Consider the following 71589-nt stretch of genomic DNA (forward strand, 5'->3'; position numbering starts at 1 on the left):
ATTAATTCTCTGTTTGATGCGCCGAGTAATTGTCACCAAAAAATTGAGTGTACTTGCTACAGTGTTTTTAACGGCTTGTCAACTAAATTCGGATTCGACCGTCATCAGCTTTCTGTCCCATCGTGATTTATTAAGCTTTCACCTTGATGCCCGACTCTATGCGGCACCTTCTTGAGCAGATCTTCGCGAACGCATATGATCGCATAGCATTGCGGTCGCAATCTTTTATGCGCTCGGACGCTAATTTCCTTGGATCGCAATTTCGCCTTGCGCCAACACATTTTCCTGCACAAAATACACATAAATTAGCTGCTTTAATGCGATGCATGCGATCACAATGTTCTAAACTTAATACTTTTGGACGCAATTTTATATTTTTACCGTTGCAATCTTTCATTGTTTTATATCTTTGCGTTGTAATAACGTGCATTTCTGCCCGTTATCACTTAGCAAGAGGAGAAACTTGGCTAAGTGTTGCCATGGGTGTTTCCATATGCACTGGCCTTAGGCTAGGAATGGAGGTAAGATCAATATGCGTTGGTCTTACTCTTTGAGGTTAGGTGAGCTCTTGTGGAGGCCAAGTGTGGTCGAGTGTTGTGTGCTAGGCGTTGCAGCTAGTTGAAGACAAGGACTTGCGTTGATAACAAAGGGAAGGTAATCAACATTAGGCACCGGTTTAGGAGGCCAACTATTTTAATTTAGTGGATTAAGCCCACTTAGAGGTTGATGTGGCAGCTTATTAGGTGATGCATGGTTGGCAGCCTCAAGTATAAAAAGACACGCTGACTTCAAAAGCTTGTTTTGAGCAAACTACTCGAGCAATTGAGAAGATTTCAAGGTCATCTGAAAGCTAAAGGAGTCTAGTTAATAACTTAGGGCTGCTGGAAGAAGAAGTCAATGGGAACAAGCTGGGAATTTGAAGAAATTGCAAGGTCGAGCTCTTGGGTAATCCAGGGTCGATACTGAAGATTAAAAATTTCCAGCCAAACCATGAAGAATTCTAAGCTTAAATTTTAAGATAAGCACATTAAGATAATTTGAAACAAGTTTGTAGAAGGAAATTGCTTGAGAAAAGCCCTGAAAAATGAGTTATTTAACGAGTAATTTGAATCTGGAATTCTTTAAATAAGTAGGCAGTTGCTTGAGTTAAACAAGTTAGCAGCTCAAGATTGACGCACGGGTAAGGACAAGGCTGAGCACCACTATGCATTAAAGCTATGCGTTGGGCTGTTAGGGCGTGCGCTAAAGACTTGGATGCATGAGGGGCATTATGAACGATCATGTGCGGCTGAAAGGGATGCCTAGGACATGTGATTGGCACATGGGTATGTGCGTTGGTGAGGTGTGTTGGCCACATAGCAAAGACTTAAAACTTCAAGGAAATTACCAAGTGTTGAACGCATAGCAAGGTATGCGTTGGTTTGAAAAATATTTTAGGGTAGGTTGAATGCAAGCTCAATTAGGAGAGTTAGCCTCACAGGAAAACCATTTCTAGTAGCTAAAGTATAATATCGTGTCCACAGGATTAACACCAATAGAGGAAGTTTATCATTCATTAAGGAGTTGTCAAAAGCTGCAAATGACTAAGTGTTTATAATGTTCTTAGAAATCCATGTTTCAAATGAAAGATTTATCTCATGCTAGTTATTTTACAAAGAGTTTTCCAAGCAAACTTATGAATTTATAATTCCAACGCATGCTAGTTAATGAAGTTATGAAGCATGATGTGTTTAAACGCATACTAGCTTTTTAAAGAGAAGTTTTATAACATGTTTTAGTTAGAAACTATTTTAAGAACTTGAAGCATGCGTTGGTAGTTATGTTTAGATCTTGAATACTGAACTCAGCTCATGTTATTATGATTTAAGCATACATGATGCAGTAAAAGAGATTTTTATACATCAAGCTCGATACTGAAGGACTTAGAGAAGGTATATGAGCAATAGTACTTAAGGTATGACGGTACTTAGTTGTAACCATGTGCACGTAGGTAGTTTAACGTCGAGGGATCAAGCAAAAGGGTTCTCTCTCGACTAAAGCTTAATGTTGAGAGTTTGAGCAAAAGAGTTCACTCTCAACTAAGGATCAATTTAATTTATGTGGCCAGACATGCTATGTTTATAAGTTTTTCATGTATAGCTGCTTGGAAAGATTTTATATTTTAATATGCAGTTTTCTAGTACAATTTCAAGCATGAGAATTACGTTTAATTAAGTCACTCACTGGGCTAGTAGCTCACCCTATTTAAAATATTTTTCTTTCCCCAGGTATCAGTCAACTCCCCAAAAGATAACTCTGTTGCTGCTCTGCAACTTAAAGACAAGGACTCTAGTATCTAAACAGTTTAGGTGGTTGTTTGAAAATATCTGTTTGCATGTTTTGTGCATACAGGGACTAGGTTAACTAGTTAAGGCCCACAGGGTGTTGTGTTATGTACATTCTGTATATGTTCGTTATATGTGAGACCCTGTTGGTTGTGGCTATTGGTTGTTGAATACATTATACATGTTTGTATCAGGGTTTCTTGGCTGCTGGAGGGGACATTCTCCTTGCGCTGTCCCTCGATTGATACGGTCAGAGAGGAGGTGGGTTTATGGAGGATGGTTTTGAGACAAGAGATTGGTCGATTGTTTCTTGGCTGGGCGAGGGCTGGGCGGGAGGCAGTAAGGAAAGCTACTTCGCACATCGAAATGGGTTTGGCTATTGTTGAAGATTCAGGTTGAGAGGGGTGGCTTCCTCAGAGATGGGCATTTTGTTGCTTTAATCTTAGGAAGCCATAGAATCCGGTGAGTTGTGGAGAAGAAAATGGGAAGGAGATGATTAAAGGGATTCTGGAAACACAAATGCTCGGAGAGGTTTAGGGTTTTAAGGCTCGGGATGAAGGCAATGATAAAGGTAAGTGAAATGGAACAAGTATTTTATAGAAATGGGGATCAAGAATCGCAATTATTGAGGGTGATGATTTCATTTCATGACATTTCATTAAATGCTGGCAAGATGAAAGGAAATTAGACGATGCACTCGATTTCCCTCGAGAATTGATCCCACCTAAACCCTACGCATTCCATGCGTCGAGCTTGATTGATTTTAAATTGTCGCATAATATTCAATATAAGCGCATAAATCAAACAATCGCATCATTCATTATTCAGCGCATCAGACAAAAATTAAATTCTAATCACATCCAAGTCAAGAAGTCAAGAATAAAAAAAATCCAAAACAATAATCATCAAATAAAAAAAAAATTAAGAAGTTAACTAGGAAAGCATCATAAAGTAAAAGAAGATATCCCTGGAAAAGTTGGAGTGAAGTCGCCACAGGGATTCTTCAACACGGGCGATCAAGCTTGCCCGCCTAGGTCAATGGATTCCTTGCCATGATCCATAGAGCCTCTATAATAAGGCTTCACTCACTGACCATTGACCTTAAAGACATTGCTGCCATCTTCATTCAACAATTCTATGACTCCATGGGGGAAAACTTCACACACAATAAACGGGCCGGACCACCTTGACTTAAGCCTATTTGGGAAAAGATGAAGATGAGAGTTAATAAGTAGCACTCGTGGGCCAACAACTAGATCTTTTTTACAAATCCTGTTGTCATGCCATCGTTTAGTCAGTTCCTTGTAAAGCTTTGCATTCTCGTACTCGGTGAATCGCCATTCTGCCAGTTTGTTCAGGTGGAGTTTCCTTGCCTTTCTTGTACTTGCTAAATTTAGGTTCAACTTTTTCAGAGCTCACTGTTCCTTATGCTCTAGTTCCAGTGGGAGATTACATGCCTTCCTAAATACCAGTGCATAGGAAGACATGTCGATGGGCATCTTGTATGTGGTTCTGTAGGCCCAGAAAGCCTCATCCAATCTGTGTATCCGATCTTTCCGAGAGGTGTTTACCACCTTCTCCAATATGAACTTTATCTCTCTGTTGGAAACTTTCACCTGATCGTTAGTCTATGGATAGTATGCAGTCGTGACCCTGTGTTTCACATTAAAGTTTGTCAGCAAGTTAGAAATAATACGGTTGATAAAATGAGTACCTTTGTCATTAATCAATGCATGGGGCATCCAAAAATGGAAGAAGATATTCTTTTTTAGAACTTGGTCATTGTGGTCGTATCGTTCTTAGAATAGAAAATTGCCTCCACTCATTTGAAGATGACTGCTACCAGGATGTATTGATGTCCAGAAAAAGCGGGGAAGGGACCCATAAAATCAATGCCCCACACATCAAACAACTCTACTTCCAGAATTGAAGTCAATGACATTTCATTTTTCTTTAATATATTGTCAGTCCTATTGGGGTCGATGCCCTAAATCTCGTAGGATCCTATAGTTTGTAATTGTATTGTACAAACATTTTATTTATCTAATAAAATATGTGATGTTTTATTTGACATTTAGTAGCGTTAACCCACAAACCAATAAACGAACATCCAAGGTTATCTTGTAGCTTAAAAATGTATGTAGAGACATATAGGTGGATCACGTTTAAGTGATAACCTAAATGGTCTGTAGTAGATGGATAAGGTTAGATACCTTATCCTGGTTATACTACGAGTACGACCTGTTTTGTAGATGTTGCAAATGTTGTAAAGTGCTACAAGAGATCTGATCTTGATAATTCATGTGAAGACATGTGAGTGAAGGTATCCTATACAAAGGAGTTTGTATAAGATCGGACCACAAAATGACTAGTCTCATTATATAACGTCGTTCATAATAGAGACTTACATTTCATCAGGATGACCATAGGTAATATGACTTGAATCCTGATTGACTTGTGAGCTCCTGCCTATGAAGATAGTCCTTCGATTTGTATGGGTGAGAGCGACCAGATCGCCGACTTAATAAGCCTACCATTTTGGGGATTTGTCTGATTGTAGAGCTGGGAACATAGTTACACAAGAAGAAATTCCTTCCTTCCCCAATGTTGGAGTAAGTAGATAAATTGCTCCTTTAAGGACTAATTTCGGGGCTTGGACAATGGGGCGCCACACTCTCTCCTGGCCTGAGAGGGTTTAGTCATAGTTAGACTATGATTTATTATTCATTAGAAGGATCAGTGGTACTTAAAGAGTTAGATGTAACTATAGAGGCAAAACAGTAATTTTGGTCTAACTATACTTTCGAGCAATTTGTGAAAGGTCATTGTACTGTTGACTGATAATATCCAATGAACACAAAAATATATATGTAGTGTGAAGAGTGCAGCTGACGGTCTTTAGTGAAGTGCACGATAGTTAGTGAATGGTGAATAATTTAATTAATTATTCATGTACCATTGGAGCTTCAAGCTATAGGTTCATGAGGTCCCCTTTGTACCTCAACGGGAATTAATGAGAATCAATTTTTGGATTAATTTTAATTTTTTAAATTAATTAAGAGAATTAATTATATGTGATATAATTAATTTAGTCTAATTATTTATGATATAGTTACTATAATGTATTTGATACATTATAATATAAAGTTTATTTAAGAGGAAATAAATATTTGAATATGATTCAAATATTAGTTATGTAAATTGGATTCATAAAATTAAATTTAGTATACATGTGATTTATATTAAAAGTCATTGGTGAGAGAGAATTGAAACTATAGGTTATATTGTATTTGATACAATAAAAAACTATAAGTTATATGTTATATTTGATATAACATATAGTTCAATATATATTATATGATAAGGTAGTTATCATATAAATATATATTAATTGATTTGTTAAAAATAATTTAATTTAATTAGAAAAAATTATTTTTTGGGAGGGAGTTATAACTCCCTCTGCCTCTTTCTCTCTGAATCGTGGTAGTGGGGTAGTTTTGTTTTTGGTCTTCATCCTCTGGTGTGTTTACACAGTAAGAAGATAGAGAAGAACAACAGAGTTCTGAGATTTTTTTCCCCATCATCCTCATCCTCTCTTCTCTCTCAAACTCCCCCTTTCAAAATAGACAAAACTCACAGACTCCTGGATTCCCATCCAGAGAATGCCATCCACAAATGCATTAACAATTAAACGCAATGCAAAAAATCCACCACAACTATAAAAGAAGTTCAAAACAGAAGTGAAATTTGGAATATCAGAACAACCTGGTTCTGATACCAATTGAAGGAAATCAGACATGAGGATTTTCATGCGCAGCGAAATGATCGTTCCAAATTCCAATCGTATTTGAACATACACAATTACAATCAAGAAACGGAAACATACAGGCTATGCACAAAACAAAATTACAGCATGCTTTACTATATGATCAAGGGACAGAATACACATACCTTTGAAGACTCATCTTCAACACCCTTGATCACGAATGCTCGAACGATCATCAAAACAACAATCACGAATGCTCGAACACTTCGACTGCAACATAACACGATCATAGCAAACTCAACGAACGGCCTCCAAAAACCTCGGCTATATCGAGTTGAGTACGACACCACCATAATGGCTACCTTGGTATTCTCGGTGTGAGAATCCATAAGTGTGGGCTCTGTGTGGACTTGGTTAGAGGAAGAGACTGGAGGAACAATCGTGTAAACGATTGAGCAAGTGGGAGATGATAGTGTCTATCGTATAGACGATGCCCAATCGTTTAACAAATGCACCGCGATCGTCTAGCAAAAGTTACACGATCATTTAGCTAAAGGATAGCTGAGTGAACTATCGTATAGTATCACTCCACGATCGTCTAGTCTCTTCTCAACTGTCGTTTAGTGAATCTAATTCACTTGACAGTCACCGTGAGTGGTTTCCGAGAATAGAAACTCTCAATCGTCAACTTCTACATTTAGGAAAATATTTTTCCTTTTATCTCACAGTTACCATGAAACTACTAATAACCTCCCACTCAATTGGTTATTAGAGAAAAAGAGATAATTATCCAATAATTAATATTATTATAAATATACATGATAATCAACTTACCATATTATATTTATAACTTATAGTTTTAATATTTCATCTCATAAAACATATAAACCATAGCTCTTTTTCTATTTCATGGGCCTTAATATAAATCTCATTTACATTAATCCTTCATTTGATGTATCTCATACACCATATCGATCATATCATATATAATCGAATTACCTATTGTCAATTAGAACATTTCAAATAAACACCAAGAATTGATTCTCAACTTGAATCCATTGAGCTACTAAGAGGACCTTATAGAATTTTAGCTCGAAACTCCAATGGTACGTGAATAACTGACTAAACTCTTTAGTCACAGGATCCACCATCCGCTAACTGTCAGGCACTCCACTAAAGATCGATAGTTGAACTCTTCTTACTACAGATACATTATGTGTCCATATCGACTAATCAACAATGTATAACCCTTTACAAATCGCTCGTAAGTACAACGGGCCAATAACCGTTATGCCCTTGTAGTTACATCTAACTCTGTAAGTACCACTGATCCCTCTAATGAACATATAGTTCTACTATGACTAAGTCATCTCTTCCAATGAGAAGTTATGGCCACTATGTTCAAGCCCTGGAATCAGCCCTTAAGGGAGCAATCTATCTACTTACTCCTGCTTCGTGGAAGGAGTGAATTCCATCTTGTGTAACTGAGTTCCCATCTACCAAATCAGACAAGTCCCCAAAAAGGTAGGCATGTTGAGTTGACAATCTGGCTACTCTCATCCATACTAATCAAAGGACCACCCTCAAAGGCAGGAGTTTCCAAAACACTCAGGATTGAGGTCATGTCACCTATGGTCGTTTAGGAGAGATGTAAGTCTCCAGTATCAACGGCATTAGAAACTAGTCATCTCGTGGTCCGGTCTTATATAAAATCTTTGTATAGGAATCCCCCGCTCGCATGTCTCCACATGAATGGTCAGGATCTACCATCTGTAGTAGTTCACAATACTTGCAAACCTCTACAAAGCGAGTCGTACCCGTTGTATCACAGGATCAGGTATCCCTCTTTAATTCTTATACTACAAACCTATTTAGGTTATCATTTAAGGCATGATCCACTTGTATATCTCATATACATGCTTAAGTTTTTATATGATAATCATGGAACTTTGTTTATTGGATATGAGTAAATGTCAGATAAAATAACTCTTATTTTATTCATAACAATATAAATTATAAACTACGAGACTCTAGGAGAATTAGGACACCAATCCCAAAAAAGATATGACAACAATTGTACGTGGAGACTTCGTGCTGTTTGTCATAAAAGATACGATAAATTTGAAATTACCCAGTATAAATGTTTGTCATAATGACTATATGGCCAAACTTCAAACAACAAACCCTAATTATTTACAATTTTCTGCTTTCATAGATCCTAAATAGTGGACGCAGTCACAAGATGGTGGTCATCGTTATAGATAGTTAACCACGAACGTGGCTGAAAGTACGAATCCTATTCTAGAAGAAGCAAGGAAGCTACCCATTATTGTACTTGTCCAAGTAACAATCTACCGAATTATCACATACTTCGTTGTTTGTCGTGTAGAAATAGAGACTACTCTTGAATCTGGAAAGAGTTCGTAAGGTAAATTATTCCCATGTTAACTATCCCTCATGTTCGTACTGACTATGAAATATTAAAGTAACTGTCGTATATGTCATAGGTATGTAGTTAAGAAATTAACATGTTGGGAAGGACGTGCAACTAAACATGTCGTTAACATATTTGACCATAAGATAGGGTTGTGTGACGTCACCATTTCAATCAATCCAATAACACTGAAGGGTGGAACCACACATCGAATAAAGTTAAGTGAAAGAACATGCACATGCAATGAGTGGCAGAGTTATGGAGTCAATGCTCTCATGCCATGGTTGCGTATAAAACCATTGGGTTAGACTACTTGTACTACATTGAAGATTATTACAAAATTCCCACTCATCTGCCGTATTATTCACCTCAGTTCAAGCCCATCCCTGATAAAAAAATGTTGGTCTAATCTTAACTTCCCCACTATTTATCCAGACAAATCACAAGTTATAAATGTTGGCAAACCATGTACTACCTGCATGTAGAACGGGACTACCTACATGTAGAACGGGATGGATTGAAGGGAACGTTATAAGATACGTTGCATAATTTGCAAAGAAGAAGGACATAATAGACGAAATTGTCTCAATCAAGCATGTGATGCGACTTAGTTATAGTAGAATTCATTATTAATTCTTGATTTTTTCTTGTAACTTTTTTTTAACTATTCACAAAGAATGTAATTTTAGATATTCCTCAACTAATTATAATTTTAGATATGAATTGTCCTTATTAATTGTAATCGCATTGATTTACACTATTTAAGTTAAATTCAATTTTGTTTTTATGGGATCAGATGAATGATGATGTTAGCACAGGGCCATACTACAACTCAGTTTTGTACTTACAGCACAGCCATCGATCCGAAGTTGTTTGGGAAGACGGGCATATTGATGCTATGCGATGAGAGGCTATTATTTGAAGGCAGGAAGACCAAGACCTTCGTATCTTGAATTATTTACGAGCCGCAGGATTCTACGGCTGAAATTTATTCAATTGGATTGACATTTTATAACAATAATAGTTGAACGATGGCGACAGGAGACACACACTTTCCACATGTCACATGGAGAGTGTACGATTACACTGCAGGATGTAGCCATCCAATTCGAACTCCCGATTAATGGAAAACCATTGATCAAGTCACTAAACTATGGTTGGGAACAATTATGTGCTATCCTTTTAAGCGTAACAATGAATGACAACGTTCTTAGGGGAGGTCGTCTTAGCCTGCCATGGCTAGTTGATCAATTCAACAATTTTGCCTATCTACCACAATGTGAAAAGGAACACCAACAAAATGCTCGAGCATATATTCTCACATTGATTGGAGGATTAGTATTTTCTGATAAATCAAATAGTAGAGTACACATAATGTATCTTTCCCTATTTCAAGATTTTGATGTTGTTGGGACGTACAGTTGGGGGGTTGGATGTCTTTCATGGTTATATAGACAACTATGCAATGGTGTAGTTATAGATGACAAAGACATTACAGGTTTGCTTCTATTGCTGTAGATTTGGGTCTGAGATCAATTCCTTCTTTTATCACCCCAACGACTCCACCGATATGAGAACAACTTGGGTGACAGACTACTTGCAGTACAGTATAGACCACTTGCATTCTTACCTCATTATTGTTTTGTCTCCATTATGAAATACTAACAACTTGTGATTGTTGTAGATGGAATGACAACTTTTCTGTCATCAGAGCACGAACACGTGTTTTACTGCAGTATATATACATCTTAGATACGCTTATGCCTAACCAAATAACATTATAATCATTCATATATTATATTTAAATAATGTTTCAATCTTTTGGTTCATTCACATTTTAACTCATATGCATGCAAATTATTTGGGAGCCATAAAATCATCTCATCCAACTATTGCCACCATATTGTCTCGAGGGTAATGAGATATGGACATCCAGAAGTCCACTCATATGTTTTTTTGTTGTGGAGTGGCATCACCCAGATCGTGTGATGCGTCAATTTAGGATGTTGCAACAAATTTCGTAACCTTGCATTACATACGCTCGACTTCATTCAGACGATCTAAGAGGCAGACATGAGCAAGACTGGATTGCATATTTGACTCCTCAAATTTCAATTTAGAGAAATTGAAAAAATTTGCTTGTTAATGGACCTCTTATTAACCACAATGTAGATACTGAGTCTAGATATATTGAATGATATTCCATTGTGAGCAGACAATATAAAACGAAAGCAAAAACATCCTATCACTTGTTGGTATGAGTTTATTATTTACTACGATTGTTTAATTTTTTTGTTTAATTTCATACCAATATAATTTTTTAAGCCATCACGTGTTTTTGAATTCTTTTTCAATTCAGTTTACCAATTATGACATTATTTGCTACAAGAGCCTTGCGTAGACTCACCTCGATATATCGAGTGCGATATTTCGATGGTGATGTTTCAATTGAAGAACAAAGTGATCCAACAAGACATCAGAATGCTCCTATTCGAACTAATGTTTAGAATGAATATCCAACAACCCCATTCGATCACTGTATACATAGTTCCATTATGCCATCCCCCTCAACTTTTGATTTTTTTTCCGACAACCTTGAGCATGCTAAGTATGGAAGAAGGACAAACTTTACATGTTCGTCGAGATGTCCATGATCAGTACATGACATACCGATATCGTGACGAGGGTATACATTTTACAAAGGAGGGCCAATCATCAAATGTAAGAGGTCAGGTGATCGTGGACACTATATGACTCAACAAGATTGATTTCGACCTAATAGAGGATATTCTTCTAGTCATGAATAAAGAACATTGTACTTGTAATCAAATTCAAATAAGAAAATACAATTTTAGTTTACACCTCAAACACCTTCAACATCCTAAAGAACATTGAAAATTATCAATGCAATTGTTGAAAGTTAATATCCACATAAGTTTCTAACAATTTCAAACAAAAAAAAAATGGTAAAGGTATCTTCAAGATAGATAGATATATGTGTGTGTATATATATATATATTGTTGGTTAAAAATATTAGTGGAGTTTTAAAAAGTTTTAAGATTATTTTTTGAACAAAGTACAAATTTCATAAATATTAACTATGACCGTTTTAAAAAAAATGTATATATATGAAAAAAATATTTTTGGAATAAAGTACAAACCTTATAAATCTTGAATATTATTTTTTTATATATACAATACAACAACAATGATTTGGAATTAAACAACTCAAGCATTACTAAAATTAATATTGAATATATTAAATTAATCAAATAAACCTCAATTTTAATCAAAGTAAGATTATTATGTATATCAAATTAAAATAGTAACATTATTATCATTATAAAAAACGAGATTAATGAGATGGTTAATTTTACATATAATAAAACTTTCATTTGTAAAATTTATGCTATAGGAATTAATTAAAAATCTTATTATTAATTTTAGGGATGAATTAAAAATGGCTGGGTGTCTACTCAAAAAAACAAAATCGAATAGAATTTTCTTTTAATTTAATGAAATGAATACATCTCGACGCAAATTCCTTTTATATATATATATATATTTAAAAAAAAAATTTGAAAGGTCTCTTCGCATTCAGTTTGGATTGGTTTGCAATAAGATAAAGACAAGATTTGACCCTTTTTTCCTAAATAATGTGAAAACCACCCCATTTTCCCAATTAATCCCGTAAATCCTAATCGTGCAGGAAGCAAGAAACGGACCGTCTGGATCCTCGGTCGTCGTCTCACAGCCTTAGTTTCCCGCGAAAGCCAAATTTCAGTACCCGTTCCTTCCGACAAATTACTGCCCATCCATGGGATCACTACAAGCTCCCGAAGAGGCCGATTGAAATCCTTGTTTCAGAGTCGCCATCGTGAGACGTGAACAACGATCAATGCGTAATATGAAGAAAAAAGAGAAGAAGAGCGCGTACGAATACTGCTTCGTCTGCAAGCTAAACCACGACCAAGGGCAGCGCCATAAGTATTTTCCCAACCACAAAAAATCTCTTTCTGCTTTTCTATCTCGGTTCGAGATCAAGCTGTCCGACGTTCGCTTTTTTCTCAAGACCCCTTTTCCCCTCTCGCCCGAGTATTCTTCTCACAATCGGTTCTGGTGCATCTTTTGCGATGTTCAAGTCAATGAGAATGATAGTTCCTTCGCATGGTATTAATCCGCTGGCTATTCATACTTCCTTGTTTCTTGAAATAATTACAATTTATGGGTGTGGTTGCTGGGAAATTTTGGAATCAACCCTATTAGCTTATATGCTAATTACGGTTGATGTAAGGAAAGCCATGATCAAAGCTAATGGGGTTAAAGAAAATCCCTCCAATTAGTACACAATTCTGTAAAAGAGTAATTTCAAAACAACAAAACACGTTGTTAAGCTTAAACTAAGAGGTAACTGTAAAATAGATGTGATCGATAAGGTGCGGGTGGTTTCTTCCTGAACCACCAAAATTTTTGTGGTTCCTTCCTCTACATCCAGGGACTCCATAAGAAGCTTTGGATGGTGTTGAACCCAAAGGATTTTAGTTCTCAATGAGCAAAGTATGCAGTACGATTTTCACAAAGACCCTTTGACTATATTTAGTAAAGCCATTAGACTTTAGTGTAATATGTCTGTAAACTTTTTTGAAGGTATAGTTTGAGAGCTTCAGGATTTTGTGTATCTTACTTTGGGTTTTTAAGAATGACATTCTTGCAATTGCTCTCCGTTTAGAATTGACGTTTAGTGGGGAGGATTTTTCAAGTTCTGTTGGCTGACTTCTAGACTTGATACTATATTGCCTTCTTTTCCTTCTCTAGTGCAGTGTAGTTATTCTTCATGTATATATCTCTGTTTCTAATATAAAGAAATGTATGCAATGCATCCTTCATGTTTTACTTTCATTATCTCATGTTCTAAGATTTTGTAACAGTAGCAATGCAATTAAACACCTGGCCAGTGCGGATCATCTGAAGAATTTAAAGCATTTCTTCTGGAAGTGTGGTGGTGATGTGCAACGCCTGGATAGTTATAGACTCTTGGAAGCTGATGTAGCTAAGGTAACCATGATTTCTTCTTTCTCACGTGGTTTAACAACAACGAGAAACAGAAGTTCATTTCTACTGTGATTGGGCTATTAATTTAAATCAATGTTTGTCGATGACAGTGGGAGAAGAAGTGCAAAGTACAAAGCATATCTGCTTCATCCAGTCCTGGACCTACAAATGATATCCACAATCAAGTCCAATATGGAAATTTTGATAATTTTGGGAATAATAATATCCACTCTGTTGAATCTAGTTCGTCAATTAGTGTTTTGCCTTTACACAGTTATACAAATGAGTATCAGGTATCCAATTCATCCCATTCAGGATCCTCGGATGTTTCAAATTTGGTCTCATTTCCACATGACACCGCTGTTTCTTTGCATGCTGGCTCATGTTCTGGTGCACATGTATGGAGCTCAAAGAATTTAACATGTAAGCTGTCCCTTTATATTTCACCTTTTGTCTTTGATTTCTTATCAGTCGTTGAAGTTTCGGAATGGTGTACAAACGTGTAACACACTCGTGCTGTATTGACTGTGATTCAGTTAGCGAGGACAACAAGCATTACCATCTGGATAGTGGTAGAACATGCACTGCTAATGGTCATTCCAGTGGTCAGGGGGTAAGTTTGGTTATTTCTCTTCTACTGGAGCATTGGAGTTTTGTATTTCCTGTGAAGTAGCGCTATTTTAGTACTAGAAGGCCTTCAATATTTTTTGGTATGGAGGCGGTGGAAGCTGGTGGTGCTTGCTATAACTGAAGAGTGTGTGTGTGTGTGTGTTTTTTAAAAAAGTTATCTTCTGGGTTCTTTATCTTGTCAATTTCACACGCCAACATTTATAGAGGCCCACAGGTTTCATTGGATGGGGTGCCATGACTGTTATTGTTATAAATGGAACTCTCACAATCAACTCTTTGTTCCTAGATAACATCTTCATAGTCCAGTTGAAATTATGTCTTTTCTTTCTTCACGAGTATGTTACTTGTTCATAATACATAAATTCTTTTGTATCGACATTTCTGGTAAAAAAAAAAAAATTGACATACTGTCATTGTTATAAATGGAACTCTGACTATCAACTCTTTGTTCCTAGATAACATCTTCATAATCCAGTTGAAATTATATCTGTTCTTTCTTCATGAGTATGTTACTTTTTCATGATGCATAATTTCTTTTGTATCGACATTTCTGGTAAAAAAAAATTGACATACTGTTATTATAATAAATGGAACTCTGACAATCAACTCTTTGTTCCTAGATAACATCTTCATAGTCCAGATGAAATTATATCTTTTCTTTCTTCACGAGTATGTTACTTTTTCATAATGCATAATTTCTTTTGTATTGACATTTCTGGTAAATGCATAACCAACTTGATATAGATGTACGAGACGCATCAGAATGAAAGAACTGTGAACGAAGTAAGCCATCCTGAGGGTATGGAATTTTATGAAATCTTATTCTCATTGTAATGTTACTCAACTGATTCACATAGTCTTAAGGATATTTCTCCTAAAAAGGAAAATTGGATACGATCAAAATTATGCTCATTTCACACTCTGAATATATCTTCATTTAAATTCTGAACTGTATAGTGGTGGTGTGTTTTCCATCTCTTTTCTATCTCTCTTCAGGTTTCCAGACCCTCACTCGGATTTCTAATATTGTTTTTGGAGATTCTGGAGGAAATGTTCATTCTGGTATGCTGCCTCCTTGGCTTGAAAACCCTGAAGATAGTGGGTTTAAGGTTCAAATAAGCCCAGTGGTTGGGGGTGGTGTTTCTTTGAATGAATCTGCAAAGTCCAAGAAACTGAACCCCAAACGGGTAGGAGCTGCATGGGCAGAAAAAAGAAAAATGGAGCTGGAAATGGAGAAGAGAGGAGAAATTGTCCAAGGCTATGGTGACAAGAATTGGCTTCCTAATTTTGGTAGGGTATGGCAATCTGGTAGCCGTAAAGAATCTAGAAAAGAATTTGAGAAGGAGAAATCAAAATTGCTGATGGTTGAAAATTCACCTGAAACAAATGTCAATATTCAGCCATACATTAGCAAACGGATGGTGAGCCCCATTTTCATCAAATTTGATGCAGTTATGATATTTCAAATTATATATATCATTATAATACATTTTTGTTCTACTGTTAAAGTTTCCTTCATATTCATATCTTTATGTTCATAATATGTTATTTTATTTTTTACCATGTATTTCCCAACTGGTCCTAGTTTTGATGATGCAATAAGGTAGTGGGAAGTTCCAATGCGTGTCAATATTTTAAAGGTGATGTTTTGAGCACTCTATTTTCAAGGTACTTAAACCATCAAGTGGTTATACATTTGAAGTATGAGTAAAAGTTTAACACAAAGGTATCCTAGGATTGGTCTCAGTCAGTCTCTCAGTATCTCTCTGCTTTTCTTGAGACTAAAATGGTGACTAGAGGAAGGAAGCAAGAGAATACCTAAAAAGTGAAATTTTCCCCATATAATTATGGATCAATACATTTCTAAACAAGAAGGAACAAAAACACGAAGAAAAGAAAAAGGAGGTTGAATATCTCTCTTCTTGCATCTTGAATACAAACGCAGGTTCTTAGCTACTCCCTTCTTGTATCTTCAATATCTCTGGTTTTTTTCTGCATGCGACTTTTAATTGGTGCCAGTTTGTACTTTGCGTGTTTCGTTTTCTTTTTTCTTTCCTTTGTGTGTGTGTGTGTGTAGTAGTGGGGTGGGGGGGGGGTTATGGTTACTGACGGCTAACAAGCCACGTTTCAATTAATCTATGATATGTTTTACCATGCAGGGACTTGTTGCAATAATGCATATTTTACTTTTGTTAGAGTGACTTGGATTGCTTTCTAGACTGATTTATCTTTGTTCTTGCAGCGAAGAGATCGGGAGAATGAGGATGATACTGCCAACCACACGAGTATATAAGACAACGATTTTCAAGAGCTTCTCATCTGGAGAATTACTGTACGTGCACAATCCTCGTCAAAGTTTGGTTTGGAGACACAATTAGGCTTGGCGTTTTTTGGAAACTTCAAAGGCTGACTGATATTCCATATCTTCATTAGTTTATCGGCAATAGTTCAAATTTGTTGTAGTAAACATGACTTTAATTTTCTCTAAGATATCCGATATAAGAATTTCCTGAGATATCAGTGGTACTTGAGAACAGGATTTTTCTTAACCAACATCACTTCATCAACATCGTACAGAGGATTAGCTTTTGTTGGATCACTGATTAATCACTCTGGGCATTCACTATTGAATTTAATTGCAAAACAGGGTTTGACCACACTGTTAAAGGCCATGTTTTTCGTTCCCTATTGCTACAACACTGGCTCCTTATATCTGCTGCTACCGAAGTTGTGAACTGAAACAAGTTTATATTTCTTTAATATGTAGCTTGATGACAGCCTTTTGGTTTTCTTCAGCAATGCTGGTTGGGCAAGCCGCGTGTTAAATCTTGATCTTATGTATGCAAGTTATCATATTATAACTTCCTTGTGTACTATTTAAGTACTTTTTTAGAACATTTTTCCCCAAATGCCTGACCAACTTGTATTTGGCCGGGGTTTGATCTACGCTGTATAATTACTATGCCAAACAAATCAAGGAAAATTTGTGTTCTTCTGACAGTAACTGGAATTTGATTCTTCAAAATATCCATGTTCTACTTTTGCAGTGGCCAAGCAGCAGTTCCATATCTTCTGTCCATCTTTTTCCAGTTACTGCCAAGAAGGTGCCCAGGGACTGATTGCAATCATGTTTCTCTGTACTTCATCTGACCAGAAAAGTGATCTCATCGTTGGACCACAATGCGTTTGTCAGGGCAGAATCTGGATGAATTTTTCTCATTTCTAATCCTGAAAATCCAGAGCTTCCCTTTGGAGGAAATCAAGTTTTCATCACAAAGGAACTCCCAAGAATACCACCTTTCGATCATACGGTCTGTATCATGTACAACTACATCAGTGGTGTTCCCTTCTCTTGCCATGATAGCAGCACTGTAAATTGTTGCCATTCTTCCTGGTGCATGAGGACTATCTCCCCTTGGTCCATCCACGACCACCACATCCCATTTGACTTCATAAACTTCTTTTGGAAGATCTGTCAAGGCAAGTTTGCACTTAGATGAATTCCTGAGCCCTGAGTCTGGTGCACATGATTTGTTTCCTCTTGCTTGCTTTAATAACTTGTAAGCTTTTTCTGCATGAAACTTATAATCAATTTTGTACATTCGTGTGTGATTTGAGTCGACTCTGAATGTGCTCAGTTTGTAGGGATCATCCTCAAGAAAAACATTCTTTCCACCGTCATTGACTGCTGAGAGGTTAAGGTACTGTGGTTCGATCCCAAAGAAGAGGAGATTGCAGGGTGCCTTTTCACCAATCAGATTTGAAAGAAGCTTGAATTCCGTCTCTGAAATAGCGGCTTCATTTGCAGAGGTTCTATGATTTTCTGAGAACCCTGATAATGGGCGTTGAAGCTTTGGAGGCAATGCAATTGCTAGAAGTGGAGAAGTATAAGATGTGGTAAGTGCAATCCTAACGAGTCTGAGAATGGACAGACTAGACAGAATCAAGACGAGAACAGGTAGGATTTTGTTTCTTGTAAAACTCATGCTTTTGCTTCCTCTACTGTTTCTGAAGCTTACTGATGGATATGACTGCTGTGAGGGTGAGATACTGGGGGGAGAAAGCGATTCTGATGGCACAAGTGAGTGGCAATCCACCAATTCGGGAGGCATTTTGTTCTACTGTTGTTCGCTTTCAGCCGCATCAGAGCCACCATCTTATTCTTATTAGAGAGGCACTGGTAGGGTTGCTAGGTGCAAGTTGTTCTGCCTAATCCCCACTTTGAGTGTGGAATAAGAAATGCTTTTGCTTGTTCCCAAAGCATTGCCTTTTTGTATTTATCAATTCGGCTGTGCTAATTGTTGTGGTTACAACCTTGCATTTGAGGAATCAAAAGTGGCTACTGCAGAGCCTCAAAAGGGTATAAATTTCAAGGAGGTTGGTCATTTCAATCATTGATTTCAGATGGTGACTTGGGGTTTCATTGAGACATCTGTCATCTTTTAAGCCCGTTTGGTGGTCATGAGTAGAGTTGAAGGTGGTTTTCCAGTAGTTGCTGGGTCATTCTCTTCCATTTTGACTTTCTCAAACTTTGTTGTTCTCCTCTGTGCTCTTCTTGTCAAAGGTGGAAATACTTTGCCGTTCATTCTTCAAAATGACTACCAAAAATATGATGAATTCAAACCCTGGAATGGAAGGCTGGAAATTGATCTTCATTTTACTGAATTCTGATGCACATTTTGTCTAAAATAGCCAAGGAATGGATCATCAGTCGCTCTTTTCCAACTGTTCACCGACCCTGTTGAAAAAGAAAGACGATCGGCATCACGGAGACGGTAAGCTGAGGAAGAGGGTGAAGGTAAGGCAAAAAAAAAGCCAGAAAGTTTCAACTTTTAATTCTGTGATAATGATAAACTTCAGTACAAGTATACAAAAACTAGCCTCGACACAATTTACACCGACTCTATTAACTGATGAATTATTTGCAGAAATGCTTACTCAAAGCGAAGTTAGGAACTAAACAATGGCTGAAATTCGAGTTTAGTAGTCATTTTCAAGGGGAAGCTTCCTGGAAAGCACCAAAGCAAAAGATTTAACGATAAAGAGCCATTTGAAAAGTGACGCAAAGGGGAAAAGAAAATTAAATTAGAACATCAACAACATTAACAGTGAGCTGTTTAATGAAGAACAGCCTTTTTTTTTTTGGTATTATAAATAATAGTCGTAGAAAAAGAAAAGAACCAGCAATGGAAACCCAGATTTTGTCCTGGACCAAGTCTTCAATCAATTAATAGCTAATATTTAATGTCAATTTGCAGGTGTAAAAACTTTTAGGCGGATTTTAATATTATCATATGACGATTGTCTGTTTGCAATATGTTTGTTTGAGCATCTCACAATGGCATATTCTCTCTCCACAATTATACAAAAATATCTAATGGTGATGGTTTAGACATGTTTGGAAGTGATTCAAAATTGTTTATGATCATTTTTGTCATTTTCAAAATAACTACGAAACGTGTTTTTAATCTTTCAAAACTAATTTTGATGATATGAAAACTACATTTATAAGTGTTGAATTTAATAATTAATTTTGAATGATTAAAACATAAAAGCGTGTTCTAAAACGAGTTTAATAAAGATAAATGATTTTGACGATCTTAAAATTACTTCTAAACATACAGTTCTTTTGATAATTTGCAACATTGTCTTGTTTTTGGTACAAAGTTTCTAATATGCTTCTCTTCTCATCGATGCATGTGAATAAATAAGTTGATTCAAACTACCACTTTGAGAATATTTTAACTAAGTTTGGTATGTACTCTCTATTAAGAGGTTAGAGGTTTAATCACTCAAACTTCACTTTGTTAAACCCTAATTTTAAAAACAGATCAAATCTCATTCTTAAACTTCACTTGTGATCCAAAATATTTTCAAATTACCTGTTTCCATTCTCAAATTTCAAATACACAATAGATAATTTGTGGGTTATTGCCATTTGTGGACGTTTTTCATAGAAGAGAACTGTTTTGTTTCCCTCTATTGTAAGAGTGGAGAATCAAACAAAATTGGCAGAAAACTTTTTTTTTTTTTTTTTTATATTCAGTCCATTTAAATTTATACCATAACAATTAATCTTGTTTTTAAATACTCAAAATTCTTAATATATTACCATTTATTTGTTGAAATAAAGCAATTAACATTTTGCAGAGAGTTTTTAGAGTACTGATGTTATAAACCTCAATATGTAAAATTGTCTGGTTATTTTCTACTTTATCTTGGCTTGAATTTTCCTTGAATGTCTCGTTCAGATCCACGTCTCCAAGTAAAACAAATGCCTGAATGAATTTGGCTAAGTCTTCTCAAACTCCAAATAATTTTTTTTTTGTTCCTAGTGGGCTTTATTAATTTATTTAAAAGCCAATTATATATGTACAGCAGGTCTTTCTCAGTTTGACTTGTTTAATTGCTACCTATTTCTCCCTTTTTTTCTATCATCTCTGCCATGGAATCTGTCATTTCATAGATGTTCTGCTCCCCTACTGCAAGCAAAAGCTGTTCTTTTTTTTTAGGGTCAAGCAATAACCTTTGTGAGAGTGTTTCTCTTGTAGCCTGATGGTTTATTTTCTCTGTTTTTGCTATCTTCTGAAGAGATGATCATCAACCTGAAAAGGAAATAAATTTCAATATTGAGGTGGGTTTCAAAGAAAATAAACAGAGTGGGGAAGAAGATAGAATAACAATCTGGTTTGAGGAAGAACATTGGAGAACAGTTTAGTTTGTTTGTTGAATCTCAGGTATGGATTTCTAGTTTCAACCCCTTCCTATATATCTCTCTCTCTCATTTGACTCATTGTTCATAGTTTCAAAAGACTCAAAATTCTGATGGTTGTACTTTTTACGAGGAACTAGGCCTTCATGGAAGGTGAAAGTCAAGAATCTAATAATGCTTCAGAAGCCAAGTCATCTACAGATGTTTTCAGGCCAAGTAGTATGGGAGTCAAGGTAAATATTCTGTCCAAAAGAAAAGTTAACTTCGTTTACCTCTATCCTTTGAAGCTGAGATTGTATTTGCTTTATTTTGGCTGAATTTTGGGCTCTATACAGAAAGCACTTACTATGATACCTCCTCATATCATAGCCGAGGCGATTTCGACAATCACTGGCCTTGATCTCAGATGGTCAGGTCCTATAACACCAGCAGAAAGGCAATATGTAGAACAATATGTATTGGCCAAGTACCCACAGTATGCAGGCTTAGATGGAGAAAAGATAGATCTCTCTTGCCTTTGCATCAATGAAGAGCCAACAGATCAAATCATGGCTGATGATTGGCGAAAGTCGCCAAGAAATATTCCGAGAGAGCCTTCGACGCTATCCTTTGGAAGCAATCTCCCTAACTTGGAGGGTACACAACTGGAACCTTCAAGATTGTTAGACATTCTCAACAAGAAGTCTTCCTTTCCAGGAAGTTTCATCTCCATTCCAGAAATTCAAGCTCAAAACAAAGTTCTAAAGCACTGTGGATTGCCTGATGAAGAGTATCTTGTTCTGTTCACTCCAAGCTACAGGCAGGCCATGATGCTAGTAGGAGAAGCTTATCCATTTTTTAGAGGAAACTACTACATGACAGTTATAAGAGAAGAACATGATTGCATTAAAGAGTTTGCTAGTTTCAAGGAATCCAAAGTGATAGAAGCACCAGAAACTTGGTTGGATTTGAGGATTAAAGGATCTCAACTTAGTCAGTACTTCAGAAGGAAGTGCAAGCACAGTCCAAAGGGGTTATTTTCTTATCCAGCTGACGTAAATGGGACTCGATACTCGATGCATTGGGTTTCTGAGGCTCATCGAAACTCCTGGCATGTCCTTCTGGACGCAACTGCGTTTGTTGTTGGTGGGGAACGGTTAAACCCTCTTCTACACAGGCCTGACTTTGTGTTATGTAGTCTTGATAATACACATGCAAGTCCCTCGAGGATTATTTGTCTTTTAATCAGGAAGAAATCCTTTGATACTACAATGGCATCATCCCAAGCAGCTGAATGATTAGCAGTTTGTTATATGACCATGCTGAAGAATATGTTTAGCTTGATTGTAATATCCATTCTATGGCATGTACCACCTCATGACCTGTAAAAGATTAAAATTTCCTTGATATATATGCTAAATAAATTTGGGCTGATTATTGAAATAGAAGAAAAGAAGACGACACAAGGAGTTTACGTGGAAAACCCTAATTCAGGGAAGAAAAACCATGGTAGAAAAGAACTTATTATTTAATGTCATACCTACAATAGACCCAACCTCAGATATAAATAGAATGAGGTGAAACCCTAATTTAGCAAATATAGCATAAATTACAAAAATGCCCTTAGGGCTAATTCAACGTATTTCAACACTCCCCCTCAAGTTGGGGCATAGATATCGGTAAGACCCAACTTGCTAATACAAGCTTCAAACGTCTATCTCGATAACTCTTTCGTAAAAACATCTGCAATCTGTTGAACTGAAGGTACATAGGGAATACAAATAGCTCCGCGGTCTAACTTTTCTTTAATAAAGTGCCTATCAATTTCTACATGTTTGGTTCTATCATGTTGCACGGGATTATTCGCAATACTGATGGAAGCCTTATTATCATAATACAACTTCATGGGCCCCGGACTACTCTCGTGAAGATCAGATAAAACTTTCTGCAACCAGATTTCTTCACACACTCTCAGATTCATAGCTCTATACTCTGCCTCAGCACTACTTCTAGCCACTACACCCTGTTTTTTACTCCGCCAAGTTACCAAATTTCCCCATACAAAGGTACAGTACCCTGAGGTTGACCTTTTATCAGTCACAGATCCGGCCCAATCTGAGTCAGTATATGCCTCGATGCTCCGTGTGTCATGTTTCCTAAACACCAAGCCCTTCCCAGGGGTGGACTTTAGATATCTCAAAATTTGAGTCACAGCTTCCATGTGCTCCTCATATGGACTCTGTATGAACTGACTTACTACACTCACAGCATAGGAGATGTCGGGCCTAATATGAGACAAGTAAATCAGTTTTCCTACTAAGCGTTGATACCTCTCCTTATTCACAGGAACTCCTTCCGAAATACTTTTCAGTTTGCTATTGACCTCAATAGAAGCGTCAATAGGTTTGCATCCAGTCATTCATGTTTCCTTAACAAGTCCAGAGTGTACTTCCGCTGAGATACAGATATTCCTGCTTTTGATCTTGCCACTTCCATCCCTAGAAAATACCTTAAACTACCAAGATCCTTGATTTCAAATTCACCTGCCATCCTTTGTTTTAGCTTAGCAATTTCTGCCGTGTCATACCCTGATAGGATGATGTCATCAACATACACTACCAACACAGCAATCTTTCCTACGGGTGATTTTTTTGGTAAACAAGGTATGATCAGAATGCCCCTGAACAAACCTTTGGGACTTAACAAACACGGTGAACCTGTCAAACCATGCCCTAGAGAACTACTTCAACCCATATAAAGACTTCCTGAGTTTGCAAACATGATTCCCAAACTTAGCTTCGAAACCTGGAGGTGGACTCATATAAACTTCCTCTTCCAACTCACCATTTAGGAATGTGTTCTTTACATCTAGTTGATGTAGGGGCCAATCTTTATTTACGACAACAGACAGAAGAACACGAATCATGTTTAACTTAGCCACTAGGGAAAAAGTTTCTGAATAATCAATCCCATACGTCTAAGTGAACCCTTTAGCAACTAACCTGGCTTTATACCTTTCGAGTGTTCCGTCAAACTTATACTTCACTGTGAACACCCATTTGCAACCAACTGTTTTGTGACCTCTAGGGAGAGCTACTAACTCCCAAGTCTTATTTGCCTCAAGAGCTCTCATTTCCTCCATTATTGCTGCTTTCCACTCGGGAACTTCTATGGCCGCATGTACACTGGTAGGTATTGCTAGAGCATCCAGCTGAGTAGTAAAAGCCTTAAAACCAGGAGATAAGTTATTATAGGTCAGAAAACTATGCAAAGGGTATTTTGTACATGACCTGGTTCCCTTTCTCAGAGGGATTGGCATATCCAGAGTGGTATCATAGTTGTCAGTTTTCGTCTGTCCCTCTTCAGTATCAAACTTTTGAGACAATTCTGCATCTTCTTGAGGATCTTTCAGCACCTCATTACCTCCTGAAGTTTCAACCTTCTCTGAGCTCATTTCATCATTTTTTATGTTCCCAGACTTTTCTTCAAGACTCTCCTTTGAAACAATGGGATCTTGAACCTGAGCTGGTTTCGACGCTTGGACACTTTTCGATGGAACACCAGAGGTTTCCTGAATTTCCTTTCTAAGATTCTTCCTATAGTATGTTATCTAGGACACTTGTCTAGTAGGAAGAACCGACACGGGAACAACGGGAGGAGAGTTAGGTTCAAGACTAGGTAGGCTGGGAACAACAGGAGCAGAGTTAGGTTCAAGACTAGGTAGACTAGGTCCAGGAACATTGGGGCTAGGCTCAGGTTCAGGAATATTAGGACTAGGCTCAAGATTGAGGCTAATAGGTATGGAGTACGTGGAACTGTTAGTCTCTTCATTCGTGGTCTCCCCCTGAAGATGACTAACGGGAAAGAATGGTTTATCTTCAAGGAACGTGACATCCATAATGACAAAATATTTTCTGGAAGATGGATAAAAGCATTTATAGCCTCGCTGATGAAGGGGATACCTGAAAAACGCACATTTTTTAGCTCGTGGAGCAAACTTAGTCCGGTGTGGACCATGAGTATGAACAAAGGCTGTACACCCAAACACACAAAGAGGAACCTCAGGAATAAGACGGGTAGACTGATAGGACTCTTTGAAGCACTCAAGAGGGGTTTGAAACTTTAGAACTCGTGAAGGCATTCTATTAATTAGATGAGCTGCGGTAAGAACCGCATCTCCCCACAGGTACGAAGGGAGAGACACTGAAATTATCAAGAAACGAGCAACTTCAATGAGATGGCGATTTTTTCGTTCAGCCACCCCATTTTTTTGTGGAGTATATGCACACGAGTTTTGATGGATGATCCCTTTTGACACTAGGAATTCCTGGAAGGTGTGGTTGACAAACTCACGACCATTGTCACTCCGAAGAATGACAATCTTTGTGTTGAACTGTGTTAATATAGTGGTATAGAACTGTTTGAAGGTAGATAGAACCTCGGACTTATCAGCAAGGAGATATACCCATGTAAGTCGGGTATGGTCATCGATGAAAGTTACAAACCACCATTTCCAGACAGGGTAGAGATGTTTGAGGGACCCCAAACATCATTGTGGACCAGGTGAAACAAAGCAGTCCTGAAACAAAGCAGTATCTGGTGAGAAGACAACTCTACAGTTCAAATCTTTTGTTATTATGCTTATTGATAATAAGTTGTAAGAAATTTTGGGCACATGTAAGACATTTTGCAGAGTTAATCCCTGAAATAGTGACAGTCTGCCTTTTCCAGCAACAGGAGCGAAGGACCCATCCACAATCCAAATCCTCTCATTTCCAGCACTTGGATAGTATGAGAGAAACTGGTCGGATGAGCCAGTCAAGTGATCGGTCGCTCCTGAATCTAGAATCCATAACTCATTCCCTTCAACAAAGAAACTAAAAGATTGAGGGTTACCTGATTGAGCAACTGTTTTGATCCCTATTGTACCTGAATCACCAGGATTGGTCACTGAAGGTTATGTCTGAGGTTGTGCAGCCCCTTCAACTGATTCACCCACTAGAGCACGCCCAAATTTCGACTTGTCATTCGGAGGGCGACGTTTACCATTTGGAGGGTGACCATGCAATTTCCATCCCTGATCCTTCGTGTGCCACTGTTTTTTGCAATGCTCACATACTGGGGGTGTTTTACTATTCTGCTTGTCACCATCAGCTCCAGCGGACTTTACCCTGAAGGCAGTTGACTCTACAGTGGTAACACCTGGCCCGTTCATTGCACTCGATCTATCTTCTTCCAATCTAACCTCTGAACAGACCTCTATGAGAGACGGAATTGGTTTCTACCCTAGTATTCGACTACGAACTATATCAAATTTGGGGTGCAATCCGGCAAGAAAATCATACACACGCTCAACCTCTTCTATCTTGGAGTATTGAATTTCATCTTGTGGGCAATTCCAGATGATCTCCCGACACAGATCCATTTCTTGCCATAACAACGACATCTTGATGAAGTATGACGTTACATCCATGCTTCCTTGTTTGCATTCGTGAACCGGTTTACGTAGAGTATACAGACGGGATGCGTTCTGACACCTCGAATATAACCGTCGGACTGCATCCCAAATATCTCGGGCAGTGGCTGAATAGAATAAAGGTTTCCCGATTTGTGGTTCCATGCTACTGATTAACATTTAGCGGAGCAAAGAATCCTCTGCCTTCCAGACACACACTTGAGGATCCCCAGGATTTGGTCGTGGTATCTCTCCAGTCAAATATCCAAACTTATGGCGTCCCTCAAGAACCATTTTAATTGTTTGGGACCAAGAGAATTAATTTTGCCCATTCAACTTCTCTCCCGTGATCATTCGTGCAGAATTTCCAATTGTTCCAGATAAAAAATTAGAAGTTGGAAGAGTAGGAAATATTGATACCGGATTTTCTGAATACATTGGGAAAGAATCATGGCCATTCAATTTAGCTCCAAGGGCGGCCATCTGTTGCTGGAGACTAACCAATTGTTGTTGGAGTTCCCCATGAGATTCAGATCTGGAATTTTTCTGTCTAAAAACCATGGGATTTTCTTCAATGAAATCACCCATTCGAAACTGAAGCTGAACTGGATACACATAAGGAAGAAGCTATCCACCATGGTACTGTGAAGAAGCTACTGCCGGAAGTCCACCAGTGGCAAAGTTCGGCAACCCGTGACCGGCGCTGCTCCCAGACGGCTGTGATGGTGGGTAACGGACAGAAGGCTCGGCGACTGGCTGCGAGGTTGAAGAAATCGTACCGATTTGACCCGACCCGGCAGCTGGAGCAAACCCACGACCGTCTAGTGCAGATTCGATTCTGTGCGACGCCGAGGTACCAATCGGCTGTAAATCGATCGCGTGCGCCGGCTGGAGGACGTGCGAAGTTGAGACAGTTGCGTGCGAAGTCGAGGGTCCGATCGATTGTGACGCGCTCGCGTGCGCCGGCTGGAGAGCGTGACCTTCCTCGATGGTGTTCGGCTAGAACGGCTAAGTCTGGAAGCTAATCGTCGCACCGGCTGGAGCAAGCCCACCACCTGCTGTTCGGCTCGCCGGCTGAATCTGTTCGGCTGAGCCACCTGGGATGATGGTTCGGAGATAGCGGTCAACCGCTGCTTGAATCACAACCTTATCAGTCAGCGTACCTTCACCTATCAAGTTTGATGACTGAGTTTCTTCTATCGGGGCTAGGGTTTCATCACCTTACTCTGATACCATATTGAAATAGAAGAAAAGAAGACGACACAAGGAGTTTACGTGGAAAACCCTAATTCAGGGAAGAAAAACCACGGTAGAAAAGAACTTATTATTTAATGTCATACCTACAATAGACCCAACCTCATATATAAATAGAATGAGGTGAAATCATAATTTAGCAAACATAACATAAATTACAAAAAATGCCCTTAGGGCTAATTCAACGTATTTCAACACTGATTCTTGGAACTGAAGTAGTATGATGGCATGAGAGAAAACCACAATCAGAATTCAAATGGCAAGCAAAAACAATGTCATTAAGCTAAGTTTGAGCCTTGAGGCTTCACTTAACATACAAATGAACTATCATCTTGGTTGTTCTGTTTAATGTTATTGTTTTTCCTAATTGCGTGTGCAACATTTGATGTTCTTCCAACTCTTTGTAGAATGCTGAATCCATGAGATTGATGATAGAAGCACCAATAACTCTTCAAAGGCCTAGAAGTCGAAAATTCTACCTAAATTGATTCAAAATATTCATATTTAGAGTCCCGTTTGGATTGACTTGAGAAAAAAAGTAATTTTCAAATAACTCATTTTTATTTAAACATTTGATAAAAATTGATTAAAATACACTTGCAAAACTATTTTGAGTGGTTGTCAAACACTCCAATTTCTTTCAAAATGACTTATTTTTTATATTAAACACTTGAAAATGTATTCTAAGCACACCTTAGTGTTGAGTAAAATGAATTCTTGAAATTGTTACATCTAGGGCATTGGGTCGAGACATTCTAAAATCATCAACTTAAGCTTTGTTTGATAATCATGTAATGTTTTGTTTTTAGCTTTAAAAAATTATACTTGTTTTCTCACAATTTCTTTACCATGGTTTTCATCTTTCCTCAGTAAACATTTAAGTTCTTAGCCAAATTTCGAAAACAAAAACAAGTTCTTAAGAACTAGATATATATACATATATATTCAAAACTTGGCTGGGATTTTGAAACATTTCCGAAAAATAACAAAATAAAGAAACCAATAAGTGAAACTGCGGAAGTAGCATTTATAAGGATTATTTTAAAAAACATCATCAAACGAGCTTAATGAAAAAGGATGGAATGATCACTCACCACTGCAGCAGATGATACAGCATATTTCACTGACCTCCTATCACCCTTGGCTAGCTATCATATCCTTCGTCACTTGGAATTACTGGCAAGAAAAGCTTTAGATAAGGCATGATCATGCCCAACAAAGCACGAACTGCATTCGTTCTTTTGGGTTCTTCCTTGTGTCACAAGAAGAAAGAATCGCACAAATATTTGCATAGTTGTCGTCATATTAGGAAAATATGAGACTCACTTGACAGGTTTTCAAGATATATGCATTTTCATCTAGCCCCCCATTGAAGAATTATACCCAAATGTTGGCCATTCATAACAAATATCTTGGTGGGAAGATTCTTCTTCACCCTTATGGCTGTCTATTCCAAGACATTTTTTGCTGTTAGTGCAGTCAATGTCAACAACTATAGCAGCTGAAATATCAGCTCACATCTGATGGGGTTTCTTGTTTTTGTAAAAATGACCAGCAGCCCACATCAGATGCTGCTTAATACGACTACTTTCAATGGAATTTCCACTGGTTAATTTATCAAACACTTGAGATACATACTGGAAGGGAGAGCTTATCAGGTTTGAAAATCAGTGGGTATATCAGTTTCAAATCGATCAGGCCTCCATCATGCGAAAAAGTCCTCTGTAAATTCAAATCAAATTAGATAATTCTATTTCTCTGATATTTGATCTTGTTCCTCCTAAATCAAGAACAATATGCGTATTTTCCTAAGCTTGAATTTGTTCCATACAACTAGATTTTTAAAAAGCATTACAAGAGAAAGTCGCCCAAAGCATTTCACTCCTTGTCCTAATGCTGCTCCCCAACTGCGATCCATGGTTTAAAAAAATGAAAAAAAAAAAAAAAGATTTTCTTGCACTTCAATCTAGATGGAATTGCAGAAGGGTATAGCATTTGGATCAAAGGGAGACTCAGACTAGGTCGTATTGCTATGGAGATTGGATTGAGGTTTGATGTTTCGTACAGATAATATACGCAAAATGACTTTATAAACTTGATATATTACTTTGAGCACATCGGTTATTTATTTTATTATCAGTGTATATCCTTCTTTGTTATAACCAAAATTTTAAAATCCTGACAGAATGACATGATGCAAGAACAGAGCCACAGCCACAGCCACATAGTCCCCTACTATATACAATTCCTCTCTAGAGATCAGAGAATTGTTTTAGATGATAAAACCGTGAAAATATTTTTAAATATAGCATGTCACTGTCTCAGTCCTGATAATAAAATTTAACACTGTGAATTCTGAAAACATGGCATCCAAAACAATTGCTTTTCAACTTGGTTACCAAGGTGAGTCCATTTTAAGAAAACTCAGCTTTCGAAACAAAATAATTTATGAACTCGAAGAATTTCGATCTTCCTCCTACTAAACGGTGATTGACATTTAACAGTATGTGATAAACATGAATATAAACACTTCTTAAACAACAAAATTCAAGAACGAATATTTGACAAAAAGAACATGTTAACATTCAAATATAAATAGATGAGTTCATCAATACGACAAGAAAATTTTCCATATATCCTGGGGTTTACTCAATTTACGCACGCGGATTTAAAAGTTCTAAATGCTAAGTATTCCTCAATGAACACAGGTTGCACTAAATGTAAACACCAGCCGCCATCACCTACGTACTTCATGTGACCTGAAAATCCATTGGCAAACACAAATTAGGGTATAAATTAACTAATGTAAGCTTTTGACAATATTCAACTCGCTTGTGAATCAGGTGCAGTGGCAGGAAGGGAAAAGAAATAGTCGGGGTATCGTGGTATTAAACAAAGGTATACACATTTCTACCCTAGCAAGCATCAACAAGAACACCATAAATTGACTTCTATGGGTTTAATCACTTTAATGACTGTACACTTATTTTAAAATAAAACCAGTAACCACTTTCATGAACATAATTGAATGAATGTTGCTGAAGGAAAGCAAGAATAGCTAAGGTGAGGAATATCAATCAGCAATCGTAACTTGACAAATTAAGTGGAACTGATAGACCCAAAATAATGGAGTAGAGATGCAAACTATGGACTAGAAAGAAATACTTAACGGAAGGCATAAAAAGAAATTCTAAATTCACCACAAGGAACTCTCGCCTGCTAGTTTTTCCCCCTCAAAGAAACTATGTACTCTAAAGGAGCATTTGATTTGCAAGCAGGAGTCTGTAGGATCAGGTTTCACGATTGTATTGAGGTGCCATTACAAAATACAGCATTCACCTCCTAACTGTTTATTCTCTAACTTCTCATTCTAATGCTCTTTTTTCTGGCTGCCTAATGGGCATTCATATGTTGAGTGCGATTGAATGTGCATGCACACTAAGAGATGAGCGAGTAGAGAAAATGCTAACTATGCACAAACCAATTCATAATCTAGATAACAGATATGTAATTGCTGGCCAGTGCAATAATTCATTCCTAAGTTTCTCCGAAAAGCATGCCAAACTAAACACTTATTAAGGTGTTAATTAAGGTTCAAAGACGTTGAAGGCAAGAAGCAACTATCTAGGGCATTTAGAAAAATACAAAATCTATAATTTTACTCACAAAGAAGAAAGGGGGTATACAAACTAGCCTTGAATATTAGAACCACATCATCTGAATATCTTCACTCGCAAAAATTTACTCGTTCACGATAGAAGGGTAGGAGTTAGCTAACAAAGTGCTTCTACAATAATGTTTCATAATGATTAACAATCGCATCGCAATCAAAGTCATCTTGGAAGGAAATAAACGTAAATCCACAGCTAGAACGTCTTGAATTTTAGAAACATTATGATATAAATGAGCATCCATGCTAGTCGTACGATCTTCAATCGTGTGAATCAATCATGCATGAATATACAAAGTCATAAGAATAGGTAGATATTGCATGCGCGTGCATCAAACAAATTTAAGAAGAAATTATCGATCCATTCCGTAATTGCAAAAATATTGAATAACGTGACCAGGATGCTATGCAGAACAAATACGCGCCAGATCGAAAAAGAAAAGATAGAAGATCTATTGGATTGAAAGCATACCTAATCTAACCAGATCCGACGATGATGTTGTTGATCGGAATGAAGATTAGCTTGACAAAGAACCCTACAAATCCCATCACAACGAAGCCGATAGCGGTACGAACGGCGACCTTGGTGAATTCTACACCAGCAAAACGTTGAATTAAGACAAATTGAAAGGGAAGAGAAAAATCTAAGACATCGATTAAAGCAGATCTATGCAATAGAATGTGTAAGCAAGAAACATACCCTTGCGATCGGGTTTATGACATCTCTTAACGAGACGAACGCTGTCCTTGGCGAACTCTCTGAGAGGATCAACGACGGAATCAACGGCATCCATGGCTGCGAGATGTGAAGGAAACGTCGAGCAAAGAAATGTTCTTTTTCTGGCGAAATTTGGCTTCAGGTTTGAATGAGTTGTGGCCGTGCGGGGTTATTAGGGAAGGAAGAAATACTTTGAGCGCTGGGAGACTAGGGATGATTGGGTCAAAATTGATGCACTGTCGCAATATATGAAATCTCGGAAATACCCCTCAATCATCGGTTACGGTGTGCTTGCTTGAGGATAAAGTATGGTAAATAGTACGGCCGAAAATACTCAAGAGTTGCTAGGATTTTTTTAGAGGCTAAACTTAGGGTGTTTCGAGGACACAATTCGAAGAATTAAACGCAAAAGGCAACAGGGTGATATTAAGAGTTGGATTGAGGTAGTTTTAATTTTGGATTGGATTAAATTTTTTTTTGGTTGAGTTGGGTTCGGATTTTTCTTTTAAAAATTTGGGTTCATCTAACCCAACTCAAATTTCTATTATTATTATTATAACTCATATATATTTTTATGATGTTTGTATTAATTTTGTAATAAATATCTTGGATTTTGATATTTAATATTTGAAATTTATGAAATTTTAATTATTAGTATGTGTTGTACACAAATTTAAGTATTTTAAGTTAATAAAAAATGTAATAAAAAAGAAAATAAATATAAATAAATAATCCGACAACTAAAACTGAATTTTAAGGATTGGATTGGAGACCTTATTCGGATTATTTGGTTGCCAACCCATTCAAGTTGGTCCAAAAAATCATTCAATCCAATCCAACCTATATACATCCCTAGCTAAATTTATTCGTTGTTTTTTTTAAAAAAAAAAATTATGCTTTCTGATTTTATGTTAAAATTAATTGGAGATAAATTTACCTGACGAGATTAGTAAATTAGAAAGAAAAAATTGGAGGAAAACATCATTTATGAGAAGATTTGAAATCTAGCGATTTTATTTCTTAAGGGGTGTTTGATGGGGTTTTGAATTGGGTTGGGTGGGCTTAAAAAGCCCACTCAGTGTTTGATGGACGATTAACTTAAAATCGATGGGTTTTAAACCCACTATTTTACCCCTCATTTACTTCCCTTGTTTCACGCCCCATTTGCAGGTGTATTATTCTGCCCCCTCTCTCTTCTGACACGCGTAATTAATCACCACTCTCTTGATTTCTCTTTTTCGTCTAGTCTCTTAATTCTCTGGTCTGTTCGTTCTCCCTCCGGCTGGAATGGGATGTATGTCTCTTTGTTTCTCCGACTGGAATGGGTTGTATTTCTCTTCATCTCTTCGTTCTCTGCTTTGGTTCCTCCATGTATTTTTTTTTGTTTCTCTGTACGTCTCTTCATTTCTCTAATTTCGAATGGGTTTTTTTGGCTTCTTTGTAGGTCTATTCCTAATACTATTCTTTCGTTTCTTGTTAGATATAGTAGATATGAACGATTTTGTTGTAGATCTAATGATATTTTGATTTTTTTTTTTTTAAATTTTATAGTAGATCTAGTTTTTTTCTTTATTTTTTCTTTATTATTATTTTTTTGCAATTACGTTGTTCTACGCTGAAGATTTGTATTAAATCCATCTTGATTTCCTCATGTATGTTTGATATTATTGTTTTATTCTGATTCCTGCTATCCAAAGCAAAACCTTGATAATTTTTTTTTTATCTATTTATATGTTATTAATCCGTCTCTGTTCTTCCTCATGCATGTTTGATATTGTTCCTTGCATGATGTTCTTCCTTCATTGTTTGATTTTCTGATTCGAGACTATTGAATGCTCTATTTTGTGATTCCAATTCTGGACTATCTAAAGCAAACCTTGATAATTTTATCTTCCTACTATCTACTCTTCCACTTGCTTGAATGAGTTTTTTTTTTTTTTTTTATCAATTTATTTGTTATTAAATCCGTGTTCTTCCTCATGCATGTTTGATATTCTTCCTTGCATGTTTGATGTTCTTTCTTCCATGTTTGATTTCCTTCCTTGCAAACCTTTATAATTTCTATAACTTTTTATTTCTCTTACAACTACTATCTACTGTTTTTTCCACTGGCTCAAATGGGTTATATTAAATCCGTCTCTGTTCTTCTTTTCCTTGCTCATATTTGATCTACTTCCTGATTGTTTTCCATACTTTTTTATCCAAATTTTCTCTTGTGGCTTCAATATTAAATCATGTGTCCTCTTGTCGTTTTTCTTATGTTTTTCCATGTAAATTGGAGGCAAGTTAACTCCTGGTAGGGGATGCAGACTGTGTTATTGGAGCTTGGTAGGGTCAATCCACCCAAGAACATGTTTGTTTTCTATTTTTTTTTCCTGAAGGCCGATGATGATTTCAAACTGTTTTTTAGATTAAAATATGGCATGCATCTCTGTTTTTCTTTATCTTTTGAATGTTTTTTTTGTTTATTTCCTTTGAATCTGTTTTTCCTTATTTTTTGAGTATGATTTATGTTTTAGTTTTATTTCCTTTCAACCTGTTTTCTGAGTAAATGTATTTTTTGTTTCATTCCATTAAATTTGTTTTCAGCATTCAAACGAATTTAATTTTTGTACATTTAAAACTGACTTCAATTTTGGAATTGTTGAATCTGTTTATTTTGTTTGCTTGGAGTTAAATTTGTTCCAATCAAATAGCTTTTTGAAATCTTGAGGTCTTTTAATTTGTATGATATATTATGTTGTATTTATGTCATTTTTTAGCTCGACTACTAAATTAATACTAACCTGACCATTACTTAATTTATTTATTTTTGACTTGATTGTCTTTAATATGGGTTTACTGTTTGAATTTATTGAGTTAGATGCACTTAAGTTTACCTAACCTTCCTCGTGAACTCTACTCATTGTATTCTCTACTTATATCCTAATATGTCCTCATATTTTTTTAGACTTCTCCACAAACTCCGTAAACTGTGTTGGTAAGTCCCTCAATCTTCCATTTTATTTCAACTTTCTCTTAAATCTATTTTCCATTCTAGTATGTGTTGTTTGGCTATTGCAATATACTTTGTTTCCTTCTTCCACATCTAATCTCAACTTATTCCATCCATATAAGGTATGCTTCCTTCTTTCCTTATAATCGAATTAAGATATGTGGCTAACATTTTCTTGTTTTTGTTAGGCCGTCAACCGATTATTCTGCCCCCTAGTTGTGGACTGCCTTCACCATTGCTCACTTGGAACGTAAATAAAGGTATGATCTCGTATCTTTTATTACTACTTGAATCGTATTAATATACATTATCACTACGGTCTAACTGCACTTCTTTTTCTTCCGTGTACGACCCAAACTAATCGTACATATCTTTCGTAACTAGTTAGAGGTTTGTAAGTTTTAAGTTCGGAATGATCTTCGTTACTTTCTATTCTTTCTTTCTTCTACTTGTTGAGGACTTTTTACTTCAAATGCATCATGGTTATGTATTTTGGACTTGTATGTTGGACATTTTCCCACATTTTCTCCCTTGTGAGAATGTGAAATTTTTTTTTCGTATGTTTCTTGAAGAAGACTATGTTGAACTCAAAGTTGTATTGTTAAATTTTGGTTTGTATTAATTTACATCTTCATTTATCAAATGAATTCATTTCACTCACAATTTTTATCAAAGTTATATTCATTTACATCTTCCATTATCAAAAGTATATTAAATTATGAACACAGTATCAAACTTATAATTTTGTTAATTAAATTTCTATATTTTCACAAACAAATGAATTTGAACTTAAAACTTTATTAATTACTATAATTAGAACTTATAACTAGAGATGTCCACGGGGCGGGATGGGGCTGGGATGCCATTCCCCATCCCCGTCCCCGTCCCCGCTCCCCATGGGGAATTTTTCAATCACTCATGTGAGCAAATTTTAATTAAATAATTAATTTTATCACTACATTGTTTATTATGGTTAGTTTTATATGACAATTTAAATTTAAAGATATCAAATTTTAGCTTAAAAAAGCTAATTAATTTATTTTAGTAAAAAGAAATAAATATAAATAAAATTATTCACATATATAATCTAAATTTAAACATTCAATTTAAACATATTCATTATGTTTCCCAATAAATAATCAAATTTGAAATTTAAATGTAATATTTATATAATAATAATAATAACATAACATTAGATAACTATACTAAATAAATATGTAAAAGCTAATCGGGGCGAGGACGAGGACGGATAACCCGTTTAGCTCACGGAAAATTTTTTTCCCTCACTCTCTCCCCCATTCCCCCGCCTAATCGGGGAATCGGGACGGGTCTCATCCCCGTGGGGAAATTGGACATCTCTATTTATAACTTAATTAATTATGATGTTTTCAAATATTAATCCAACATTAATTCTAATTGTTCACTTTATTAATCTAAACATAATTGTATGTTTTGTATGATTTTTAAAATAAGTCTAAGAAGTATTAAATAATACACTTATGAGGAGTCATTTCTTTTCTTAACAAGTTTATAAGCTTATAAGTTTAATAAATTTCAAAATAAGCCTAATAAGTTTATAAATTTCAAACTATACTTTTATAAATGGTGAAATAAAAGTTTGAAATGTACAAATGTATTATTTATTAATAGTCAAATAAGTATACTTTTATTAATAGTGAAATAAAAGTTTTATTAATAGTGAAGTAAATTAAAAATGTATAAATTGAAATAAGTTTATAAATTTGAAACTATACTTTTATTTATAGTGCACACGTTTCAAATGTACAAATGTATTATTTATTATTAGTGAAATAACTATACTTTTATTATTAATGAAATAGAAGTTTGAAATAAAAGTTTTATTAATAGTGAAATAAGTTAAAAATGTACCAACTGAAATAAGTTTATAAGTTTGAAACTATACTTTTATTTATAGTGCAATAAACGTTTGGAATGTGCAACCGTATTATTTATTAATAGTGAAATAACTATACTTTTATTTATAATAGTTTTTACTTACATACTTTTTAAGTTAAATAAAATGAAAAATTTCTTACAATAAAATTTGAAAATTAACTAGGCACATGAAAATCCAAATATGTCAAGTGCTATAATACTTATGTCGACTTCTGACACTATTACGTTAAGAGACATTTATAATATGTCAACTACCATACCTAGTTACACACTTTAATTTTTTTATAGGTACTAATGGGTTGTATGAGGAGGCCCTTATACCATAACCTCTACATCCTAACTCCCCAAAAAACCATTCACTTCAACGTTGATTACTGGTATTGACTACCCATGTCCTGAAATTATAGGTAGATTGAAAAACACAAATTCTATGTCGTTTTCGTTGGTCGTATCCTAGGGATCTACCTATTCTGGCATGAATGTCATGGACAAGTCAGTGGGTACAAGGGGCATTATACAAGTCCTATGAAATATTTGATGCAACAGAGCATGCGTATAGGTCTTACAGTACAACACACATTGGACAAGTTAGTGATCAGGGTGTAGAACAATGTAGTACAATTATTGCAACTGTAATAGGCTTCATTTTGGGATGATCGTAATGTATACTTGGCTCGGATAGTCGGATATGAGTGATGTACTAGGTTGTCACGACTTGTCATTTTGTAACTAAACTGAAGTTCATTGATTATAAGCGTAATCATCCTTTTAGGATCTACATACTTCCCCCATTTTCCTAGTAAGATGGAGACAGTTCAGGAGTTGTTTAAAATCATAACAAGTATTACTGAGTCTCAAAGACAATTATTCTTCATTTGGCAATGCTGCTTAATAATAATAGAAGGATAGAACAACAACTAGCAAATGTTAGACACTGCATTCGGTAATTGACGTTCTTTTGCTTCATTTACGAGAGTGACTTGGTGTGTTGTGAGAGTACTCGGATGGATAGAAGGACGTTTATGATTTTATGCAACATGATTAGAACGATGGGATGTTTGGAGTCAGGTAGATATGTTGGTATTGAAGAGATGGTAGCAATGTTTCTACATATTCTTGCGCATAATGTGAAGAATAGAGTAGTACGAACACATTTTTTGAGATCTGGCGAGACGATTTCGAGATATTTCAATGCAACTCTTAGAGCAGTAATATAGCAACACACAATGTTGTTGAAAACTTCCAAACCAATTACAAGTGCATGTACCAATGGATGATGGAAAAGGTTTAAGGTAGAAAAAAGTTCTAATACCGTTCTATAAATGCATCCGAAATAAATTGTGCTGACATCTTCTCAAATTGTCATGATTAAACAATTTGAACAGAATTACCTGGGGGCATTGGACAACACGTACATGAAAGTGAATGTCAATGTTGTAGATCGACCACGATATAGGACGAGGAAGAGGGAAATCGCCACAAACGTTCTTGCGGTGTCTAACCAAAATGGAGAATTCATTTTCGTTATGCCAGGGAGAGCTCGACTGTCGACTCTACGGTCCTGAGGATGCAGTTGCATGACCGCACTGTTTGAGGGTTCCAAAGGGTATAAAAATCACTCATTTACATAAAGCAACATTTAGTTACAAATAGACATGTATTACAATCCCGAAAATGATACGGGATACTACTATCTATGCGATGTTGGTTACCCTAATGTTGAAGGATTTTTGGCTCCATATAGAGGGGAGCGCTACCATCTCTCAAACTGGCGTGGAGTGGGTAACACACTGACAATACCAAGAGAATTTTTCAACATGAAGCATTCGTCAGCAAGAAATATTATCGAGCGAGCATTCGGACTTCTGAAGGGCTGATGGGTAATTCTTAGGGACAAATGTTTCTACCCGGTATAAGTCCAATGTCGAACAATAGCTGCGTGTTGCCTGATTCACAACTTAATCACAAAGGAGATGGGAATTGGTACTTCATTTGATGATTCGTTGTACGAGAATCCTGCGTCTGCTGTTATGGAGGGAGAGAATATTGAATTTATTGAGACCTCAGACGAATTGACCAAATTTAGAGATGATTTGGCTACCAAAATATTTTCTCAACGGCAAAGATCATGATTATGTTTTTTGAATAAAGACATATTTTCGATTTGTTGAACAATATTCCTATGTTTCATTTATCTCGTGAATATTTTTAATTCGACTATTTCAATCCATGGTTTTAGTTTTTTATTTTATAACATGTCGCACGAAGCTGTTTAATTTTCAGTAATGCCTTTACGATGTATGCATGGATGAATTGGAATGGCAGATGATGGAAAACGATCAAAACATACGTGGATAAAAGTCGAGGACACTGGGTTGGTCAATGTCCTAGCCTCTTTGGTGGAGTCCGGTTGGAAGTTTGATAATGGGACCTTCCGGCCGGGATATCTACAACATTTGAAACGCATAATGGATGAGAAGTTTATGGGGTGTGACCTAAACCAGAGCACTATCGAATGTAAGATTAGAAGTCTGAAGAAACAATATTCGGCAGTAACGGAGATGTTAAATCAATTAAGGTTCAGATGGAACGAGGAGTTTAAGTGCGTTCAGGTGGAAAGGGAGGTATTTGATGTTTGGGTTCGAGTAAGTTTTTTACAATGTTAAACAATGTACACCGAACCTGTTTTTGTATAATTTCTAATATCACTCCCATATACGAATGCAAAGTCATCCTAATGCGAAGGGATTGTGGAACAAGTCATTCCCCCATTATGATGAACTATCAAGTGTGTTTGGGAAGGATAAGGCAATCAGGCACTATTGCGAGCCACCAGTGTTGATGGTGTCAAATTTGTTCCGGAAAATGGAAGACGAGATTCGGAAGGGTCATAAGAATACCCTGCCCCTGATACTGAACAAACCTAACTGCCTGAGGATGCAATGGAAGAAGACCAAGGAGATATGTCCACGAGGAGAGCAAGTGTACTAGATATTTCCACCAACAGAGCGAACGTATCAACGGAGCCATCTAGAGGGAGTAAGAGGAAACGACTCACCTTCCAAAATAAAATGATCGACATCATGCGATCAACTACCGATATGCAGTCAGCGCAAATGGGTAGACTTGTCGCATGGCAAGCCGAGAAATATGAGATGGAATTTGGGCGTTAGAAGAAAGTAGTTCATGCCATATTTGGTATTGAAGGGCTCACTGAGGATGATAGATATCATTGGCACAGACATACAAAAAACAAACCTCTTCTTAGCTGTACCAGAAGACAAACGACTACGGTAATGTACACGCCTACTTGTTCGGACCCACTAGACTGACCACCTAATATTTCAACTCCAAAAAACATATATTTTGTGATTTTTTTTTGGAAATGACCACATGTTCGATCGGTTCATATTATTTTTGTGATCTTCTGAAAAATATTACTATACTACATCACATTCTTACCATCATAATCAATGAAAGGTAATTATCCTATGAACAATTCAATTTCAGATATACTATCCATATTATATAAAAATAAACGGTATGATATGTGAAATAATAATGTTAAGTTAGCAAGATTCAATATATATACATACAATATACCAATTCATTAGTAATTGGGATAATTACCTTCAATATATATACATACAATATACAATATACCAATTAATTGAGTAGCAATAGAAATGTATTTTGTTGGTATGTTTTACAGATTGAAGAGAGTTTGAATTATTACAGTTTTTTTAAAAGAATATATGAAAAATAATCTATTATGTTCTACAGATTGAGATTAAAAAATTGAGATTGTCCAGTTTATGTCATAAATGATTTGAGAAAATACGTATATATTTGAATATTAATCAACAATAGCAAAGCATAAAATTAAAAAAATAAAAAATGAAATAAAAAACAAACAAAAAGATAGAACTAATCTCATTCACAAAAAACTATATCAAATACCCCAACTCAACTCAACTCAACTCTGAACAACAAACACAAACAATAATTACCAACTCAACTCAACTGCAAATACAGACAATTTAACTCTCCAGATAATAATTACCAACTCAACTCAACTCAACTCTATGCTTTTATCACGTACTAAATGGCAGATGAAAATAAAGAAAATTCGAAGTTAGAAATAGATTTTAAAAAAAAAATCTCTCTTCTGGTTTGAAAAACCTATTGTGACTATTCTTTTCAACTATAAACGATGGAATCGTCCATTTCAATATATAAAAAATGAGAAATTTGAAAATATTAGAAAAAAACAAAGTAAATTAATAATATAAAAAACAAAATAAATAAATAATATAAAAATAAATAAATAAGCTAAATACAAAAAGATATAAGACGAGATTCGACCACCTCCTACATATTTAATACTTTTTGTTGCAAAAAAATTCAGAATACCAACCGCATTGGTAATTCCATCAATTACCCATCGATAAAAAAAAATAAGATAATTCAGCTAATACTCTTATACCCCCAATTAAGGATAGTCTATAAAAAGCATCCATGTAACCATGATTATATGACCAATTATATATCATATTTATAATTTTTAAAAAAAAAAATTATTAGTAAAACTTTTAACAAATGAATTACGAAAATTCAAATATTTAACAAAACTTTTAAAAAACTTTTAACAAATTCTGAAAATTCTGAAAATTCAAACTTTTAACAAAAATTTTAAAAAATTATTAGTAAAACTATAAATATTCCGAAAGAAGCTATACTCACAGAAAAAGTTGCATTTTTAATAAATTCATACCAATTTTCAGAATCTTTTGAACTTTCATGTAACAAGTTTATAGATGGCGTTAACCATTTGTCTAATATATTCAAATCAATTGCTTCTTGATTGAATTGAGTGAATTCCTACGACTCCAACAAACAAAGTAAATAGGGATAACACAAACATCGAACATAGCATAGTATTATCTGCCTGCTTCCACAAATGCTTTTGAATCAGCTCGAACAACAAGGGTATATGATGTTCATTCAAGTTCGATCAAATCAATGGCTCATTCATCATCATCAGAATAAGAAGACGGAAAAACCAGGATCGGAATGGATCTGAAGCTTGGGCTTACTACGAGTTAGTCAGAGGCAGCTTTCTAATATCTCGAGTCTTTTTCCCTTAGAAATCAGTGGATTTATGATAAGTTCCTCACACCAAAAGAAAGAAATGGCTAATGATACAATCAACCAATGAATTATAACTTATTATTCCATCACTAAGATTTATCCAACTAAAAACTCCAAGCAGACTAGATATATCTTTAGTTCCTATATAACTAGTTAATATCTAATATAACACATACATGTGTTTCTTCCCTTACGTAAACCAATTATTCATATCTTGAATTCCATCAAATTCTAGAATCATTCTTCGAAACATCCCAAAGGTTGTCTTATAGAAATTCGATTCAATACATCTAATTGACTCCACTCTACCCTACCCAATCCCTTTTTCTCGTTTTTTGTAAACTCTTTCTTTTTAGAATTATCCCATATGGAGACAATCAATCTAAATGAACGAATTCATTAGTCTGAATCCTTGCATAGAAATATCAATATTGATTAATCTAAGTTCATGTAATTTATTTTTTTTTTTTATCAATTTTTATTTTTATTTTTTTGTTCATTAAGATAATTCCAAGGATTATCGAATTCATCATAAGAAAGTTTTTTCTGAACGACATGCTGCTTTTTCCATTCATTCCTTTCAGGATCAGTCGCGGTCTTACAAACTCTACCAACAGTATGGACGAATCAATTACTTCATAGAAATGTGTAAAAGATGCTAGCCGCACTTAAAAGCCGAGTACTCCATCATTGAGTTAGCAACCCAAAAATATATATAAAAAAATTCTATGTAGATACAATCGAAATCAAAATAACAAAAGAAATGAAATTACACGACGTAATCAAAATATTCCAATAAAAAAAATATTCTTATATCATATCACGCAAAAGTAATTTTTTGTATCACAGAAAATACAATGAGACCATCATGTGCGTGAAAAGAAAAGGTCATGAAACTTCATTTATATACGATCGGATTATATTTGTTTGATACACTGTTGTCAATATTAATGTGAATAATGAAAACCGCCTACAATGGAGAAAACAAAAGAATTATAAATGAATAAAAAAAACAAATGGAAATAACAATTTGATTAGCAATTCAATTCCATTTAGATAAATTAGATAAAGTAAGGGCTCAAAAGAAGAGATATTTCCAATCCTAATATATAAATAATACCAATATATTAAAGATTACTAAAAATATTTATAAATAAATCAAGATAAAGAAATAAAAAAGTACTTCTTTTATAATTATTTATTTGATTTGAAAACATATCGTGTTTTTTAAACAAAGAAGGAAGGCCATGGGTCATGAAAGAGGTTGACCCCATCCCCTTCACTATGTATGGCCACTGAACTCCTTGCTTTAGTCCGTTCTTTTTCTTTTTTGGGCTCACAGGAAAGTCATAAAGGGACGTTAAATGTAATTCGTTAAGGGTGTTACTACAAAAAAGAAAATCCGAGCCTTGGTAGTTCAAGTGAAAGTTTATTATACTAGTCCCACTAAGATGGTGGGGAAATGGACTTCCGAGAGAGCGGCTTTCGCCTCGGTAATTACCTAACGAGAGAGAGCCGATGCCAAAGTCGCCCTTTACACGAGGGAACGCCATATTGACCTCTGCTAACTACGTTTTATATATACTGGCAACGTCAGAGATACTATATTGACGGTATAGTGCCACCATTGAGTATTAGAAACAAACTATATGTAACGACCCGACAACCTAGGACTTAAGTTAGGCCGATACTAAATACATACATGCATTGACTCAAAACGACACTCGGTTATGGCGAAATAAATGCTAATTAAATAAGGTAAGTTCAAAAGACTTTCATTAAATTAACTAAAACAATAGTAGGGTACCCATAAATCATAAAGAACAATAAATAAGTCTGAAAAACAATTCTTAAAAGTAAGTTTTAACATCGAAACTAAAAATTAAGAGAAACATGAAAGGAACTTTAAATCTCGTGATACGGAAGCGTAAAAACTAGTCCCAGTGGCTCGATCACGAATTCCGCTTGTCCATCGCTGGTGCATCTCTACCCTTACCTGAAACAACAACAAGTAACCCCACTACTGGGGTCAGGCTAGGCATCTATGTTCTCTAGATACCCACCTCTGGTGAAACATATACACTGCTCTAGTCCTCATGGGACATATATTCACATGAAACAAGAAGGAGACTGAGTCCTATTCTATTGTAGTTAAGTATGCCCATTACCTCTGGTGAATCCCAAAGGAAACATAAACCGGTGAATCCCGAAGGAAACACAAACTGGTGAATCCTGAAAGAAACAAAAACTGGTGAATCCCGAAGGAGACACAAAATCTAGTGAGCATCTAATTAATTAGTAAGGACATTTGCATAGTTTCAACATCATAATCATCACTGTATGAATCTATGACATACATATAATCTCAACATCATGGTTCTACAACATACACATATACCTCAACATCATGGTTCTACAACATACATGTATACCTCAACATCATCAGATCAAATACAACCTTGGAAGCACATACCATCTCATACTAGCATTCAAGTGTCTATGTGCATAAATAAATAATTCGGATCTCATAACAGAACAATCATGTTATATATCAATCTTTCATGTTGTCATTCTGCCATAACCTTCATTTAACATGCTAGCATACATCTAATATCTAGCCCGTTGGCAATTCCAGTAGTAAGTTTACTTAACTTGATATTAGGTCGAACCAAAAAACAATTGAATCTTTGCGAAATTCTTGAATCCTTAATCAAGCCTAAACATAAACCAAGCTTTAAAATTAATAGTTAAGGCCAAATTCCAAACACCCAAATATTACAAAATATTTCCGGATAACCTTACCTAAGGTGTGGTCCAATTCGAATTCACCTTCCAAACCTCCAATTTTAAGCCCAAATAATTAGCAAACCAAACTCTTCTTATCTTGAATGAAATTCTTGAATCAACCCCCTAATCATAATTTGAAATTAGGCTTACATGATTAAAGCTTGAATCAAATACATAATTCACTACCAATATCTTAAATAAATTATCCATATGTAGCTTCGTAAAAAAATCATGCCTTTACCAAAATTTCTCAACAACCAAAATTAATCCACAAGAGGGTAATCAAAGCATAAAACTTATCAAAACTTACTAAAACAAACTCCAACTTTACTGAACAACACCTCAATACCTTCACAAACTTGAATCCAAAGTTGAAACACAATGGGTATCAACCAATTGATGCCAAAAGTAAATGAGTATTCAAGAATCAACCGAAAACAAACCCAAACGGCAGAAATCTTACCCAAATCGATAGATCCAGTGACGGCAAAAGCGAACGAAGTTTGAGCAGTGGTGGATGGAGGTCATGAAGAAAAAACTGACGCAGCGGTTTTGGGCGGCGTCGGACGGGCTCATGAACGTGAGGAAGAAAAGGGGGTGGGGTTTGACTTTTTATAAAAAGAAACAATAATAATAATAAAAAAAAAACAAAAAAGAAAGAATATAATTACATTTAATTCCTTTCCGTTTTATAATATTAAATTCCTTTCCGTTTCAAAAGAAAATTAATTCCTGCCATTAATTTTCAATTTGAATAATTTCATCCAACAATTAAATTCACGCACTTACACTTGAAGTCCAAAATTCCAAAAATGTCCTCCAACTAACAACAATTACTGAAATTCCAAATAATAAAGTTACTGAAATTACATTATTACTAAAAAAATGTGCGGGGTGTTACACTATAGCACTTACTACCGATAACCGGTAATTATATTGAAGCCCAAAATTGGTTGAAGATCACAAGGGTTTCAAATAAAAAAACTCTGTTTATGTTTATTTTTATTTTTTAATTTTATTTTAATTATTAACTGCTATGCTATTATGAAACGTTTCTTTTGATAAATATTTTCAAATATGAATGTTTTGTATAAATATATAGCTATTATATTTAGCTAGTATTAGTTAGAAATTTTGATATTTTGATATTTGTTATAATTGTTTATTGTCCGTATCAGTCAAATCAAATAAAAAGGATAATTTCTCAGGAAAGAACCAAGAAATTTTTTTATTATATCCCTTCTAATCTAAGATCCCCTTAAAAATGGTGAGGAAGAATGATAGCAAATAAGAATTAATTCATATTTTGATTCAAATATAAGATTAAAATCTTTTTCTAGACAAGATAATTCTCAACTCTTCCTTCATTTTCTCTAATTATTCAAATTTTCAAACGCCATATTATTGGTTTTTTTCTTTATAGGGTTTAACAAATGTATTTATCATTTTTATCTCAAGAAAAATAGTTTTCCATTGGTATGATAATAACACAAAAATAATGGGTTGGATCAATTTTCCAAATCAAAGCGACAACATGTAAATTTCTCCCGGGCTTTCTTCTTTTATTTTGAGAAATGATCCAAATCAAATGGGTATTCTCCAACCCTATACCATTCCATTGAAGCATTTTCCAAAACTATCACATTTTTATTTATGTGACATCCCATTGATATTGCAAAACCAATAGCAAGATAAGATGTTTCAAATAGTAAAACCAAAGATGTTTCAAATAGTAAAACTAAGCCAATTGATATTCTAATAGGTGTTTTGCCAACCTATACGTTGTTAAAACTCCGTTTGATAACCAATTCGTTTTTTGTTTTTTGTTTTTAAAAATTAAGCCTATTTCCTCCAATTTTCTTATAATGGTTTGCATATTTCTTAAGGACGAGAGTAGAAATCTTAGTCAAATTTGAAAAATAAAAATAAGTTTTTTAAAACTATTTTTTTTAGTTTTCAAATTTTGGCTTGATTTAAAAAAACATGGATGTAAAGTAGATAACAAAATAAGAAATCTAGAGGCATAAGGAGTGTTTATAAGCTTAATTTTTAAAAATTAGAAACAACAAATCAAATGGTTACCAAACGGGCTTCAAGTGATTAAGAAATTATATGTTGAGATGGTTCATATTCTAGCCCTCCTTTCATATTGGGTCTTGGCTTCACACGAAAGTTTTTGGAGAAACTTGTTTCGTGGAGTGGAACTTGTGTTAATGTTGATGTTGATTTGATGCGATGTGGTTCGATCTCTAGTACTTGATCCTCTGTTTCTATCTCAATTGAATGTGTACGCTTGATGTATGAAAGTGGAACGTGTGAATGTTCTTGAATTTGGAGTCTTGGAGGAATGCTTGTATCTCAAAAGGACTTTGGTCTTCAAGTCTTCAAGTGTGGTCAACTTCGGGAGTTAAGAAGTCTTATGATTATAGAGAATTCTCGCTAGGCTCTTTGGAATATGAAATTTATGACCTCACAAATGAAAAGAGCTCCTCTAGTTATAGAGTTCTCTAGTGGGCTTTGTGAGCTTGAGCTTAATTAGTCCATGGGTCTAGCCCTTGGATCTATTTAGTTGGATTTGGACCTACTTTGGCATTTGGACCAAATTAAGCTCATTTTTGGGCTCAATCGGACTTTAGACCAAATAATAATATCAAATTGGGCCAAATTAATTTCACTCAATCCAACATTTGTGATGAAAACATGCGACATCATTAGACTTTGCCAATTTATGTATTCAACCTTAATTTGGGGACAGATGTCAACTTCTAATTAGTCTCAACTTCTAATTAGTCCCAAGTTCAATTATTTGGAGTTTCGTCATTAATTTAGTGAATAACGTAGCAATTTGTGATTGACCCAAAATTTCTCCTTCAACAAATACTTTTTTTAGATTTATGCACATATGTGGGTGGATGAATCTCGAAAAAAATGAACTTGGAGTCAAAACAAAGTTATTTGCTCATGATTTAAACTCCATTTAATTTGCCAACCAAACTATGAATTTAGTACTAGGATTTGGGATAAAATTTGAAGTATGGCCAAATTTTAATTTGGGATTTTGACTCCAATTTGATTTGGACCAATGGCAAAAGCTAAACTTATTAAAATTTGAGATAAAATTTGGAATATAGCCAAATTTTAATTCGAAAAGAATTTTAGATTTTACCTGCAATTTGATTTTTTAATAAGGATAAGAATCTAAATTTGGATTCGCTTTGCTCCTTTTCAGTAGGGGAGCGAAAGGTTAGACCTTAGAAAGTCAACGAACAGCGGTTCTTCTATGTAGGGAATCTCAAATCTCTCTCGACGCCGAGAATTTGTGATGTTTCCAGGTCGATCAGAGGTTCGACTTGCTTCTCCCCCACCTTTTAGGTTCCGACCGAATAGAGCGCGGAGCCAACGAGTTCAGTCGAACAGCGTAACCCCCCGAATATCCATCATCAGCCAACCCCCTTTCCTGGCTTTTGTTCTACTAGCAGTAAGCTCTGCTCCCTCCAGTTCGATTAATTCCGGATTTTGATACCTCTGACGACCATCCAAGGTTTCATGAGTGCGTTGAATTTGAGATAAAATTTGAAAATGCCCAAATTTAAATTTTACATCAATTTGAGACTTTATCTTTAATTTAATTTGACTTGAGGATAACAATGTGAATTTGAATTTTAGGACAAATTTTGGAATATAGCAAAATTTTAATTTGAGATTTGATACTTAATTTAATTTGACTTTGAGGACAGGAGGCTAAATTTAGATGACTTGAATTCAAGGATGAAACTTGAAATATGTTCAAATCTAGCATGAAGATAAATTTGAGAACAAAATCTATTTTTTTTTTTAAAAAAAAAAACATTGATAGCGGCAAAATCCTTAATTTGATTTTTTTTTAATTTAATCCAAAATTAAAATCAAATCAAATTCAAATATCTAATAAAATCTAATAATTCAAACCAAATAGCACTGTAAAGCCCTGCATTCCCAGCTCAAGTAACCCTACACAAAGGTAAAGAAGAGAGAAACTTTTTTTTCTTTTTTTTTTTTTTCAAAAGTTTCATTTTCTTTCTTCCGTCTTTTTTTTTTTTTTAATTTCTATTTTCCATCATTTGGATTTTTTTTACTAATTTGCCCATATTTATTTTTATCGAAATTAAAGCTACTTGTAACTTGCACATGATGGAATAACTTTTTTTTTTTTATTTAACAACCCTATTTGATCAAATTTGCCCATCTTCCGTCTAACAACCCTATTTGATCAACATAGGGATGACCCCGAAAAGGTCTAACAACTCTATTTGATCAACATAGAATGACCCCAGAAAGGTCTAATAACCCTATTTGATCAACATAGGGATGACCCCGAAAAGGTCTAACAACTCTATTTGATAACATAGTAGATGACACCGGAAAGGTCTAAACAACCCTATTACATCACTTCTTTGATCAACATAGGGATGACCTTGGAAAGGTCTAACAACTCTATTTGATCAACATAGGGATGACCCGGGAAAGGACTAAACAACTCTATTACATCATTTCTTGATCAACATAGGGATGACCCCATAAAGGTCTAAACAAACATATTTAAAGAACACTTCTCAATCAACATAGGGATGACACCAAAACGATTTAAAGAACATTATTACATCGTCACTTCTTGATCAACATAGGGATGATCTTGAAAATTTCTGACCCCCATAAATGAAGAGAGCTCCTCTATTTATAGAATTTTTTTGGTGGGCTTCGTGGGTCTGGGCTTGGTTGGTCCATGACCCTAACCCTTGATCCCATTAGTTGGACTTCGATCTACTTTGGCCTTTGGACCAAATTAAGCTAATTTTTGGGCTCAACTAGAAATTAGCCCAAATTATAATATTAAATTGGGTCAAATTAATTTCACTCAATCTAATGATGAAGATACGACATCATCAAACTTTATCAATTTATGTTTTCAACTTCAATTTGGAGACACATATCAACTTCTAATTGGTTCCAAATTCAATTATTTGGAGTTATTATTAATGTAGTGAATGACGTAACAATTTGTGATTGATTTAAAATTTTTCCAAAAAACAGTTATATCATTTTCTATGCTAACAGGCGTTGGTGTATTGTTTTTTATGCTAACAGGCGTTGGTGTATTGTTTTTTATGCTAAGAGGCGTTGGTGTATTGTGGGAGTTTTTATCTCAAAATTTTCTATATATTTGAGTTATCCTTGATCAATAATACATGGAAACCATAAGAAGATTTCGACTTTTATTTTTAGAATGTTGACAAAAATAAAGAAACTAATCGAATAGGAGGACTATCCATTGAAATTCTTGACTATAAATATCCACTTTCGACAAAATCCCCTAATAAAAAACAATGAAAAAGAATCTACCCTCTTTATTCATTAAAAATAAACTTTTGAGTTTGTTTCTGGTTAAACAACATTGAAATGAGAATTTGAACCTCTTACATTTATGATACATATACAAATCGTTGGGCTATGCTTAGTACGACTTCAATAGCTTGAGTTGAACTCTCTTACATATTAATTATTTAAAACATACTTTTCAAACATTAGTTGGTACAAATAACTCATCAAATATCAACCAGAATAATTCTAGATGGGAATGAAGTTGAACCATTTTTTAAATATATATATGATCAAAGGCAAAAATATTTGCAGCTGAAAAGAGTTTAATCAGATTGAGTAAAAATGAAAGGAAAGAAAAAGAAAGAATAAAGAAAGAAGCAGGATTAGTACTAGTCATCCATGGAATCGAAGGTTGGAGAATACCAATTCAACTGGTCTATAATCTTCCTCATTCGTTCTTCTTGTCCTTTGGAGTCTCCTAGAGCAGTTGTGAAAGGATACACATAAGTCACTTTTGTAGCCATGATTCTATATGCAGCCACATCTCCTTTCACCAAAAACTCAATCACATCTCGCCCAAAGTTCCCATCCACCTCAGCTTCTAAATATTGACCTGTCATAATCATGAATCCATCTTCTTCTATAAGCCATAACCATTCTCTCTTTTACGCGCACGGCTCGAGATTTTAACATCTAAAAAGTATTGACGTAGGTCCCCCTAACTTTCTAAGTTCTATTTAATTGGTCTGTGAACTTAACAAGTGTTTAACGATTAACGAAATTAGTCCTCGAATTTTTTATTTTATATCGAATAAATCTACGAACTAAGAAGCACAGACACATACATGAACATGGACAAGGCAACATGTCTTAAAAAGTAGGACACATACATGTTAGGGACACTTTTTTTTTAATATAAAATATGTGTCTATATTGATATATTTATACTTCTCTATAGATAAATACATGTGCATTTAACATCAAAAGCAAAATATACTTCCCTAAAAACATACCAAGTTAAGTCATTTCCCCTCCCCCACCCTCAATTTGTAAGTTAATGTTTTCCAGATCCATAACCGTGTCAAAGTCATGTCCGAAATTAGCAAAAGAAAGAAGTCCTAATACGTCTTTTAGCACATTGGACAGGTGTCCGATGAGTGTCAAGACATATCCATGTCTGACATCTGTCTCATACAGACACTTCGCCAAAAATAAAGTGTATGTGCTTCATAGACTATATGCTTTCAATTTTGTGCTAAATATATCCTTTGACTTAATGAGACTTTTTCAAAGTTAAAATAGTTTTATAGATATACAATGAAAGGAACTATTAACTATTTTTTAGAGTACAAAAATCAAACTTAGAAGCTATAATTCAACCAAGAATGTACTTGTTTATCTATGTTAAAGCACAATTGAATTCAAAAGAATAAGCCAACGGTAACTGTGGATTCTCATCTCTATCTCAGCAGTCTAATTAAAATATGCATATAAATTGAAATGCAAAGTTTAAATCTTCTAAAGATAAGATCAGTTCAATTACCATATGGAGTATCTTCCACCACCTGAATTTTTGGATTCCTCTGTGTTTCAAGGATTGCTTCCTGCAGCTTCTGCAAATAAATGTAGACCAGAAACATGAAAAGCAACACCACCAAGAGAAACCAATTTTGTAGAAGAACATTCAAGCAAATCAAGCTCGGATTTCATAGAACTAAAACCTGAATAGGATTCCCACTGAAATTCTCAGGAATGTTTAAAGGGAATGCAAAAGAAGATGATTTAGGATTTGTTGAAACACAAGAGGGATTGGTTGATGGGCAGGGCATAATTTTCCTGCAACATTAAGGTGAACAAAATTGGGGGAAACCCCAAGAGGCAGTTAGCTACATTGTCAATGATTAAATTCAGAAAACCAATTCAAATTTAGGGTAGACAGAAACTATGAACTAGTAACAAAATTGAACAGAAGCAGTTGGTATTACAAAATTCAGAGCATACCCGTTTTCTAGTCCAGTTGGTAAGTTCTTGGATTGAGAAAATGGAGTGGTGGGAGAAAGTGGAGAGGAGAGAGAGTTAAGAGAAGGGATCGCGAGAGAAGGAAATGGTGAGCTTAGGGTTATGGAGAGGGCGAAAGAAAGGATATGGGAGAGGAAAATGGGTTTGTGGTTTGAATTTTGAAGAGCGGCCATGGAAGGAAAAGAGTTTGGGGAGTGATACTGGTTCTTCTTCTTCTTCTTCTTCCATGGCGAAACTAGTGGAGGGCGAAATTGGAGCGAACTCATTTTTGGTTCTGTAATCAATCGTATACCTTATCCTAGTAATGGAGGTCAAATACTATAAATTATAACTAAAATAAAATTCCAATTTTATTCAAAATTGTCGATATGTCCGAGTGGTTAAGGAGACAGACTTGAAATCTGTTGGGCTTCGCCCGCGCAGGTTCGAACCCTGCTGTCGACGGTTTTGTTTTGTTTGTTTGTGTATTTTTTTTTTTATAATTTTCGTTTACTTAATTCTATTTTCGAATTCTAAGGCCCAAGTTCAAGCCCATCTGATAGCTTTGAATTCTAAGGCCCAAAAAATCCTATTTTTCACCGTCGTACTTAGCATGATGAAATAGACTTCCATCTTAATAGAGAAAAAGCTACAGCTTAGATTTACTTCAAACTTTTTCCTATTGCTTAATAGCCTACTGACATTTTTTTACTAAAGCCTTAAGAGCTAATCGGTTGACTTTTCTCAAACTCATGACTTAGGTCGTTCATTTGAGAGGGGATAATAGGGTATATTTGTAATTTGGTTATTTTAGTGTAGGTGCAAACTCATGACTTAGTCTTTCGTCTGAGGATGGTTGGTTATTTTATTGTTGCTATTATTTGGTTAGACACTTATAAGTGGTGAGGTATTTATTAGGGTCATTTTTAAATTTTTTAAAAAAATGAGTCAATTTATTTATAAATATAGGAAAATTTTACTGACTGTGATAAACTTTTATAACCAAGTCTATCACGATTTATCGCTCAATGATAGAGGTCTATCTTGGTCTATCGCGGCCTATCACTAATAGATAGTATCATTTTGCTATACTTGAAAAATCGCAGTTTTAACATTTAAAACAATTGCCCCAATTATTAAAACCTATTTGGTAGAGAATCTGAAAACAGAAATTTGAAGATAATGGATTAAATAAAAACAGAATTGTATTTTATGTTTACATATATGTGTTTGGTAGCAGAATTTAGAAATTAATTTTAATTTAAATAATTGCAAACTAATTATAGTTATCCACTAAATATTAGTTGATAATAAATTATTTTTAATTTATTTATGAACATATTTTATGTTAAAAAAAATTGTATGTAATAATATATAATTGATAGGATTTGAAAATTTTGCCCCTATAACTTGGAAGAAGTTAAAATTTAGGTCTTATGATTAATTCAAATTTACCCTTATAATTTGATAAAAGCTCCACTAATAGTCCCTATGATAGGGATTATTTAAAAGGATCTAATAAACCATAGAGACTATATTTAAAGTTCTATCAAACCATAGGAACTAAAATCTAAATTTTAAAATCATATGAACTAACTTTTAACGTTATCCTAATCATAGGGACTAAATTTGAATTTAATCTAATTTATAATATATTATATAATAAATTTTTTAAATTTTTTAAAATTTAATTGAGTTTATAACATGACATATACTATATTTCTAAATGTTTTTAATGTTATTTAATATAAATATGCATTTTAAATTTTAAAATTCAAATTATGGATACAATGAAAACATAAAATGTTGTTTTTAGAATTTACACGGATTAAGAATTCGAAAATAGTTTTTATAAACAAAATTTGGATTGTTTTCCAAACACATATTCACTAAATTTAGTAAATTTGAAAACATAAAACAAAATCTGGATTGTAAATCCAATATGTGCTAACTTCTCTTTAATTATTCTCTTATTAGTGATTGTTAGGTTTGGCAATGGGGCCGAGCCGGGGTGGGGGAGGGTCCCCCGTCCCCAGCCCCGTGAGGGAAATTCCCCCCATCCCTACCTTGGCGACGGGGGCGGGGATTCCCCATCGGGGAAATGGGGTCCTCGCGGGGCCCCATTCCCCGTTTCCCCGACGGGATTCTCCTACTAATTTCCCACTGGGAATCCCCTATTAGATCCCCGCGGGGATTCCCCATTTTTTTTTAATTTTTTAAGTTTTTAATTTTTTAAGTTTGAGCTTGACTTTTAGGCTTAAATTTAAAATTTATATATTCAATATTGGACTCACAACACTATAAGTCAGTATACATTATAAACATACATATAAATAAGTTATTTTATATCTTATAAATATATATTTATAAAATTGTAAAAATATAAATATATAAAATCGGGATCGGGGATTAATCGGGGTCGGGATCGGGGAAGGGATACCATCCCTGTCCTCGCCTCGTCCCCGAACGGGGCCCCGAAAATTTTTTCCAGTTTGACCCCATCCTCGATCAAACTGGGGATTCCTCGTGGGGAATTTTGCCAACCCTAGTAATTGTATATAAAGCCTTGAATGCTTCAGCAACGAGAATGAGGAAGATTTATCATCAAATTCTAAGATCTTTAATTTAATTTAGTTCCTGAATTATTAAATTAAACTTGCGTTTAATTAGTTTTGAGTTTCAAAATCTATATTAATAAATTTTTTATTTAGTATTTAAGAAGTCACTAAGATAGTGTTTGTTTCAAGGGTTAGACTTGGGATGGGTTAGGCATCCTAAATCCAACCTTTGTTTGGAACAAGGGTTTAAGAAGCCAAGGATTCCTACTCTCTTCCCATGGTTTTAAATAGTAAACACTATTCAAACCCATGGGTTACACTTTTTTTTTTCTAATTTAATTTAGAAAGTATGTTGGCCAACTTCCATACACCATCTCCGACGACCGTTATAGGCCAACACCGACCACCACCTTCGACGACCATCGCCGGCCACCTTCGGACACCACTTCCGACGACCCCTATCGGTGAACTTTCAGCAACCCTGTCGATGGACTTCTGGCCGTCGACTCTAGCCAAACTTCGACCGTCGTGGGCCAACTTTGACCACCACCTCTGGTGATTGTTGTTGGCCAACTTCGGCAACGGCTGCTAGTGCTGGCGAACTTCCGATCACCAACTCTGGCCAAATTTTGGCTACCATCAATCAACTTTGGAAAACATTAATATAAACATTTTTAGTATATAACAAACCAAACAAACTTGTATATAAAAATACTTTTAAGAACGAGTTGTCAAACACATGTGTTTTTATTTTAAATCTAAATAAAAAAAATTCCAATTCATTCCAAACAGGCCCTTAGTTTAATGATAATAATATTTTAAAAATAAACTCTCTCTCTCTCTCTTTTTTTTTTCATTTGGAGTTTTTTAAATTATTATTATTTATTACATTATCTTTTTTTAATTCGCTCTCTTCCTTTTGTTTATATGTTTTCTTTATTTCAGGAGATTTCCTTTATTTTTTTTTCTATTTCTCCTAGCTGTAAATCGATCACTACAAGAAGCATCTCTTATTTTTTCTTCTTCTTATTATTATATACACGTTTTTAATAAAAATTGAATAGTAAGAAGGGGTCAAAAGTAAATTGAACTAGATTTGTGCGTAATTAAGTGTATTTATTTAAATTATATGTGTAGAAATCCCAATTTAAATTAGTAAAAGAGACAAATGTCTATATAACATTTTATTTCAAAACCTAATAAAATCAAAATATCAAACTATAAAATAATAAATTAAATAAAATTATAATTTTAGTCAAATCTATATTTCAAAATTTAAAAACCAGATACTCTTCTAAATTTTTTAGATTATTTTAAACTTAACTATATTAAAATAATTAAGATGACAAGTTTGAACTAATCTAAAATTAAATACAAAAAAATATTTCACAAACTCAAAATTTATAAATCTGCACTTTATTCTCAAGCTTCCTAAACTTGTACTCCAAACACAGATTTCTTAAATCCATACTTCCAAAACCTACACTCCAAACAAAATTTTCTTAAACTCAGACTATCTAAACCTCTCAGCTTAATCAACAGGCTTAACATTCCCAGCCTTAGCATTCCAAACCTGCGCACAAACACCCTAAAGCATTAAAAACTTTAAAAGAAGGCCGGGATATAAATCTAAAATGAATGAGTATTTTAGCACACAATAAGGGGTTGTTTGGGGTGTTGAGATGGTATAGAATGTGGGGAGTTCTGATGTCTGGAGAGTTCTGATCGAGTATGATCGAGTATGTTCAAGTACTGAGATGATATACAATGCACAAAAGAAAAATGACGGTGAGATACGAATCATGTTTCGAAAATGGGTCTACAAACAATTAAAATCAGTGAGATAAGATAATGAGCCTCCAAACAGATATACGATGTGGGGATATACCGTTTCATGTTGGGTCTCAAACATCCCCTAAGTGTGTTTTAACAATGACAGAAATTATTTTCAAAAATAAAAACAAACCGTTATCCAAAATTTAGGTCATCTATGAAAGAAAAAAAAAAGAGAAAAAAAAACTGATTCAAAATCCAGTTTATTGAGAAATTGAAAAAAAAAAAGTTCTTAGATATTTTTGTGAATTTAATTTCCATTCCGCAGCAAAGTTGAATTCAAATTTGGTCACCAACCGACACACACGCTCTGTCTCAGTCATTTCAAAATCTTTTCATGTTGAAACATCCCCCACTTTTTTCTTTTTTTCCTTTTTTTCCTTTTTTTCCCTTCTCTTCTCACATAAATAATTGTATGAATATCTCACTGCCCACCAAATCTTTCTTTTATATATATTACATCACATGCATTTTGGCTCCTACCAAATTCATTTGTCATTTTCCTCATGTATTTATTTACTCTATTTTCTTAGACTAGGAAATCATTTCCCTAATTACCTCTAATTATTTAGTCTTCATTACTTAATTATGTTATTTTCACGTATTTGCCTTACAGTTCAACAAACAAAGAAAAATAATTAACCATTGATCTAAATAAAGGAAGTTTTCATTATTGGCTTTTATCACCTAATTGAAACACACACACAAAAAAACAAAGAAAAATATTTTGAAAGAGTAAGAATGATAGTAATGTACCTAATAAAAAATAATGGTAAAATTTTAATCTGAATTTTCAGAATTATGCTCTTCACATGAGTATGTTTCTAGGTATTTTGGTGGGACATTATGTTGAGCGCTATATCTGACTATTGTTTATAATGTAACAAATAGTTGGAATAAGATGATCAAACTTATGTATATTTAGCTCGTACAATAGAGTTAGAGATTTCTAAACACAAATCTTTTGGTGGCTTACACATCCTTATATAAGATAAGATAAATTCACTTTGAATGACATCTTAGTTATTATTATTTTTTATTCAATTGAGTTGTTAAATTTAGGGGAGAACACATTTTTTCATCAAACTTTTGGATCTAGCTTCTCTTTGATCTTTAAATTTCAAAATGTTATACTTTTAATCTTAAAATTTCGAGTTTAATTTCAATTTAGTTTATAAATTCAAAATGTTACAATTTTATCTTTGAGGTTTAAGTTTTGTTTCAATTTGATCTCTAATTTTCAAGATTTACATTTTTTAACTTCAATATTTGGCGTCAATGTCTATTAGATAATTTAAAATTAATATTAGTGATAAAAAAAAATAGTGAAACATGAACAAGACTATTAGATGTAATTAAATTCGCCTTCACCCATCAACTTAAACTTTTTGGTCAATTGACGATTTAAGATGATATCAACAAGTATAGATGTTCACGTGGTGGGGCAGGGACGGGGAAGCCTTGACCGTTCCCCACCTTGCCCCTACTCCATTCTCTATCCCTACAAATTTTTCATAGGGAACGGGGAACTCTCAGGGACAAATTTTCCTCTTTTATTTTTTTCTAACAATTTTTTTTAAAATTTCAAATAAATACATCTTTTTTTATAGTTCCTTAAACATTTTCCAAAACAATTTTCATGTAAATAAAATATTATCAATTTTGTTAATTAAAAAAATAACATGCATGCAACTTTATCTAAGAAAAACAATACACATACAATTTGAAATTATATAATTAAAATGCTAAATTCTCATGATTTGTAAAAGTTAAAATTCAACAATTAAAACATTCATAATTATCCTAACAAAATATATATATATATATATACACAAAAGTTAGAGTGAAACGGGAACACGGGGTGGGGTCGTGGTTGAGGCCGAGGATGGGATTATATCCCAGGCCTCGAATTATAAATTGGGAAAAAAGTTTTCCTCTCCCTCCACATTCTCTATGTTTTTAGAGATTCTCCGCTCGATGGAGTAGGTTCTCATAGGGCCTGACCCACGCGTTTTTTTAGAATTCTCTATTAGCAAGTGGTCTAGAGAGAGATTGCATAAAACCTGCAACGTTATTTACTCTCAAATTAATATTTATTTTTAATTGTTGGTCTATCACATATTTTAAGCTCACAAACGAGAGAGGGTGTTGGATGATGTATAACTAAATTCACGGTTACGTATTAATTTAAGCTTTTGGGTTGGATTATTTAAGAAACAGCCAGAACAAAGAGAAAAGAAAAGAAAAAAGGTTTGGAAGCTTCAATTATAATAAAATAATCCTAAGAGAAAAAGAAAGGAAATGGGAAGATGCGAAACCCAGCGAAGAAGGGGTCTTGTGGAATACAAAAATTCCATCAAAAAACACAAAAGCAAAAGCCAAATCCAAATCCAAATCCTTGAAGTAATGGCACTTACACAAGAAATGAATAAAGCGAAACAAAAACTTTAATTTCCTTTTGGGATAAAAAAAATTACCCCCAAAAAATCTGTCGAGATTAACAGAGAGAGAACCAAACGACTGGTGGAAATTAAAATCAATCGAAATCTCAACAGGAACTCTATAAATAGGATGGAAACGTTTGATAATAGAAACCACCCATCTCCTTCTGATACTCGTTGAACTCATCATCGCCGGTGTCGGAGCCGGAGCCGACGAAACAATGTTGGACTGGGCGCCGGTTCTGTTTGGATTACTGCTCTTCATTCTCCTCTCGCCGGGGCTGCTTTTCCAGTTGCCTGGAAATTCTCGCATGGTTGAATTCGGAAGCTTCACCACTAACGGCAAGGCTATTATCGTCCATACAATCCTATTTTTCGGCGTCTTCACCATTCTCATTTTGGCCGTCGATATCCATATCTTCACCGGCTGATTTCCAGAAATGACTCTTCTGTCCCTTCATTTTTTTTTCCTTTTTTTAAATAGATGTTTTATTATTTGTTGTTTTTTAAATTTTGATTTTTAATGTTTGAATATTTTTCAAATTAGTCCTCATTGTTGGTGAATGCTAAATTTGACGACGACGTTAAACTCTTGGAGTGTAATATTTAATTACTAAAGTTGAGGAAATTAAGAGAAGGAAGAATGTCATCTAAAAGCAAATAAAAGTTTTTGAAGATTTGAGTTTTCTTTTTTTAATTCACCTTTTGTCTAACTACTTCAAATTTTACTTTTTTTTATTTATTAAGTACTATGTCGTTAGGTAAGTGTTATTATCGACAAATTTTAATGACTGAATTGAAAATTATTAATATATTAAGGGTCAAATTGAAACTTTTGGTGATATAAATTAAAGTGAGAAAATTTTCCAATAATATATGTTTAGCATTTTCTTTTTCATTTTTCTAATAGGTTTTCGTGTTTTTATTTATTTTACTTTTTCTAAGGAGGAAAAGAGAGAAATAAGCGGGACATTTAATGTATTATTTGATCTTAGTTGTTTTCTTGATTGGAAATGAATTGAAGAATACTTATGTTTCATTGTGTAGTATTAATTTTTGGATCCTATGTTATTCGTGGATTCCAAGCTAACTCATGATCTTTCATTTAACTATATTAAACATTTCGTTTTCAAATAATTATATGTATTTCTTATTGAGAAAAGATGGCAATGATATTGATGTCTCATTTTGTGAAGAAGACGTGATTGTGATTTTGATGAGGTATATTATACAGTGATATGTGTCTGCTATATTAATTGTATTATCTTCCATCTTAATTTGAGATCATGATGCAATGAACTTTATATTCTCACAAAATTGAAAATGATATTTGTCGTTGATTAAATGGAATCAAATTTAAATACTGATTGATTGAGCAGACATATCTAATACAATCACTATTGACACGGTAACACTCACAACAGCAAATTGATGTCCTTACCTATCATAGACATCCACCTTTTCTTAGAATAGGTACTCTCTTTGTCTTCTTTTGCCACATGATAGGACTTTTTCCAACTTAGGACAATCTCTAAAACTATATTTTAATTTATGTCTTGATTTTCTTACCAAGTAATTTGTAACCTTTCCAAATTCTCAAATATCATCGTTAGTTATAGGCATTAGAGGTTAGTTTTCTTTACATGATTTACAAGTTTCCATAAATTATCTCCATACCCTTTTGTCATCAAATGTATGGACATAAAGCATCATACTTGCTTCAACAAATACCCTACTAAAAGTTAGTTGAAACTCAAGTGTATTATTTAAACTTTACAGATCGTCAAACAGTACTACTATTAACACATCTATATATTAACTACAATCTTTTTCTTTACACTCAAACAATTGTTTGATTTAAAGTTACATAATGAAAGATAAGAAAAAGAAAGATAAGATAAGACTTATAACGTGTAAAAAAAGCCAATTTGATGCATCGTCATATTCCCCACTGATTAAGGATAGGGCACCTAGCGAACATAATATTCTACCAACTTGTTGAATTTTAGGAAATTAATTATGAAAAGACCTAAATGGTATTGAAAATTCTATGAAATAGAAGGGGGAGAAAATTATAGAAAAAGATTTTGGGGGCATCAACATCGTAGGTTTTGTGTAAAATAGTGGAATAAGGTAATGTCGTTGGGGCTTTAAGGGGACATTACGGCTGCAATCCCCATCGCGCCTCCAAATGAAGGAGATAAAGACACGTGTCGTGGCCCATAGTTTTAAAATTTTTAAAATGGTACCCACAGCCCAATCAAAATTCGTAACGTTGGAATTTCTTTTTAAGAAAAAAATGTGAAAAAAAGTTGGGTGTGTAGTGGACTGAAAATACCCTTTTTGAATTCGCAGCCAAACACGGTCTAATTCGATGATGGGTTTACCCATCACATCGATTGTGTAATGACGTGTCACTTCCTGGTACGTTTTCAGTAACAATTCTGACATGATTAGTGCATACGTGTCAAAATTCTATGCAATGGTTACTCAACATTTGTACCACATACGGTTGGCCCAAACTGCTCCTCGTTTTCCCTTTTCACGTTTAACGGCGTAAAGATTACAGTGGGGTTCTTTTATTTTGACCAATTATATGACCCGGCCCCTTTATATCGATTAAATTATTAACATCCCTACATTTTTTGTTTTTTTATTTTTAAAAATTAAATCTACAAATATTATTTCTATCTCTATATTTCTTTTTTACTATTGGTTTAAAAGGTCTGACCAAATTTAAAAAATTAAAAACAGATTTTTTTAAAAAGAATATTTGTGTTTTTTAAATTTGGTTAGAAGTTCAATCATAATATTTAAGAAATATGTAAATTATTTTAAAAAATGGGAGGAAATAGATTTAATTTTCAAAAATCGAAAACAAAAAGTAAAATGGTTATCAAATGAGACATAAATTAATAATTGTGTTTAATTTAAATCGCGAACTTATTAATTTTGATTTTAAAAAATCAATACATATCTATCACGCGTGTATAATGTATAGAGATATATGATAATCAAATGGATGGCAGTAGTTTTTTTCATTAAAATTGATCAACTTTTTATATGCTAGTTTTCCTCTATTTTTCTTCAACTTACTTAGGGTGATTATTTCTCTTGCTACTTTAGGAAATTTTTCGAACTCAATAATTTTATTGAGATGATTTTGGATTTATTTTAAATGGAATCAAGTGAAAACAATTATAAATCACTAACAAATAGAATAAATTGATTTATTTTCTAAGTTACTCTTGGAATTTAGATTATAAATTGATATTTTTAACTTTTTTAAATACAAAAAGATAGATAAAATTTAAAATATTTTTAGAAACTATTTGTGAACTTAAATTTGGATAGATCTGAGGATATATTCTACAACCCTATCTTTGCGGTAGAATATCAAAGAATAAAAAAAATGTCCTCGTTCTTCTCCTTTACTCTTATTCTATATGAGAATTAGATAGGTTAAGATGAGAATACCAAAAATTACTAACATCAATTTTATCATATTATCCCCACTATTATATGCCATTTGAATAAAGAAAATTAGATAACTATAAGTTGAGTTTTCTTTTTTATGTAATCTAAATAAGTCGACATAAAAAATTTGTTAATATGAGATAGTTCAACAAATAACAACAATCGATATGTACTCTTTTATCTTAAATACATTAGATTGTAGTAAACACATCAAAATATTTTTAGAAATATCGTAATTGTTTTATGTGTTTTTTGATTTATTTTCACAAAAGTATGGTAGAATACCGTGTCCTTTTCTTTTGTACAATTATGTGAATATGTCTGCGTGTCCATATTTGTGTGGGTGAGTTTATATATACACGTTTAATTTTCATGAATTCCAATTAATTTATTTCTCTTTGAGGTTGGTTTTTTTTTAAAAAAAAAAAAAAAAAATTATTTGATAGACGAACTACTTTACAATTTTGTTTAAAAGTATTATACCTTTTGAAAGTGTCCCGTCTGAAAAATATGACATTGAAACTAAATCATTTATCTACACTATAAAAGATTTATTAACTCTCGAATAGCAAAAAAATTTAACAAAAAATTATAAACATCACTTCCATCTATCAATTTTTGTAGCTTTAATTATTCTCTTCACTTTAAAAATTAGATTATGTTTTGAAAACTAAAAAAAAACCGTTTTTCTAAACTTATTTTTAGTTTTTGAATTTAATTAATAACACAAGTTTTTATAAGAAAGATTAATAGTGTAGCGAACAAATTAAGAAAAAAAAAGTAAGCATACACAGAAAATAAGATCAAATTTGGTAATCATTTAGGTTCCGTTTGAAAACCATTTATTTTTAAAAAATAAATTTATAAACACTACTTCTACCTCCAAATTTATTCCTTTGTTATCTATTCTTTACCAATAGTTTAAAAAACCAAGTCAAATTTTAAGAACTAAAAAAGTAGCATTTAAAAAATTATTTTTAGAATTTGAAATTTGGTTAAAAATTCAACTATTGTACTTAAAAGATGTAAATCATTGTAACAAATGTGGATAAAATAGACTTAATTTTCAAAAACAAAAACAAAAAATCAAATGGTTACAAAAAACGACCTTAGTTTTTTGTTTTTGTTTTTGAAAACTAAGCATATAGACATTACTTTAACTTCCAAATTTGTTCCTTAGTTATCTACTTTTCAACCATTGTTTAAAAATCAAGCCAAAATTTGAAAATAAAAAAAATAGCTTAATTTTTTTTTTTTTTTTTTGAATTTGGTTAAAAATTCAATCATTGTATTTGATAAAAATGCAAATTATTGTAAAAAAAAAATAGATATGAAATAGATTTAATTTTCAAAAATAAAAAATAAAAAAAGAAATAGTTATGGCATAAAAAATAAATTATTATCACACCAGATTTATTCATCCTAATTCAATTGATGTAAATTTAAAATACAAAATTTGAAGTTTTTTATACAGTCGTACATCTAACTATGCAAAATCGTGGGCTGCATTATTTCAAACACCATGGAATAAGTTATTCTGTCCAGACTTCTATTTCTAAAAGGTTGCAAGTTACTGTGTGGTTCTCATGCTTATTACAGCAAATTTTTCTGGACAGCTAAAAGCAGTTTTTAAAAATTCAGTATTGCTTGGTTAAATTGTGTATTGTGATAAAAAAGTGTTTTAAAAAACATTTATTTTTCGGTCATCACGACTTTGTTAAAAGACTAAGAGGTCATGAGTTCGATCTATAATATCCACCTAACTAAGATTTAATATTCTATAAATTTCCTTGACACTTAAATAATGTAGGGTTAGACGGATTGTCTTGTAAAGTTACTTAGCTGATCCAGACACTCATGATTTAGGAAAATAAAACATTCATATCTCCACTTTGGAGTAAGAATTTTACTTCTTTAGTTGTTTTAATTTAGTCCCTTATAAATTATTAAAAAAATATTGGAATTAAATAAAACTAAAACCAATATATGTATAAATAATTGTGTTATAAATAACAAAAAATATATATTTTAAAATTAATAATAAATTCGAATTGATTCGGGTTAGTTTAGATTATATTAGGTGAACCCATGAATCAACCCAATCCATAAAATTTTCACTTATTTGAATCCAGTCCAACCCAACTGAGTTTATAATCCAATTCAAACCACATGTATTGGGTTGGGTTGATCAATTTTTTTGAATTATCGAATTTTTTGAACATCCATAATTTGAGTATGTATCAAATTTATTCTCCATAGTATAAAATTTATTTCGATTGAATCTATATTTGTAAAAATCAAATTTAATGGAGTAAACGAATGTGGAAACAAATGCCATTATAAATCTCCATTAAAAGTGCCATTAAGATTTAATGGAGTTCTATATATGTAGATTGATAAAGGAATGTGAAACTAAATTTCTTACTCTGGATAACGATTTCATTTTTTTCCCCTTAAAATTGGGTGTATGTTCACACATTTTTTTCTTTGCAATATATTTCATCTATGTTAAACAAACATTTAAATTTTTAATTATTAATTATAAATTATAATAATGAAAACCAGTTTCTAAAAACGACTATTTTTAGTTCAAAAAAATTGACCAAAAATTAATGTTTTTTGTTTTTTGAAAGAAAATTACGACACTGAAGACATAACGAAATAAAGAAATAAATATAACTTTTGAAAAGACGAAATTGTTATAGAATAGGATTTATATGCTTAATTTTATTGAATTTTTTTTAAAACATAATATGATTAGAAATTTTAAATTTTAAATTACATGGACAACATATGAACTAAAAATAAAAGTAAAATTTTAATTTTAAACTACGTGGATGATACATGAACTAAAAATAAAAGTAACTAGACATATAAACACATAAATAATAGTTTGAACCAAATTCAAATATATGAACTAAATAATTACATAAAAATACCTTAACCAATAAAAAAAGTTGGACCAAAACTAATTTTAACCCTAAAAAGTACTTTTCACCTGAGTAGTTTGTAACTAATTTTCTTACCGAAAAGTACTAATTATAAAAGCGACGAGACATGGCAAACACATAATTAGAAATGTCATATGGTGGAGATAAAACGCGACAATTCTTATGAAATGGAAAGAGAGCGACTAGAGTATAAAACTTAAAAAGGTGGGTAAAAAAGAGTTAAATTAGAAGGTTAACTTTGAGCTTTTTATTTGATTATCAAGATTTAATAAGTTAATAACTTTTTATTTTTGTGTTTAAATAGTATTCTAACTTTAAATTTATTATTTAATACGTCTCTAAACTTTTAATTTTATATGTAAGAAATTTTTTTATCTATGCAATATTTTTAAAAATGTAAGAAATTATTGTATATAAATAATGAAAAGTTATGATCATATTTGACACAAAATTCAAATTTGGCATTTGTTGGTTTTAAAAAATGTTAGTCGATTCATTATTATATGATGTACAAGTCAAATTTTCTATTAAATGTCAAATATATATGAGTGAGTCAGTTTAGGCCATGTATTGATAACTATATAGTTTGTGATAATTAAAACTTACAAATAATTTTTTTTTCGTTTCTTTATAAAGAAATTAGTTGAAAACATGCATAATTATCAAAAGTAAAAAACCAAACACAAATAGTTTTTATATTTCTTTACTAAATGTCATAAGTTCAAAAATCAAAAGCAAGTTGTTCTTTAAAAAAAAATTTAGAATTTGATTAGGATTTCAAAAACATTAATTATATATAGATAATAAAACAAAGAAATCAATAAATTAACGTGGTGTTTACAAGCTTAAATTTCAAAATATCAAGCACAAAAAATGCTAAATATCCGTTTTTAGATTTTTTCTCTTTTTTCCCTAAGTACTCCCATTAAGACTTCCACCTTTCTTAAATGAAAAAAAATCTAAAAACAAAATAAAAATTTGAAAATCGAGTCTATTTTCCTTTAACTAAGGTTTTTCCTTTCCACATTTTTTTAGTTTTCAAAACATTAGTAGAAAGTCTCAAAACATAGTAAACTTAATTTTTAAAAATAAAAAAAATTGAAAAACTAATGTCCCATTTGATAATCATATAAATCTCATTTGGTAACTATTTGATTTTTAATTTTTGTTTTTAAAAAATTAAATCTACGAACATTACTTCATTACAAGAAATTAGAGTTTTAGTAACAAATTTTAAGCAGTGCATGTAAATTTTTGTCACTAAATGTCAATTTATAGCAATATTTTTCAAAAATATCACAAAAAATTCATTATTAGCAACATATTTTAAATCTACGTCATTAGAAGAATTAGCAACGCACCCACCAGCAGCACGAAGCATTAAAATCTTTTAGCAATACATTAAGATGTCACTAAATATATATATTATTATTAAAAAAATACTAATTTGTGGCTTTTTCCTCCCTTCTTTCCCCCCAATTTTTTGACACTCACTCCCTTCCCTTCTCCCCTCTATTCCTTCCCTCCCTCTTAACTCACGCATCACCACCGGGACTCGAAGGTTTCTGCTCACTGCCGGCAACAGATGTTGTTGCTCACCGTTGCAGAAGAATTTGCTGTGAACCCAAGGGATGAACGGCCTGCCCCGCGAAAACAAAACTCCTTACTGCAAACGAAACACCCTGCTACCGATGTATCATCGAAAAACGGACACTTGCTGTGAACGGACCACCGAAGAATAGCCTCCCTACTGCGAACGGACCGCCGATGAACGAACGTATTATTGAACTCACTCATTTTGGAACTCACGCATCACGAGTAGTGAACAAGTTGAAATAAACCCACGAGGTATTTGTTTCTAAAAGAACCCACTCATTTTCAAGTGATTTTTGTGTGAAATTTCTATCAATTAGTACACATTTAACCCTAATTTCCAAACTCACGCAGCTCTTTGACGATTTCCACCTTCGTCTGACCACTAGGCACTTGTTTTTAGAGAACCACTCATTTTCAAGTACTTTTATGTGAAATTTCCATCAATTAGTACACTAGAAGCATTTTTTCGATAGGTTTCTATCTTTCCACAAACTAGAAACAACTTAGAAACCCACTCATTTTCAAGTTATTTTTTTGTGCAATTTTCATTAATTAGTATGTATTTTGTTAGTATATTTAGCCAATCAATTTTCCATCAAGAACTTAATTTAGGAACTCAACAAGTTTTAATTTCTAATTTCAAGAACATATGAACTTAGTTATTTAGATTAATTCCTGTTAGTTTCTTTATTTGTTGAGAAATGTTTCTTGTATATTGAAGATAAGAGTTTAGTCATGTAGCAAGTGATTTTAGCTACATCTAGAAAAGTTACTATACATCCCAACTTATCAATTTAAAACTGAATATTATCGTGGTATTGGAACATCTAGTAATTAAACTTTAATATTTTTTTGATCGCCTATTTTGCAATTTACAATTTAAATTTAAAACTGAAGATGATAGAAATCTTAGAGCAGATATTAGAGTTAGAGATACTTTGTATGATGAGATGCTAGAAATGATTCATGATTTGTATGGGCTAATTTTTGAAGAAACTATAAGAGAATCAAATGAGCAAGATAAGTCAGAAAAAACAAATGGAATGTTTCATGAAGTAGAAGAGGAGTTATATCCATAATGTCTAGCATAAATGGGGCACGTTGTTTGTATTATGTTCTATGAAGTTGAAGAGGAGTTATATCCAGGATGTTTAGGATAGTTATTTTGTTTGATCCTTTTAGTATGACACTAAGAAGTCATCCATCTAGCACGAGTTTTCTTATTTGTGTTATGTTCTATGTTAATGAGTTTTCTTGAATTGGCAATGTTTAGCATGAATTTCTATGTTTTGCATGGTTTTTTGTTATTGATATTTAGAATATGGTTGTGCTTTTGATCCCCCCTCGCTCGAATCATATTTAGGATAATTACTTTGTTTGGTTCCTTTTATTATGACATTTAAAGGTCATCCATCAATTCTTTATCCTCACGTGCTTACATATTTCACTTATTTATTTGTCAACTTTGATGTTTCGATGGTCTCCTGTACAAGATGTTTAAGTTCAGTTTGAAGATGGGAATGGATAGAATTGATATTGGTATTTTATACTTTTGTTTCACAATGACATTGCAATGCTTCAAAGACCTTCAATTGGAATTTTTGTAATGAAAACTTGTGATAACTAGTGTTCTTTTTGTAATATCTAGTGCCGATATTAAATTTGTTCATATTATCGAAGTTGGTTGATATAACTTGTAGCCAAGTTAGTATCATTTCATTTTGTTTCAATGATAGTCCGTGATATTGGGAATATGTATCTTCAATTATAATTTTTGGTTTAAATATAAATTGATTAGTTGATTATTGATTTGCTTAAAAGATAATTATATTTTAAATTTTATAACATGTTTATATATTAAATTGTGTATTATTTTTTAATTAATAAAATACTTTTACCAACATTTTCTATAACGTTAGTAAATTGTATTAAAAAAAACATTGAAAATTTATAGTGACACAAATTATAAATTTTACCGACACTTAAATATGTTGCAAAAGATACATGCAATGACCATTAATCCACATTTAGTATCAGTCTTATATGTTAATAAAACATAATTTCCAGTGACAAGATGCCAGCTTCACTATATAAGACAAATAGTGACAAATAACGTGTTACTAAAAGTCAATATTTAGTGACGTCTATGTGTCAGTAAAATGTTACTTTTAGCCGCGTATGCTAAACATGCCACTAAAATCTTTAGCTATGCAACAATAGCGACATTTATGGTGGTGCACTTTTACGCATTGCTAATACCTTTTCAATGGTGATTTTGGGCTTTCAACAACGCTTTTTGTGCGCCACTAAAACTAACTTTTCTCATAGTACTTTCATATGAACACTACTTTCATCTCTAATTTCTTCCATTGTTATCTTCTTTTTACGAATGGTTTTAAAAAAACCAAGTCACATTTTGAAAACTAAAAAAGTAGCTTTTAAAAAGTTATTTTTTCTTTTAGAATTTGACTAAGAATTCAATCATTGTGCTTAAGAGATGCAAATTATTGTAAAAAATGAGAGGAAATATGCTTAATTTAAAAAAAAAACGAAAAACGAAATAGTTACCAAATTGGGCCTTAGTTTTGGGTTTTTGAAAATTAAGTCAATTTTTCCTCAATTTCTTATAATGGTTTTCATCTTTTTCAAGTAAAACATCTAACTTCCATTAAAAAAAAACAAAATCTCAAAAACTATTTTTAGGCCCCCGTTTGGTAACTATTTAGATTTTTGTTTTTTTTTTTTTTAAAAAAAATGAAGCCTATAAATTTCTCTTCCACCTCTAAATCTCTTGCTTTGATAACTACTTTTTACCCACATTTTCAAAAATCGAGTAAAAATTTGAAAATTGAAAAAAGTAATTATTAAAAATTTGTTTTTGTTTTTGCAATTTGACTAATAATGCAGCTCTTCTACTTAAGATTGATACAGATCATGGTGAAAAAATGAAAGAAAATAGGCTTAATTTTAAAAAAACTAAAAAACAAAAAATGAAAACCTCGTTTAGTTACCATTTTGTTTTTGAAAATTAAGCCTATACACACTATTTCTATCTCCAAATTTCTTACTTTATTATTTATTTTTTTACCAATGGTTTAAAAAATCAAGCAAAAATTTGCAAACTAAAAAAAAAAGGTTTTCAAAAATTGTTTTTGTTTTTGAAATTTAACTAAGAAATGAATCGTTGTACTTAAGAAAAATGCAAATCAATGTAAGAAATGGGAAGAAAATAGACTTAATTTTCAAAAGCTAAAAACAAAAAACAAGGTTATGAAATCGGCCAAAAATGATTATTAAATAGAGCCTTAGTTTTTAAATTTTGGTTTGAATTTTGAAAACATCAATAAAAATAAATGACAAAACTAGAAATTTAGAAATCAAAATGAGTGTTTATAGACTTTATTTTAAAAAAATTAAAAACCAAAAGTTAAAACCCGGCTCGATACACATTTGATAGTTGGTTATTGTAAAAAAAAAAAAAAAAAAAAAAAACAATTTAAAAGAAGAGAGAGAGAGAGAGAGAGAAAAGTAGGTAAGAAGGGAAAAAGAAAGAAGGGGGGATGGGAAAAGAAATGAATAGTGAAAAGGGAAGAATCATATGAAAAGGTAAAATTAAATTAAATTAGAAAATGGCGTCGCATCATACCGCATCATCCATCCACTTCTCTTCTCTTTCTTATTCCTTATTTTTCTCTTTCTTCACTTCACGCCGTCAATTTCTTCTTTTCTTTTCTTTTATTAGTTATTAATTTAACGCCGCCGAATCTAATATATCTATTTCTCTTTTTTTCTCTTTCTCTATATAAACATTTTAATGTAACCTTAATTCTTCTCTATATTGCATGAACACATTTTTTTTAAATAAAAATAATAATAAAAAAAAGAAAATGGGAAGAGGCAAAGTAGAGCTGAAGCGAATTGAAAATCCGACAAGTCGGCAAGTGACTTTCTCGAAGCGTCGGAATGGGCTTTTGAAGAAAGCTTATGAACTCTCTGTTCTTTGTGATGCCGAAGTTGCCCTTCTCATCTTTTCCCCTTCCGGCAAAGCCTACCAATTTTCTAGCCATGAGTTCGTACTCTAATCTCTCTCTCTCCTTTTTTTTTTTTTTTTTTTTTTTTTTTTCATCTTACATTTAATTAAATAATTATATTAAAAAATTCATTCATATCCTTTTACTTACCGCTCGAATTTGTTTATTTCTTTCTAAAATGGTTTCTTGCTTTGCCTTTGGTAATATTATTTTTTCAACTTAAATAATTAAAATTTAGAAACTAAATAAAACCCACTATTTTTACTCAAAACATAAATATCGATGGTGTATGTGAGAGTGAGATTTGTTAATGTATAAACTTGTGTTTGGTTGAATCGAGCGCAGCATGGATGGAACCCTAGCCAGGTATAGGACTGACGTGGGGCTACCGCAATCCAACCATCCACATTCACGAGCTCTGGTATTTAATTACTCAATTTATTTTCTTTATCAATTTTGGGATCTCTGTTTTATTTTATTCCTATTTCTTTGGATTTTTTT

The 71589-nt window shown here is 33.5% G+C and overlaps 8 protein-coding genes, 1 non-coding gene and 1 pseudogene across 15 annotated transcripts in view; 5 read left to right on the top strand and 5 right to left on the bottom strand.

The window, feature by feature from the left end:
* The first annotated feature begins 12179 nt into the window (after positions 1-12179).
* On the top strand, positions 12180-16722 carry LOC120082934 (coiled coil protein). 5 transcript variants are annotated; one of them, XR_016531364.1, is made up of 9 exons: positions 12180-12695; positions 13454-13580; positions 13688-14000; positions 14114-14190; positions 14952-15006; positions 15204-15628; positions 15793-15875; positions 15955-16152; positions 16450-16722. XR_016531364.1 is itself a non-coding variant. In XM_039038365.2 (7 exons), the coding sequence occupies exons 1-7, from the start codon at positions 12424-12426 to the stop codon at positions 16498-16500; spliced, it is 1317 nt and encodes a 438-aa protein (XP_038894293.1). In that variant the 5' UTR covers positions 12180-12423; the 3' UTR covers positions 16501-16722. The 5 variants fall into 5 exon arrangements, 2 of the variants coding, with proteins under 2 accessions (XP_038894293.1, XP_038894289.1); XR_016531365.1 differs by having other exon boundaries at positions 15793-15847; XR_016531363.1 differs by having other exon boundaries at positions 15793-16152.
* Positions 16723-17028: 306 nt separating this feature from the next.
* Positions 17029-18319, bottom strand: LOC120084060 (glucuronoxylan 4-O-methyltransferase-like protein (DUF579)). Its single transcript, XM_039039962.2, has one exon. The coding sequence runs from the start codon at positions 18317-18319 to the stop codon at positions 17372-17374; it is 948 nt and encodes a 315-aa protein (XP_038895890.1). The 3' UTR covers positions 17029-17371.
* A 1344-nt stretch (positions 18320-19663) lies between these two features.
* Positions 19664-22351, top strand: LOC120083465 (uncharacterized). Its single transcript, XM_039039233.2, has 3 exons — positions 19664-20944; positions 21060-21152; positions 21255-22351. The coding sequence occupies exons 2-3, from the start codon at positions 21066-21068 to the stop codon at positions 22194-22196; spliced, it is 1029 nt and encodes a 342-aa protein (XP_038895161.2). The 5' UTR covers positions 19664-20944; positions 21060-21065; the 3' UTR covers positions 22197-22351.
* Positions 22352-22612: 261 nt separating this feature from the next.
* LOC120084061 (secreted RxLR effector protein 161 pseudogene) lies at positions 22613-23317 on the bottom strand (annotated as a pseudogene).
* A 2862-nt stretch (positions 23318-26179) lies between these two features.
* On the bottom strand, positions 26180-26533 carry LOC150034612 (uncharacterized). The gene has a single exon (XM_090316796.1). It carries the CDS (start codon positions 26531-26533, stop codon positions 26180-26182), a length of 354 nt encoding a protein of 117 aa, XP_090172922.1.
* A 3634-nt stretch (positions 26534-30167) lies between these two features.
* On the bottom strand, positions 30168-32190 carry LOC120082648 (secE/sec61-gamma protein transport protein). Its single transcript, XM_039037902.2, has 3 exons — positions 31978-32190; positions 31750-31870; positions 30168-30366 (listed from the first exon to the last, which is right to left on the bottom strand). The coding sequence occupies exons 1-2, from the start codon at positions 32069-32071 to the stop codon at positions 31755-31757; spliced, it is 210 nt and encodes a 69-aa protein (XP_038893830.1). The 5' UTR covers positions 32072-32190; the 3' UTR covers positions 30168-30366; positions 31750-31754.
* An 18270-nt stretch (positions 32191-50460) lies between these two features.
* Positions 50461-52544, bottom strand: LOC120082674 (thylakoid lumenal 17.9 kDa protein, chloroplast). The gene is made up of 4 exons (XM_039037941.2): positions 52205-52544; positions 51925-52039; positions 51747-51816; positions 50461-50816 (listed from the first exon to the last, which is right to left on the bottom strand). The coding sequence occupies exons 1-4, from the start codon at positions 52486-52488 to the stop codon at positions 50593-50595; spliced, it is 693 nt and encodes a 230-aa protein (XP_038893869.1). The 5' UTR covers positions 52489-52544; the 3' UTR covers positions 50461-50592.
* A 40-nt stretch (positions 52545-52584) lies between these two features.
* Positions 52585-52666, top strand: TRNAS-UGA (transfer RNA serine (anticodon UGA)). The gene has a single exon. It is a non-coding gene; the product is annotated as a tRNA-Ser (tRNA).
* A 6427-nt stretch (positions 52667-59093) lies between these two features.
* Positions 59094-59730, top strand: LOC150034613 (uncharacterized). Its single transcript, XM_090316155.1, has one exon. It carries the CDS (start codon positions 59255-59257, stop codon positions 59462-59464), a length of 210 nt encoding a protein of 69 aa, XP_090172281.1. The 5' UTR covers positions 59094-59254; the 3' UTR covers positions 59465-59730.
* A 10812-nt stretch (positions 59731-70542) lies between these two features.
* Positions 70543-71589, top strand: part of LOC120083498 (agamous-like MADS-box protein MADS3) — a 5091-nt gene continuing 4044 nt past the window's right edge. Inside the window, exons 1-3 of one of the 3 annotated variants that reach the window (XM_090316145.1) lie at positions 70543-70663; positions 70942-71126; positions 71434-71509. In XM_090316145.1, the coding sequence (XP_090172271.1) occupies positions 70945-71126; positions 71434-71509 (258 nt within the window). In that variant the 5' untranslated portion in view covers positions 70543-70663; positions 70942-70944. Of the gene's footprint in view, positions 70664-70767; positions 71127-71433; positions 71510-71589 lie in introns of those variants that run through there. The other 2 variants (XM_039039277.2, XM_039039276.2) reach the window with 2 other exon arrangements.

Source organism: Benincasa hispida, chromosome 8 (genome assembly GCF_027475165.1).
Source record: "Benincasa hispida cultivar pf3 chromosome 8, pf3_genome.v1.1, whole genome shotgun sequence".
Lineage (NCBI taxonomy): Eukaryota > Viridiplantae > Streptophyta > Magnoliopsida > Cucurbitales > Cucurbitaceae > Benincasa > Benincasa hispida.

Excerpts from the sequence above, each read along its gene's own strand:
- LOC120082934 (XM_039038361.2), top strand. The coding sequence starts at position 12,424 with ATGCGTAATATGAAGAAAAAAGAGAAGAAGAGCGCGTACGAATACTGC. Across the intron at positions 14,001-14,113 it reads GAGCTCAAAGAATTTAACAT|TTAGCGAGGACAACAAGCAT; the intron begins GTAAGCTGTCCC and ends ACTGTGATTCAG. Across the intron at positions 14,191-14,951 it reads GTCATTCCAGTGGTCAGGGG|ATGTACGAGACGCATCAGAA; the intron begins GTAAGTTTGGTT and ends AACTTGATATAG.
- LOC120084060 (XM_039039962.2), bottom strand. The coding sequence starts at position 18,319 with ATGCCTCCCGAATTGGTGGATTGCCACTCACTTGTGCCATCAGAATCG.
- LOC120083465 (XM_039039233.2), top strand. The coding sequence starts at position 21,066 with ATGGAAGGTGAAAGTCAAGAATCTAATAATGCTTCAGAAGCCAAGTCA. Across the intron at positions 21,153-21,254 it reads CAAGTAGTATGGGAGTCAAG|AAAGCACTTACTATGATACC; the intron begins GTAAATATTCTG and ends GGCTCTATACAG.
- LOC150034612 (XM_090316796.1), bottom strand. The coding sequence starts at position 26,533 with ATGTTAATCAGTAGCATGGAACCACAAATCGGGAAACCTTTATTCTAT.
- LOC120082648 (XM_039037902.2), bottom strand. The coding sequence starts at position 32,071 with ATGGATGCCGTTGATTCCGTCGTTGATCCTCTCAGAGAGTTCGCCAAG. Across the intron at positions 31,871-31,977 it reads TCATAAACCCGATCGCAAGG|AATTCACCAAGGTCGCCGTT; the intron begins GTATGTTTCTTG and ends TTGCTGGTGTAG.
- LOC120082674 (XM_039037941.2), bottom strand. The coding sequence starts at position 52,488 with ATGAGTTCGCTCCAATTTCGCCCTCCACTAGTTTCGCCATGGAAGAAG. Across the intron at positions 52,040-52,204 it reads CCAACTGGACTAGAAAACGG|GAAAATTATGCCCTGCCCAT; the intron begins GTATGCTCTGAA and ends TTAATGTTGCAG. Across the intron at positions 51,817-51,924 it reads TCAGTGGGAATCCTATTCAG|AAGCTGCAGGAAGCAATCCT; the intron begins GTTTTAGTTCTA and ends ATTTATTTGCAG.
- LOC150034613 (XM_090316155.1), top strand. The coding sequence starts at position 59,255 with ATGTTGGACTGGGCGCCGGTTCTGTTTGGATTACTGCTCTTCATTCTC.